The sequence below is a fragment of the Tachypleus tridentatus genome, chromosome 9, assembly GCF_004210375.1.
Source record: "Tachypleus tridentatus isolate NWPU-2018 chromosome 9, ASM421037v1, whole genome shotgun sequence".
NCBI classification, from domain to species: domain Eukaryota; kingdom Metazoa; phylum Arthropoda; class Merostomata; order Xiphosura; family Limulidae; genus Tachypleus; species Tachypleus tridentatus.
Window position 1 is genome coordinate 88,388,538 of NC_134833.1, and position 72,089 is coordinate 88,460,626.

The following is a 72,089-nucleotide window of genomic DNA, read 5'->3' on the forward strand; positions in this document are numbered from 1 at the left end:
GCTCACCCGATAAAATTAATGATGACATCAACAAAATAAAACAACACTTCGTCAACATCAACAAATTTCCTCCAAAAATTTTTGAAAAATATTATACACACACTCACCTAATTTAACAACACGGTCAATGCTAAATAAACAACAATAAATGTCAAGAAACAACAAATTGCAAAACTTTACACTTCTGCATAACATATGTTCCTGATATCAGCGAAAAAAAGCCAACATTTGGAAAAAAAACCTTATAACAAAACACAACATTCCAGTAAATAAAATTTATTCAAAAACCAGGTACAAAGCTAAAATTCATACTATATAAAAACTACACTGGCAAACACAACACCAGCATTATCTATAAAAAACAATGAAACAACTGCCATGATTTATGTATCGGAGGAACAAGCAGAAAAATGGAAACTAGATTCAAAGAACAAAAAAAAAACCATCTTCACGTGATTTTTGAACACTGTAAATCAAATAAACATAACATAACCATAGAAAACGACCAAATACTAAGTATGGAAATAAAGATAAAGAAACGCAAAATCAAAAAAGCCCAATTTTACAACATTTCAAAGAAATATAAAGGAGTACCTTTATAGCTATACTAATTAATAACCTAACATATATTGTAACGTACTCGTTTACACTTTCGTTCCGAAGACATGTGGTCGGCAACGGTCAGCTGCAAAGTCTCTTTGTTAACTAACGTGGAAACGTTCTTTTCTACTTCATTTCAATAAACGTTTTAACACCTATACTAGACGTGTTGAGATATATTTTTACTTCAAGTGGGAGACCTGGCACGGCCAAGCGTGTTAAGGCGTGCGACTCGTAATCTGAGGGTCGCGGGTTCGCATCCCCGTCGCGCCAAACGTGCTCGCTCTTCCAGCCGTGGGGGCGTTATAATGTGACTGTCAATCCCACTATTCGTTGATAAAAGAGGAGCCCAAGAGTTGGCGGTGGGTGGTGATGACTAGCTGCCTTCCCTCTAGTCTTATACTGCTAACGTAGGGACGGCTAGCACAGATAGCCCTCGAGTAGCTTTGTGCGAAATTCAAAAACAAAACTTCAAGTGGGTTTCTTGCCACCACGAGTCAAGGAAACGTTTTTCATTATCTTTGTAAATTACCCCTGTCTACTTGGTTCAAACTAGCTTTATAACAGCGGCTTAACTCACTGCAATACCACAGCACCTTACCCTCAGTTCTTCATTGTCGTCGACAGTCGTGCTAGAAACGATAAACTGCTTTGGAAGAGTGTTGTTGATATTGAAAATGTTATGAAGACTGTGCTATAGCTAAAGAAAACCTAGTAAATTAACATTAATCATACCAGTAGAGACAATTAAAGTTGTTAGTAATACATATAATTCCATTCTTGAGAAAACATCTCGGAAAACATTGTTGTCCTACAAGTTTATACCATTAGTAAATTTGACTTGCGCATGGCAACTAGAAACATTGACAACTACAAGCTTCTTGGTGTTAAGGAACGTCCTATAGATAATCGTCAGTAATACCTAAGTGTACTTAAACGGATCTCAATCCCTACCAAGGATGCTAAATTTAAACTGTTTCATTTAGTTATATGGAACAAAAGACGTTTTAAAATATATTTAACTAGTATTGGTTTACTTGTTCACGTACCTTTTATGACAACATTTCATTTGTTTTCGATACTTGTTACAGCAATTCCACAAATAACCAAAGAAACCTATCTCCTATTAAAATTTAAATTTTCTTTCTTATTTATCATCACAGCTCCTGTCACTTCTCCCCAGTAAAACTCACGTCTTTAGAAGCATTTTGGTCACATGATAATACAATTTATCTTACATTTAAGTATCAAACAATAAACATGTTTTACCATTAATTTAAAAGTAATAAAGCTGATAAGTGAATTTAAAAATATGACTCTTAAACACAATATAAAACACTGCACTACTACCGAGTTATCCAAAAATGTAAGCGTTAATAAATGTAATATTTTTATAGACAAAAATTGGTTAGCTATTTAATAATTATGATAGAGTAATATGATTCTTTGTTGCAGTTGTTTGTAATTAAGCACAAAGTTGTACAACAGGCTATTTGTTCCTTGCCCACCACGGGTATAGAAAATCGGCTTTTAGCGTTGTAAGACCACTGATATATCTCTGTTTACATGTGGGGGGACTATTTAAGACTTTAAGATAATCAAGAATTTAATGTTTATTATTTTGTACATGTTTAAAAAAATGTCTGAATTAAACATGTAATAATGTCTATTAGTTGTAATTCCTCTAATTTATCACTTCAACGAGGGCGGCCCGGCATGGCAAAGCGTGTTCAGGCGTGCGACTAGTCAGTCGCCTTACCTCTAGTCTTACACTGCTAAATTAGGGACGGCAAGCACAGATAGCCCTCGAGTAGATTTGTGCGAAATTCCAAAACCAACACTACTCGCATATCCGCTCCTTCGAATATAAAAGTTCATGCACAAATATCTCAGTATTCATCAAATGACAAAGGTATTGCATAAATGGAACAGTATTATTTTAGAAACTATATTGTATGAATTATTAAACAGAGTTGAACAGAAGTTAAACAGCTTACACAGAAGGGCGGGAAGAGTTGATGAAAGAAATGGATTTTGTACATTTCAGGTTGACTCGGTATGTAACAATTAATGAAATTTATGGTTAAGCACAAAGTAACAAGATGTTTTTTGTGTAGAATCATTAACTGCAAGTTTGTAGGAACTGTGTGTATATGTTATATTCAAACCTTTTTCAAGTCTAGTTGATAATAGCTTTGTGATCACTTGCACTTTTTCATCATAAGACTGAGTTTTCTTATTAAGTATGTTTTTTGTTTTGTTAATTAAAGTTATCAATTAGTTGTAGGAACTGTGTGTATATGTTATATTCAAACCTTTTTCAAGTCTAGTTGATAATAGCTTTGTGATCACTTGCACTTTTTCATCATAGGACTCAGTTTTCTTATTAAGTATGTAGGGCGGGAAGAGTTGATGAAAGAAATGGATTTTGTACATTTCAGGTTAACAATTAATGAAATTTATGGTTAAGCACAAAGTAACAAGATGTTTTTTGTGTAGAATCATTAACTGCAAGTTTGTAGGAACTGTGTGTATATGTTATATTCAAACCTTTTTCAAGTCTAGTTGATAATAGCTTTGTGATCACTTGCACTTTTTCATCATAAGACTGAGTTTTCTTATTAAGTATGTTTTTTGTTTTGTTAATTAAAGTTATCAATTAGTTGTAGGAACTGTGTGTATATGTTATATTCAAACCTTTTTCAAGTCTAGTTGATAATAACTTTGTGATCACTTGCACTTTTTCATCATAGGACTCAGTTTTCTTATTAAGTATGTTTTTTGTTTTGTTAATTAAAGTTATCAATTAGAAATGTCGTCAAAGACGAGCCTTTAATATGCTGTGTTACGTGAGCATGGCTTAGTATATCTTAGGCTTATTTTATATATCCCAAGAGAGATAAATAACTACGAGTTACTTTACATAATTAATGTGTCCAAAATAATCGTACAACATCTTTAAATGATTTTAATAGGAATCATGCCATAGAAACAGTTGCAATTTATGACATGTAGAATAAATGTACTGAATATTGCAGATTGGTGTACTCAAATATCCAAGAACTGTTCCTCTGGAGGTGCTGATATATATTTGGTTGGAGACAAATTATTACCTGAATATTCTTCAAGTGGTAGGTGCCTACCTTAAGTTTTGAGATCAGTGGCTATGACCACAGACAAAACTTTTTTGCACATCTATATTTTCTACAGAAACATCAATTTATTAGTTCAGTTTTACGTTTAATTTTTTTAAGAGTTTCACATTTGATTCTGAAAAGATGTTGAACACTATCTAATTATCAAGTAGTAAAAAGCATTTACGTTTTGATATTCAACATTATTTTTTTAAGTTAAGCAAATGCTGCATAATGAAATACCTATTTGTGTTCTACCTAATTCCTAGCGTTGTATGTCCGCAGACACACCCTCAGGCCACTGGAGACAATCAACATAGCAATTAAAATTGTCTAAATTTACATAATCCGTCAATCTCGACACAATAAAAAACAACAATTTATCGAGAAGTTTCGACGTATTTTAAATAAATTTTATTTTCAATTTTATTTAGTTTCATTCACAAACGAAAATCAAATATCAGTATCGAAGTAAACCTACATATCCTAGAAAGGTAAAGTGAAAAACTGTTTTTCAACTTATATTTTATTGCTAGTGCGTTTGTTCTCTAGTTTTTTCCATTTCAATGAAGTTTTGGGAAATGTTGAAAATAAAAGGATATTTCAAGTGAAATGTCCATCTGAACGTCATTAATTTTAAACCAAAGAAGTATTTAAACAGATACAAATATATTATTAAGAATAACCTTAGTTACGTTTACAGGACAGAACTTGTAAATATCGGAAGTTTAATGATACTAACCTCATATAACTAACTTATACAAAAACTAAGGTTAATTGTATATCTGAGATGTAAAAACGTAAAACTAAAATGATTGCATATTGAGTATCATAATGTTTCGGCCAATCTCATTTTCTGTTGTTAAAAAGTGTACAACAACATGGCGGTTGGTGTGTTTTCTAGCTACCTTACATCTTATGTGAAACTTCAAAATCAGGGAAAGGTAACGCAGATGCCTCAAAGTAGATTAATATAATATTGAATAAAGCAAATGTTGAATCACAACTTCTCAAATAAATAATTACATAAATAAAGTTTTTGAAGACAGATTCTTCTATGTCTGCAAATGGTTCTTTAGATAAGACATGAAAATTGTTTGAATAGTATGTCCATTAAGAAAGGAAAAAAAAAGATATATTCAACTCTACCTAACGGTAGCTTCGTCTAGTTGACGCTTTCTTGTACCTTAATCTTGTGATCAATGATAAATTAAAAAAAAAAAATTTATTTCTACACATTGTAGTAGAAAATAACGATGATACATATTATTATACTGATATTTTCATTCCTTTTCTTTTCTACTAACAACCCCCTCCAGTGGCTCAGCGGTACGTCTGCGGACTTACAAAGTTAAAAACCGGGTTTCGATAACCGTGGTGGGCAGAGCTTTGTGTAGCTTAATAAAAGACAAATATATCCACTAACAATATTTTAAAATTAACATTCCATTGCTCAAGGACCATTTATTATTAATTGTCAGGACATAGACTGTTATAAGGCCACAACTTCTGTAGGCAGAAATATTTGTTGTTTTGGGAATTCAAATGAAGTAATTACGAATTCTGACAATCGCGTATAATTCTGAAAACTTTACGCTGTTTATCAAGTTAAGCCTTTTCATAACTTTGAAAATAAGCAACCTCGGCTATGACAGTCATTTACGATGGCCAGAATTACTGATTGTCTCATTCTATATTGCTTTCATTTGAAAACATCTGTCCCTAACTGACCTACGGTTAAACGAGTTTCAGCAGCGCTCTCTATGAACCAACATATTTATTAAAGAACAGAAGGACAACTGTATTCTGTTGTATAACAGTGTTTGTGAAATAAATACAAATAATTTAACAAAACACGATTATTTTTTAGAAAGCCTTAAAAGAACTAAATACACCTTTAAATGAAGAAGCAATCTAGTGATATTATTTTACAGCAATTGGAAAACTTTATTATGTATAGAAATTAATGACACTAAATAGATCGATCATATGTGAAACACAATAACAATTTTTGATATCACATAGATATATATTTTACCCAAAATACTACGTTCACAAATACTTGTTCTTCCATAGGTTTTGGAAATTCTCATTTAGCAAAAATACATACTAAATACCGTAGTCATAATAAGTAAAGTTCTAAGACTATAATGGTTGATGAATACAGTTTATAGTTTTTAATAATTTGCACTATTGTAAAATAAAGTTCGTCATTCAAATAAAGTAAACCTTCTTTGTTTTTAATGAAAAATATTCATAATGTTTTTTAATTGCAAAAATGGTTAATATATTTTTTTGCAATATTGTAGCAGACGATAGTGAAATTCAAATGTTACTATGTTAGGGACTTAAACCAAAAGTAGCTTAACTGACTGCGATTGTTAGGGAAAACTGTTATCATATCATACAACTAAAACAATTATTTATGGATTGTTGACTCAACAACTACAATTATCTTCGTAATTTTGTTTTGAAATTTTACAATACAAGTTTATGTTTCATATTGTTGGTTACAATAATTTTTCAAACATTTTTCTTTAATTTAATATATCTTCTTAATTTTCTGATAGCGACAAACACATGATATGTAAATAACGCTTCTATTTTGTGTTAGATACATCTTGGCTCAACTTTAGCAACAAGCAACAAGCTCATTTTTATTTAGCCGATCTTGTGTTAGATATAGTTTAGTTATTAGTGTGTGCTGCTGAGGAGGAAGTTGTCCCATGTTTCGAGCCACAACGTAATGCTGAAAGAGTAAGTGTATCCTTATAGTCGGAAGTCCTCATGTAGAGGTAGCTACACAATATTTTCAATAGTTTCGATCATATAATGCGCAGTTCGGAATGAAATCAAAACTAAAAATTCTTTTTGCACTTTAAAAGTAACTTTCTGTTCTAGATAAATTTTAAAAGAGTAAACTTATAGTTACTAAATAATTCTTATTAGCTTTTATTTCAACCATTAATAGTTTTTTTTCTTTATTGTTACTTTAATACAGGAAGGTATCATCAAAGATTTGATACAAGTAATAAGACAACAAATTCATAGCAGTTTTGGGTAAAACGAAATGTTTTCAACGTCTACTTTGGTAATAATAGTTTTATTTAATATTCGGTTTATTAGCGAGAAAGATGTTAACACCATTTTTATGCAATATTAATTTTGCTCATTCTTCTCTCCTTCCATTTTATTTAGTCCCATGGGACAGCGGTAAGTGTACAGACTTATAACACTGAAATCCAGGGTTTCATTCCCTTCGATATGCACAACCGACAGCTCAGTAAGGTTTTGTTACTAAACAGAAATCCTCCATTGTCCTTTAAAACAATTTGGTGACGCATTTGCATGGTATCACACGTTGAACAGGTTCTTTGTTACCTTGTGGTAATTTACTTTATTCTAATAGACAGTCTAGGAATAAAGATATTCGTGAAACATCTTTCTTCTCCCGTCATTCAGACTATTTCCAGTTGTCATTGGTGTCACATATATATATATATAAATTATATATTTGGTTGTTGTTATATTGTTATTAAGCGCAAAGTTACACAAAAAGCTTCCTGTGCTCTTTCTATTACAGGTGTACGTCCACAGACATACCGATGTGCAACTGGGGAGCATATGTAGATTTGTGATGAAATATAAACATTATCAAGATAAATATTTATTTTAATGTTTCAAAAATGCATGTGTAAACTAAATAAAATAATAATTTTTAAAGTGGAAGAAATTTTTTTTTTTTTGAATTTCGCGCAAAGCTACTCGAGGGCTATCTGCGCTAGCCTTTCTTAATTTAGCAGTGTAAAACTAGAGAGAAGGCAGCTAGTCATCACCACCCACCGACAACTCTTGGGCTACTCTTTTACCAACGAATAGTGAGGTTGACCGTCACATTATATCATGCCCACGGCTAAACGTGCGATCGTGTTTAGTGTGACTGGCACTCGAACCCGAGACCCTCAGATTACGAGTTGAGCCATACCAGGCCCGAATAATGTTCAAAATGGTAGTTCTATTGTTGAATTCCTTACTTTGCAGAAATTTGTTTGACACAAAGCTTCTAATTGAATATAAATATTTTTTCTATTTTGAAAATTATTATTTTATTTAAGTTACACGTGTATTTGTGAAACATTAAAAGGAAGATTTATCTTTGTTATGTTTATATCTCATCACACCACCATTTATGCCCCTTCAGTGGGAGAGAAGCATGTCTGCGGCCTTACACTGCTAAGAACCCTGTTCCGATACCTGTGGAAGGCAGAGCACGATGGCTCTTTGTGTAGCTTTGTGCTAACAATAAAACAATAACAACAACCATATATAAATATACAACACCAATGACAGCTAGAAACAGTCTGCCTGACAGTAAAATATATTTTTCACAAATACCTTTATTTCTAGACTGGTTATTCCAGTGACCAATCAAGATTTGAAGGTTTTAAGAAAAACGTAAATTACCACCAGGTAACAAAGAACACATTCAGAGCAAACGCGTCAGGAAAGCGTTTTCAGGAAAAATAGAGAATTTTTTATTAAAAGCAAAACCACATTGGTCTATTGGCTCTGTACACCAAGGAGAATCAAACCTCAGATATATCTCTCTGATATGTGCCAAACGGCACATTATGTGATCCATACTCTTAAGAATAATGCATAGCTATCTCAACTTGAATACTGCTAACCGCAGAGATACACTTACATATTCTGCATCATGTTGTGACTCGAAGGATGGGACGACTTTTTCTCAGTAAGGCATGCTTATAGCTAAACTATGTCTAACCCTCGATCAGTTAAATGAGTTTTTGTTCGTTGTTGAAGTTGAAAAGAGATGTGGCTAGAAAACAAAAGCAGAGGCCTTATATTTCATGTATAAGTTGTTATAAGAAAATTAAATATGTATATATATTAAAATAAAATATTTGAAAGATTATTGTAACCAACAATATGAAGCACATACGTCTATCGTAAAATTTCAAAACATAATTGAAGCAATACTTGTAGCTTTTAAATGGATAATTCGTGAATAAATACTTTAGTTATCTGTTAATAGCTTTCTCTAATAATTGCAGTCTCTTTAGTTTTTTGTTGTTGTCGTTATTATAGTTCCTAACGTGGTTACATTTGAATTTCAGTTACGTCTAATCCTATAATATAAAAATATATTACCAACTTTTGTGTTTAAAAATATTATGAATATTTTGCATAAAATATAAAAGTGAACTTTAGTTGAATGGCGAATTTTATTTCATAAAACCCCAAATTATTAAAAGCTATAAAATGTATACTACAACAATTATAGCCTGTTTCAGACCTATGCTTCGTCATTATTACAGTATTTATTATATATCTTCGTTAAACGACAATTTCCAAAATCTAAGAAAAGCAAGTATTTTGTGAAAGTAGTATTTTTGGTAGAAGTATATATTTATAGCATATAAAACTTTCTGAATGAAATGAAGATATAACTATATATTTCGTTTTCAACGTGATCCAAATATTTAGCGTCAGTAATTTTCATTCCTCGTAAATATTTTGTTTACCTTTATTTATTTTTCAAACCCATTAAAATAATGTCACTGGATTTTTTTTATTCATTCAAATGTATACTTTGTTTTTTCAGACTTCCTAATAAAATACAATAATTTAACTTGTTTGCATTTTGTTCAGTAGTACTATATTTTATTCAACAGAAAATATTTGTTTCTTTATTATTTAATAAATATGTTGATCCACAGCTAGCGCTGCTGAACGTCTTTTAACTGTCATTTAGTGAAAAATAAAAGTTTTCAAGGGAAAGCCATTTGGAATGTGACAGTCAGTAACTCTGACCATAGATAACGACTGTCTTAGACGAGGATATTTTTGATACCAATGAAAAAGCTCAGCTTGAGAAACAACATAAAGCTGCTAGAATTTTATACAAATATCAGATTTAGTAATTCTCTCATTTTTCATTAGGATCCCTAAGAACAACAAATATTTCTACCTTCAATAGTTTATATATTGATATTTAATAATAAAGAAATAGTCCTGAAGTAACAGAGGTTACTTTTTGTATATTGTTGACTAAAAAGAAGAAGATCAGTGTAATAAAATGTGTCATTGTTAGTTTCAATTATCAATGTGTAAAAATATATATACATTAAAACAGAAATATATATACATTAAACATTAAATAAGATACAAGAATCAACTAAAAGAATCTACCGTTAGTTAGGGTTGTATTTATCTTTTTCTACTTTCTAAATAGACATAATCTTTTAACAGTTTTCGTGTTATATTTAACAAAACCTTTGAAAACATAAAGACACTGTCTTTCGCAATTTACATTTTGTGATTATTTATTTGAGAAGTTATGTTGCAACGTTTGTTTCATTCAATACTATATTAAGCTACTTGAAGGTATTTGCGTTAGCTTTCCCTAATTTCGAAGTTGCAAACTAAGTGGAAGATAGCTAGAGAACCCTTTGCTTACTTTTAACCAACCTAAAGTGCGATTATAACACCTCATATGCATTGCTAAAAGGACTGACATTGTCAGTATTCAAACCTGTAACCCAGATATTACAAGTCGTTTGCCCCAATCATCAGGCTATAATTTTCTCTAAATTAATCATATAAAACTTTCAATTTTAAAAGAGTACAAATTAAGTGGTTCTTATGAACAATAATATGGTTTTATTTGGTTGAAATATACTGTTTTGTACTATTTGTAAATGAATACATATATGTTAAATTACGAACACAGGTTATAAACTGTATCCCAGTTCAATTAAACGCCTAATAGAAACATTAAAAACAGTAAACCATCACCTTGTACTACTGATTACAAACTTTTTCTCACGTTTAATAACTAAGTATTAATCGAATTTACGAAAAACATTTTAATTTAGTTCTGCTTTGATTGTCTACTTTTCCGATAAAATATGGTTAAAACATGTCAAAACTTCTCAATAAATTGCAGAGTTTTTAACATTGTTGATGTTGACTCAGAATGTAAATTTAGACACTTTTTCATTGTCTATGCTGATTGCCCCCACCGGCACAAGGGAATGTCTGCGGACTTACAACGTTAGAAACCGAGAAGAGCACAGATTGTGTTTAACATAAAAACAAACAAACTTTGTTGACTAATGAATCGTGAATGTTTCATTTAAATATATTGGTTTTGACACATACGCACGAAACTCTTAAGCCTGTGAACATACTTTGTTATATTTGTTAATTGATAATTTGGTGGTGTTCAACAAATTTTCAGAATATGAGGTCAGACTCTAAAAATATCGAACGAGAAATGGAGGTCATAAACCGATATCTGTGTAGAAAATAAGCAATTAAATTACTTTGCTGAACAGAATTTACACATTTTGTCTAGGGTGATTGGCGCCTGTTCTAAAACTTAACGTGGTATATTTCACCGCTTGAAAAACATTCGAGTGATAATTGATCTCCACCCACATACGTGTCAGCATCTTCAGATGAATAATCGTTGGATATTCAAGTATGCCAAGTTACGATATTCAGTAAGTAGGAAACTAGCTTTACGGCTAATTTCGCCTTCTTCCAAAGCAGACGACAAACACCACGAGAATATGAAGACAGTGTCAAGTCCACGAGGAAAGAGACTGGATAGTTTGCATGAGTTCTACGAGAAAACGATAGATAAATAAGTAAACAATAAAATATGGAAACTTTTTGCTTCATTGCTATTCAGTTCTTATTGTTTAATGAAAACATTTTTCATTTTACGGCCTGGAATGATTTCTATAAGAAAATGACAATAAAACACAAACACTTTTAGCTTCATTGCTATCCAGTTTTATTATTTAACGAAACCATTTCTTTCTACTTTAACCGTTTCTCACCTCAACGTTTCTAATTTAATAATTATTTATTTTTAAATATAGATCAGCGTTATGCTTTTTTGAATTCTTACGTAGTGTATAAATTCAAAAGCAACAAAAAACCGCAGTATAACAGACATGACTAGCGTTTATTTTCAGTTATGAATCTGGAATTATTAAATAAAACTTTCATACTCTACCTGCACGTAGTTTCACATTTTTATCACAGAAAAAAGATAATTGTTGTTTTCTCAGAGAAAAAAGCAATATAAATATGAAACCAAAATGTGTTAGTGATAAATGTTATGAAAGACCAGAAACTTAGTAACATTTCAATCGCCGTCTTCAAGTTCTCCTCAGTTTTATTGATAAGATACTAGCCAAGGTCATTTATAAATTTCACTCTCACTGCATGTGACAGGGTTTTCTGCTGTTTCTCAACAGCTACAACAGAAACTTTAATGTTGTGCAGTTTCCAGATACAAATAAAACGCAACTGTTACGTTCTAATTTAGAAACTAGAGAATTTTGAACATAAGTGAATTCTTAACTGATCACATTTATTTCTTTTATATGTTAAATTACTACAGCACCCCAGTGATACAGCGGCATGTTTCTGGACTCACATCACTAAAAACTAGGTTTCTAAATTCCCGTAGACATTCCCCTGTCCTACTGCAAGGCAGGATAGTTGAATTTTATGGTTTACATGAACGATTACAAACATACACGGAAATACCAGTGAACTAAACAGAACTTATAAATTTTCGTCTCAGTTATTGACTGAGTTTTATCGTCAAACTTCTTCTCCTTTACTCGTGACAAATATATACACCAAAATTTTATTTTGAGCATCAAACAGTCGTTATTCATGTAACTGCAAATTATGATATATTTGATGTTACTTTTAATTTTTAATGGTAAAGCTGCACAATGAACTGTATCCATCGCGAGTATCGAAACCCAATTTTCACTCATAAGTCCCTTGAATTATGATGAGCCGTCAAGAGGACTTTTCACTCATCATTTTTGATTGACCTTTTCTACAAATAAGATGTTTTGTTATACATTCAACAGATGGCCAGAATTGCTATTTCATATGAAATCAATATTATTTATAACCTCATATTTGGGTTTGATAAATAGTGATGTAATATTTTCAAGCCTCTAATTAACGTTTCCCAGAAATAAACGGAAAAAGTAGCTCTTAATTACGAGGTCACCTTGAACAAAGTTGTCAGTCTAGTTTCGTTTCCTTACGTTGCAGGTTGAGTATTTTGACTTCGAGATTTTCATCGCTCTATAATCTGCACATCATCAGAATTATCAAGTAAGTGTATTTTAAAATAGGAGTCGCAAGTGAATCAATTTCGTTGTACCTTAATATATGAAGTTACAGTATGTTCAAAATTCTGTAGTTTCTGTATTAGAATGTGACAGTCGCGTTTTACTTAGAATTATAAGCTGTACAACATTAAAGTGTCTGTTGTAGCTGTTGAGAAACAGCTGATAACCCTGTCACATACAGTAAGACTGAAAGTAGAAATGACCTTGGCTGGAATCTTATTATTAAAACTGAAGAAAACATGAATACCAAGATCGAAATGTTCCTAAGTTTCGGTTCTTTAACAACATTACTAACTGGCAACCCTCCCAGTGGTCAGCGGTATGTCGGCGGATTTACCACGCTAAAAACCGGGTTTCGATACCTGCAGTAGGCAGAGCACAGATCGCCCATTGAGTAGCTTTGTGCTTAATTCAAAAAAGAATCTAAGCGGCAAATTTGATATGTATATTACTTTTCTCTGAGAAAACAACAATAGTTTTGTTTCTGTTAAATCGTGCCTTTAAAAGAAATATAGTTACATTGTAATAAACATGTAAATTTCCAAAATGAATTAAAACGTGATATTAAACGAATATTTTTCACATGTCCCAATGTGAAAGCGGAACTCTTGAACGAAAAATAAATATATTTATCTCTTTTTATAAAACTTTTGTACGTAGAGTATGAAAGTTTTATTTAATAATTCGAGATTCATCACTGAAAATAAACACCAGTGATGTCCGTTTCATTGCGTTTTTTTAACTTTCAACACTAACATAACGTTCATCCATATTTTAAAACAAATAATTATTAAACTGAAAATTTTGAGCAAATAAGTGGTTAAAACAGTAAAAAATGGTTTCGTTAAATAATAAAAACTGTATAGCAATAAAGCTCGAAGTTTTGTTTTATTGTTTTAACTATCATTTTCTTGTAGAAATCATGCAACTATCCAGTCTCTTAACTCGTGGACTTGCCACGGTCTTCATATTCTCGTGGAGTTTATCATATGCTCTGGAAGAAGGCGAAATTAGCAGTAAGGTTAAGTTTCCTCCTTCTACAGCCAGTTCCTTCCCTCGTTTGGTGATGGATGGCACGTTACCAAATCTCCATGAATTAACCCTCTGTTACTGGTTCAAAGCCCATCGTTTGGATAGAAGACTCCATGTATTTTCATATGCCCAAAATGCAACAGATAATGAGATTCTAGCTTATGTGGAAGCAGGGAATACTATAGGTTTAATTATTGGCGGTAAAACACAGCTACATATTGCATGTCCCTCTGACATAGAGGTTGGAAAATGGCATCATGTTTGCTACCTGTGGTCTTCTTGGGAAGGAAGCTCATCTCTGATGATGAATGGTTATCGTTGCTATGGCAATACTACTGGGGTAACTAAAGGAAAAACAGTTCAAGCAGGAGGTACTGTTGTTCTTGGACAAGACCAGGATACAGTTGGTGGTGGATTTGTTGCTTCTGAAAGTATGGAAGGGGAGCTGAGTGAGTTGAATATGTGGAACTCAGTACTGAACAGTAACCAGATATTACACCTAAGTAATTGTGCTGATGTATCGGAAAGACATCTGTACGGAAACATAATTCAGTGGGAAAAGACATCTTTTATGTTTTATGATGGTGTTGTTCTTTCTCCTAATGCAATTTGTGCTTAGAAAGTATGAAACAATACGATTACATTTGTGTAGAATCGATAACCGTAATTTTCTAAGAACTGTTTGTGTATTTTAGTTTCAAAATCTCTTTAGTTTAGCTTACAATAACATTGTAACTCGCTTGCACATTTTTATCGTAAACCTTAATAAACTGATTATGAATATTTTGTGGTGTGTGTTTTAATATTGTTAATTAAAAATGTCCTCACGGACGAGCCATTGAAACGTTATCCTACAAAAGCATTGCTTGGCTCATATTAGGCATCTTTGATATTTGCTTCGAGAGATAAACTTTTGCAGGTTATTTCATATAATTATTATAGAAATAAATAACAATTTTCTTAACTAAATATAATAAAAACCATAGAAGGTTGAAAATTTATGGGATGTGAGTTTATTTGTAATTTAGCACAAACCTACACAATGGGCTATCTATGCTATGCCCACCACAGATATCGAAAACCGGTTTCCTGGAGTGTAAATACAAAGGCAGACATTCCGCTGTGTTAACTCGGGTGCTGGGATGTGAGAGAGTTATATCTGAATTAGACTACTCCTCCACTTTAGTTTATATGAGGGATGTAATGGACGAAGGTATCGGATATGACAAAGTTGACGATTCCTGAGAAGGTTCTTAGACATACATATCGGAAATCGGTTATCGCATGGATTTTCTTCATGCGGTGAACGATGTCTATGTTGAGTTTGCTGATGTTACTTTCGATTTATCACCTGTCTTGTTGGTTTAATATTTCACCACCATGTATTTATCGAGTAATAAATATAACAAAAGTAATTTTATGGAATCGAGTTTTGAAACCAATATTTTTTTCCCAAAATAATACATTTACCTTTGATAAATTATTGTAGGCAATGAGGAGGTCTAAGTTTACTTAATATCCTAGTTTAAACTTCATAAAAATTATGCGTTTATGTGTTTTAACATAATATAAAACTGAAAATTATAACTATGTGTGTGTCGGGAAATTTCGACCAATTTTACCCAAATATTATGCAAAAAGTATATATTAAGAGATTAAAAAAATAATATACATTCATAAATTCGATTAATACTCAGTTATTAAACGTAACAAAACGTTTTTAATGAGTAAGACTTAGTGAATGTTAATTTTTTAATGCTTTAATCTTGAATTTAACTGTAATGTGAGAAACATGTTTTCGTAATGTAATGTATTTAAATATATGCAAATACCTATACAACAAACCACCAATTAGGTAGCATTTCAGAATGTAATATTCAACAAACAAAGGAAACAATACAAAAAATATAACCAGAAGTTTATCTATAATTAGGTATACAGTTACTTCATGGAATGTCTGTGCTCTGTCCATCACGTGTATCGAAACCTGGTTTCTAGGGTAGTATATCTGCAGACATGCCGCTGTACCATTTATCAGCAAATTGAAAGTAAATTATATAGAAGGATTATGTTCATTTGAAAAAAAAAAGATATAACAATTCTACCTAACGGTAGCTTCTTCTAGTTTTCTCTTGTTATACCTTAATCTTCTGATCAATGATAATTAAAAAATAAATTTCATTTCTACACATTGAATGTTGAAAAGAACAGTGACACATTTTTTATAATGATATTTTTCTTTTTTAAAACTACAGTATTTTTCAATTAACACACCTTCACACAATGGTCATCTCTTTACTATGAATTACCAGGACAGAATTACTAAATTTGAGAGTCACATAAACTAATATGTAGCATTTGTAGGCAATCAATGAACTCATAAATATTAACAGTTTAATATTAAGTAGCTCAAATGTCTCCAACAGTGACATGTATACCTCTGCTCTCTTTATAGAATATTATGAATAAATTTGAGTTTATTTGAACTTGGATTACATAAAAATCTATACTGATTTTCAAACTTATAGAGCATCAAGCCAATTATTCTTATCCGTTACGTTTTGTTGTCAATCTTTTCTATGAAGTGATGTCAACCAGAAAACAATTTATTTGTTAGTTGCTCTTTCTTCAATTAATTTTATTAAAATAAAGGCAAGAATCTATAAATATATATTAATAGTTTAACGCTATAAAACAGCCATTTCCTTAGAGAAATAAATTCATGTTAATAGTTAAATCAAACAGTTTATTTCAAACTGATAAATGTATTTTATAAATTATTTAATCAATCTGTATTCGATTCATCATAAGAATCTCATACAATTAGTTAGTTAACATAGTCTTAAATATTTAATATTTTACTATGTGGATGTTGAATAACATTTAAATGCTTTATTGAGACCTACCTGAATATTTATTATTATATTTACACCTTCTAAAGAAAATTGTGTATTAAGTGTTGTTGACCTTAAACTTTCAAATATTATAAGTTGAACTTAATATAACTACAGAAACAATATTCTTTCACTTTGACGTAGTATATTAGTGGTTGCTTGTATGACTTTACTTAGATTTTCCTTAAGGTACGAATGTAACTGCAAACAAATTAAAAAGATCGAAAAACACTGTTATTATTGTGTATATTAATAACCCAATTCTGGTGTGTTTTAAATGCTGAACTTTTGCTATCTTAAATTAAATAATGACACCAAAATATCGTAATAACACGAACCTAACGGTAATTTCCTATCTGTTTTATATTAGGAAACAACACTAAAAATGTGGTAAAATATTTTTCTACTTCAAATTTTTTATAGTATTAAAACAAATAGTATATATAGGAGAACCACACTAAAAATATTTTCCCTTATGTATAGTAATCTAAAATAATATGTTACACTTACCAAACACATTTTCATATTTTTATTTAAATGTGTTTTTTTGTGTGTGTGATTTTAACAGTGCAATACTCTCCACGGCCACTTAGAGATAACTGGTGACATAAGAACCTAAGATTGGTGGAAGAAAGTCAGAAAGTAAGATAAACATAGTATTATAAGTCTCTATAATCGACTAATCTTGGAAACGCAGTAACCACCATCAGGGTTAATATGTGAAAGTTTAGTTTAGAATATGTGCAGATCAAAAACCGTTAATACGTTAATCCACTTTCAAAATCAAAGTTGGAAATCAAGATATAGAAAGTGAATCGTTATGTTACAAGAGAGTATTGTTACAGTGTTTGGTGTTGTATTAAAATGAATTTTATCATGTCTGATGTTTAATTTTGATGTTTATTATTAAGCACAAAGCTAAACAAAGGCATCGAAGCCAGGTTTCCAGCAGTATGAATCCACAAACATACCGCTATGCTACCGTGGAGTTCCTAACTGCATATCAGATCAAATTTCATCCGTTCCTTTAGTTTAGAATAGTTTTATTTTGTGGGCCGGATTTTAAACTCTTTTGCTTTCCTATTTTTTTATTTAATCAATTTAATTTTTTATGTTACTTGTGGATCATTGGCATATGTATGTTTCCTTTCGTTTTGAGCCTAGCATGGCAGATGTGTAGGGCATTTGACCTCTAATCTAATGGTGGTGGATTCAAATCCTCATCCAACCAAACGTGCTCGTCCTTTCAGCCGATGGAAAATAATAATGTTACGGTCGATCCTACTATTCGTTTGTACAAGAGAAACCCAAGAGTTGGCAGTGAACTGTGATAATTAGCTGACTTTTCTCTAGCATTTGACTGTTGATTTAGAGATGGATAGCGCTGATAGTTAGGATGTAGCTTTGTAAAAATATTAAAAACAAATAAACCTTCCATTTTGAGTTTCCTGATGTAATGTTATGAATACACATAGAATTTTTAAATTATAATATCTAAAAATATAACTAAAACCTATATTTTGGTTTAGATTTGTTCTTTATCGTGTATACCTACGTGATAAACAATTCAGTCATCATCTTATTGTTTTATAAACCTATTTCACAGAAACACATATACACATGTATATGGGAAAATTTTAAAAAAATTATTTGTAAATATTTTTTTCGGTATCAAAACATTATTTAAGCATGTGTAAAACTTATTAAGAGTTTTAATAAATCGAAACATGCAAATAAAAGTCACATGCTCAAAATTAATCAACAACAAAAGCTTAAATATGAAAAAAAGTTATGTGTGATATTAGTCTAAAATTTTTACTACATCTTCATTCAAGAGTAAAAGTGGACGCTTTTATTTTGTTTCTCGTTTTAATTAAAGTAATTAAATTAGAGTAGCCACATTATAAGGTGAAAGGAGTAGTGATATATAAATACTAGTTAGGCTAACCAAACTAGAATAACCGTTTCTAGTTGAAGTTTTAGAAAGAATCATGTGGGTGGACGGTTATTATTGATTACTAATTAGCACAAATTTTGCATATTTTATGAAACTATCTTAGTTAAAGATCATTTGGTATCATGTGATATTAGTTTAAACAATAACCATAGATGATAATACTCGATGAAGCTTCACCGATTAGTTGGGGCGATGCCAAGAAACCGTGAATATAAGTTCCATGTTGTTACTGTAAAAAGAATTACCACAACTTTTTTGTTATTCTTTCTGTGAAGAAAAGGTATGTTCCAAGTAATAATGTTGAGTTTCTAAAGTTAATATGGGTTACTATCAATTATCATTTTGTGAGTTGCTGTAGTTTGTTGGTATGCGCTGACAAAAAATAATAATATCTAATAAAAAATACATTACGTGTGAAAAGAAGATGAGGTCAAGGAAGGAGTTGAGAGGGTAACTTAAAGGACTGAAATCAAAACTGGTAGGTAGCTGCTATTATAGCGTTGGTTAGAATTTTACAATAAATATTCATTTATTAGTTGTCTACTCCGTGTATTTCGTTTTAGCCACTTCTAAATTTAGGGAAAAGAATACGGCCTTGATAACCTGGTAACTCCTATCAGAGTTAAGAACAGATTTAGTCCTGATTTATAATATAATTATATATGCCACTCAAGGTTATTTTCCGCCTGATGCTGTTTTCCGACTGTAATTTGAAGCACAGATATGTATGTTGAGATTCTTCAAATTCATCTTAAAAGTGGTTAAATATGGTATTCAGACATTTCGCAGTCGCAATTTCGCACCTGACTCTTGTCAGCCAACAATTTGACAGCCAAGCTCGTTGGCAGTGGACAGTTTCGCACCCAAAAAAATTGGCAGCAGATGATTACCCAGTGGATTATTACATCAACTATAGCATTATTAATATCATAGCTTTCATCGCTCGATAATATTAATATCATAGTTTTCATCTCTCGATAATGTTATTCGTATTATAGTTTTCATCACTTCATAATGTTATTAACATCGTAGTCTTCATGCTACATAATTTATAATCAATCCATTGTTTCTATGATTTGTTGTTAACACATTGTTTAAAACAATTACATTTACGAGAATGTCGATGAACGTTTGTATTTTTGTTTATGGTTGAATGGGCTGTGACAGCTACACCGCTAATGTCGAATCTCAATATTTTAGTTCTATCGTTTTGTTTGTTTATTTAGCACAAAGCTACTGAATGGGCTATCTATGGTGTGTCCAGTGCCATTGTTGAACCCGATTATTAGTAGTATGAGCACTAAGATTTACCGGTGAACCACTTAGGGCAGGTTAGATGATACCTTGAGATCATGTTATGTTTGGAGGATAATTACCAGCACGTGAGCTAGTCTCTCTGTTTCTTTCTCATCAACTCGGGTATTCTGATAAACTCAGTATTACTCTGTAACATGTACCTTGTCGCTTAAACATTTGTGAAAATACATAATGATAGATATGAAATTAAAATATATTGTTAAAAGTTAAAAATTTTAAACATGTAAAAATGAAGGAAATGAACAACTAAGTTCTATTGTGATGTTGGCTGCCAAGAAACGGGTGCGAAATTGCGGCTGCGAAATGTCGTAGAACCAGTCATGTCTCTTTGATTTCGATGGCAACAAGTCTGTCATGTTTCCTTTCACTTATAAAATGTTTGAAATTCTTGCTGTCACATTGATCAAAATAAGTTTTTATGAGTGTGGGAAACTTAAGGTAGAAGAATATTACAAGATTTAAAAATGGCACCTATTTAGAAACACTTTATGAATTTGGAAATTTGGTTTTTAATAAATAGAAATCGATATTTTGAATTAAGCACAAAGCTACACAATGGGCGATCTGTTGCTAAAAAGATTTGTTACGGCTACCGCTACACAGATGAAAGTTGTATACTCATTAAAAGGGATCTCGTCTGTTGTTATTTTATATACCTTTGATAATGAAAGATGACATACGATAATACGTAAATAATAAATCCTTATTTTTAATAAATCAGCGGAGCTACAAATGCTAAAACGTACACACTTTATGCGACGTGTGTATTATGGCGGGATCAACTAAAACAGCCAACAATGGAGTTACAAATGGGATGGCAAGACAAATCATTTGAAAACAGCGAAAAAGTGAAACATATATTGTGTTTAATGTGTGTTTCTTTAATTTAATATTAGAAACTATCTAAAAATCTCTTTAGGTGCAAAATGTATTTAATTTTTTAAACTCTACACTTTGAAATCGAATGGTGCGAGATAGGAGCCAGCGCCAGGCCGTATACTATGAATAGAAGGCCTGTGATCCTGCAAAATATTCCCCCAACCCCTCGCCCTTCTTTGCTCCCAGGGAACATTCTCAGATTTTGGGTCCCTCCCATAATTCATACCACATCCATACCGGTGAGATAAATGTAGGATACGGGGATATTGCATCCAGTCATGAGCAACCGAGTTGTGTAGTTAAAATAATAAAAATTGTATACCCTTACGAAAATCGGGGGATACTATGGATCATGCATCAGCATGCGTATGCGTCTGCAGGGATTTCCTTGTGTTCACTATACAGTCCACAATTCCTTTCGGATTTCTGTCCAATTTGGTGAATATGTTAGTTAGGTTGAGATCTGGCCAATGAATGTTTTTGGCCACCCCCGGGGGTTTGTAGCAAGAATTTGCATTTTGAAGTACGTTTTTATTCGCTAGATTAAGGGCAAGTCCGAGGATACACCATCGGTTTGCAGGTGACCGACATTTGCTAGTTGTTATTGTTGAAATTTATCATAAAATTTAGTTAAATAAATGATACATTTTACGTTCCAGAATGAAAGCCCGTGACATTTGGATGCATGTCTTTCATGATATTTATTAATAGACAATGTAAAGTTTGGTAAACTTTGGAGTTAAACATGGCAGAACAATCAGAAGTTTTCAATATTTTCCCTTGAATTAAATGTAATTATAAGGTTAGGCATTTTAACAAGCTTCTTTTACATTTTTTTTTTTTGGTTCATGAGCATGAGCCTAGATTTGTTGTCCCATGTGGGGTTAATGGATGTGAAAGACCATTCAAAAGCATCAGATGTTTGAAAAGACATATAAATTAAAAGCATGGATGGTTTGCTATTACCAAAATGCATGATAATGAAGCTGCTGATGAATGTGCCGAGAACTTTATGAAACAGAGGTATAAAAACCTGACAGTGATGAGGCAGTTGATGGTAATAAGCAGATGGTTGTCACAGACAAGCGAAGAACCTTAGCTAAAACAATTCTGCAGCTGCGTGTAAATGAAAAAAATTACTCACAAAACTACAAGTAATTTTTTTTAAATCTGTCCTGTTCTATTATGGCTGCCAAAGATGAACATTTATTCCAAACCATAAAAAAAACATTGATTAGTGGGGGGGGGGTTTCTAGAAATAGTATAGTTGCAGTGATGGAAGCTTGCAAGAAAGAAAGTCTTGACTTTAGTTCCATGATTAAAAATTTTACTAACCACAATAGTTTCCAGTGGTACATTGAAGATAATATGACATTTGTAAAACCTGTTGAGTATGACCTGGAAATTGCTGGTGATGGGAAACATGACACAATGCAGTATGTTTCTTTATTAGATACTCTGAAGTGTTTGCTTAAACATGATATCTTTAGCTAGGTTGTTTATCCTCGCCAGTCAGCTGATGATTGTCTTAGAGATGTCGTTGATGGTGAACATTTCAAAAACTATCCATTCCGGCAAGAAACTCCCCTTGCCCTTCAAATCATTCTCTATTTTGATGAGTTTAGAGCTGTAAACCAGGCTAGAATAAGATCTCCTGCTTACAAATATGCTGCTTTCTACTATCAGTTAGGCAATATTGAACCTGCTTTGAGATCTCAACTTCATTGTATATTCTTAGCAATCTTGTTGAAGAGCCAAAATGTAAAAAAAAACATGGGATAAATAGAGTGATGAGACCTTTGATTGAAGAACTATCTGTTTTTGAAAACATTGGTATTGACATTGTCAAACCAGAGGGAACATTCAAATTTAGAGGTGCACTTCTTGTTGTTGTTCCAGATAATTTGGGAAGCCATGCTATTGGAGGGTTTCTTGAATCATTTTCTGCTCTCAGATCATGTAGATTCTGCTTGGTACCTCGGAATGATTTAAGAAAGTTGACTGATATTTCAAAATGTCCAAAGATATCTATTGCATCCTATAATTACCAAGTTTCAATGATCGAAACTGAACCGACTTTGTCAAGTACATTTGGGGTTAAAAAAAGATCGTCCCTGAACGTTATGCAGCACTTTCATGTGACAACTTTTCTACCACTAGATATATTACATGATCTTTTTTAATGTGGCTTGGTGTCAGAAATTTTAGTTTTACTCATAGATCAGTATGTCTTGTCTGAATAATTCAGCCTTCAGAACCTTGTAAGCAGAGTGAAGGAGTTCCACTACAAAGGAACTGATAAAATTAATTGGCCTGAGCTTGTTATTTTGAGAGGGTCTGTACACATTAAGCAAAAAACTATGCAAGTTTGGTGCCTCTTAAGGTTATTTCCATTCCTGGTGGGTGATGCAGTGCCAGAAGGCAAAAACAAATGGGAAGTCCTGTTGGCTTTGCTGGATATGGTAGAAGTGATTTTGTGTTCATCAATGTCATATGCAAGCATTGAATTCTTAAATGATGTGATACAACAGTTCCATTCTCTTTATGAAAAATAATTTCCAAATAGAACTCTCAAGCCAAAGGGACATTTTACTTTGCATTACCCAGAGATGACCTGCAGATTTGGTCGACTGAGGAATGTGTGGACCATGAGATTTGAGGCCAAACATAGTTTTTTGTTGATGTTGCAAGACGTACCAAAAACAGGAAGAATCTAGCCAAAACAATGGCAATGACACACCAATATAAGCTCTGTTCACGTTTGGAAAGCAATGGATTTCGTAGAATAGATGCATTTGACCTGACTAATCCTTCAGATTGCCTGTGAATTAACTCGCTGAAGAGCGAAACCTTGTCAGTACATTTGTTGGGGAAGACAACTTTGTCACTAAAGCATCAAGTTGTAAAGTCAACTGCCTCACATACAACACAGGGACAATGGTTGTTAGTAGCTAAGAATTCGACAGTCTTCAATTTTCTTCAGTGATCTGTTGTTTCATTCTTCGGGAAAAACCTTTTTGTATTGTCAAAGATACCAAACTGTTGATTATCACAGGCATTTTCATGTTTACATTGTAGAGCCAATGAGAAGCTATGAACTCTTGAGCTTTCCAGATCTTTATGATCATTACCCATTGCCTTGTTGTGTGAACAATGGTGAAAATATGGTTATCCTACATCACTACATTCGTGGCGACTGAATGATGACACATTTTAAACAGAACTCGGTAATCAATGGTAAATTTTAACCTATTGTATGTAACTTCGTGTGTGCCTAAAGTGCATAACAGGAATGGCCCTATAACCACTTGTAAGGGTGTAAATGTATTTTGCAAGAAATGTGTTCATTAGTTACAAAATAAATTAAATGGCATTTTTATGTTGCATAATATTAGTGAAGAAACAAGTGAAAATTTTGTGGGAAGTTATATTTTTTTTTAAATACACACAATTACATATATCTACCAAGGAGGGGCTGTGAAAAATACTATTTTAATACTTTGAAATATTTGTTTTGTTTGTATACGATGTAACATGACTAAACTAATGAAACTCAACTAATTTGACGCTAAAGAGAATACATTATCAAGATGAACTCGTACAACTGATTTATTAACCAATATGTGTATAGGGCCTGGCATGGCCAAGCGTGTGTCAAGGCGTGCGACTCGTAATCTGAGGGTCGCGGGTTCGCATCCCTGTCGCCTCAAACATGCCTGTCCTCCCAGCCGTGGGTGCGTTATAAAATGACAGTCAATCCCACGATTCGTTGGTAAAAGAGCAGCCCAAGAGTTGGCGGTGGGTGGTGATGACTAGCTGCTTTCCCTCTAGTCTTACACTGCTAAATTAAGGACGGCTAGCACAGATAGCCCTCGAGTAGCTTTGTGCGAAATTCAAAAACAAACAAAGTATGTGTATAACTTTCAGTTTCTCAGATTAAACCTGAAAAATGCCAATAGTGGTTTAAAAGAAATACTGTTTAGAATAATTATAGTTATACCAGGGCAGTTTTGTTATTCATTCTCAATAGAAATAATTCTGTCAATTCTAATTGCAGGAGCTGTGGAGGATGAGGCTTCGTCAGAAATTCCAGAATAATAGACAGCGGAAAGATTTATCATTGCTTATAGTCCAAGAAAGAAAGGAAGAGATGAAAACTGCAACAGATGAATCCTCACCTCCAAACCACATCTCAGAACAGAGGCTATATTGATTAAAGCAATACTTGGGTGAAAAGCCAGTTTGAAAGAATGAAACTTCCATCGAAAAACACAAGGAATTGATAAAAACTCGTCTGCATTGCAGAAAAAAGGGCGATCTTTGTAAAGTGGACTTACTTATGGACAAAACTCTGCATGATCGTAGGAAACTGGTCATTGACAACACTCCTGTCAATAAACTTATAGAGCATTATCCTTTCCTTGTGGCATCACCAGGACAACTATTGAATGAATTTAAGCGGCCAGAAAATGATGCAGAAAAAGGAGTGTCCAACTTTCAATCTCAATATAAGGACTCGGTAAATTCTCACCTGCAGCACAGAAACGTATCACCAGAAAATAATCCATTGCTAGCATTTCTTATGAAACAGTCCTCATACATGCATGATGTTACATCTAGTATTGCCATTCTTGGTATCCCTTTTCTTCTAAAAGAAAGTGAAAGTATCATGGTGGGTACTGAAGTTAGGGAACCTCCTGAGAGTGGTATATACATTCAATGTGGTTTCATTTCTCAATTTTGTGATCAGGAATTCAAACTATATGTTGAACTATACGATGTTGTATAGTGTATTGAAGTAATATCCAGCTAATTTCATTGCTATATCCTAAAAATTATTACTTAAGTGTAGCGATTAAGCTGAAAACGATAGTCTAGATTGGATGATATCTCAATAGATTTAACACGTCTGATAAATCAGAGATTTGTCATTTTATTTCCTCATTGGCAGAGAACATGAATAAAGAGCTAAATTAGTATAAAGGGAGTGATACGTAAAAAATTATTAGTTTCAATATTTTGTGAAACTAACGGCACAGTGAAGGTCAATGATGTAGTGTTGATGTTGAAGCAGATATATCATGTATTACAAGACGATGTCCCTTGCGATTCTCAATTTAAAATTTCATTTCTGCAATGATGAGTAAATATAAGGTAATGCATTACCAAATGATGTTCCTAGCGTAATCACTACACTTAAGCCATCATATTCATAACAACATGTAGAAGATTTGAAAAAAAATGTTTTATTGCGACATTGTTTCACTTTAAATTTACAAGTTGACTTTTTTCACTTGGCTTTCTGGTCTTGGACTTCGAAAATAGTGCTAGAAATATTATTTTTGTCGAAAGAAAACTACTCAAACCCAGAATGGCTACTGTGGGTGTTAAAAATAATCTACATGTGTTATCTTTATTTGTATAAGGGAATCTACGTATACATAAAGGTATAAGTTGACTACTGGTTTAAATGCAGTAAACTACTGCTAATGACACGTCAGGTAACTCTTAATCTGTCATCAAAACATAAATGTTTATTTTTTCTATAACTTCTACTTTGAGTTTTTTCTTGTTTTTGAGCGCTTGTAAATTATTTAAAATGTGGGAAGTTAAACTGTGTCAACCTGCATGCTAGAGAAACTACATCTATCATGAGCTAGTCATGCTATTCTGTGCAGCTGTTCCGCTTCTGTGTCATAATTTATATAATAAAGTACCTAAAAGTATAAACATTCCATTTATGAAGCGCTTTGTATTTTAATAAATATTAAATTATTTTTCCATATATATATATATATATATATATGTATAAACTGATATACGTGTAGTATCATTCAAGATACACTGAAATTTAATAACAATCTATTAATATATGAAAATACTACAAGTTCACTAAAATTGCATAAAGCTAAAATTAAATAAATAAAATTTGGCTGAAAGATATTCATATGATTTCATTTTACACAAAGCTACTCGATAGGCTACCTGTGGTCTGCCCACAATGATTATTGAGATTCAGTTTCTATCATTTGAGTCCGTAGATATATTGGCGTACCACTCGAAGGGATTACTGTTTTTTTCAGAGATTTACTACATTAAATACAACTCATGTATCTAGATAGTGAATGAGAGAGGTTGTTGCTCGGGACATATTGTAGCAAAAGCAGTACCCCACATTTTAGGCGATTTAGTTTATTAAAAAAGTTGTGGTTAAAACTTATTATTTACCAGCCAGGAGCAGACCAAGAATTGTTAGTGGATGCTGTTTTCCTTCTAGATTATCAGTTGAAGTTTAGGTAAGTTTATGGGCAAATAATGTTTGTGTAAGTTCGAAAGAAATTCTGAAACAAAGTGTTGTGTATCACTCACCACTTGCACATTCGTCTATACCTAAAGAAAGACATGTACATGTATAATAATTTTTCTATTTGCCGTGACTTCTTTTATCGTATTTTTTTTCACCAGTATTGTATGTTATATTTGTTTAACATTAATTTATTTACACGTTATTTAATTATTTCAACGTCTAGGAATATCTTAGTTATCTCTTCGTTACAAGATGGTGTTATTAATTGTTTCAAACATCCGTCACTTATTCTGTTATTTAAAGTCAGTTGTCTATCTTAGAAGTTTTAATAGTTTGAAAATAATTAAACGCATAACCATATAATATTTTCTTTAATATAAAATTTCTCTGTCTATGTCCAGTTGTTTCCTTTTGGTTTCAAGTCATCCAGTCAATAGCGTAGATTTTGTAAGCATGGGTCTCTTTCATACATTTTCGATATTTAACTGTGGCTTCCGGCGAACTGAGAAAATATTGGACACTTGCATCTAAAGCTGCCCAATTACGAGCAAATTTTCTTTAATGTTGAAAGCTCTTGTAAAATTCCTTTGTAAACATGCCCACTACTGGCCAAACACATTTTTGGTATAACTTATCTGAAAAAAAAAATTATCTAAAGATTTAAAATTTCTATTCATGCTACACGACGGTTATCTGCTCTAGTGATCTCTAATTTAGCATTTAAAAATCAGAGGAAAGGCAAGTAGTTTATTATCACCCACAGACAACGCTTTGGCTACTTTTTTCACAAACATATTGACCGTCACATATAACGTCCTCATGACTTAAAGGGCGAAGATCTTTGGTTTAACGAGGATTCGAACTTACGACACTCAGTTTGCGAGTGGAGCGTCCTAATCAGCTGGCTATGCCGACGCTATACGATTAGTGGATTGGAAAGAGAAACTTAGTTTAAATCTGCTTATTTTAAAGCTTATCAATTGTTTGATTATTTTGAAGCCAAAAGCACGGATATAGAAAATAATATTGTCAATGTTGGCAAAAGTATTACTTAATCCACTTAAAATACTGACTTACCTCATTAAAGATGGGATCGTTAGATATTTTACAAAATGAATATCGTACAAAATGGTACCTATTCTAACTTAAACTCGGTCTAGTAATAAACGAAAAACGAAACAATAATTTTGTTACAATATATTATTTCATATTGACATTTTATTATTATTATATATTTCGTGTCATTTTTATTTATAGAAGTTATATTGTTGTCTGGTATTCAATATTATGTGTTTACAGTCTTACTCATTCAAACACTGTAAGATCAAGACGTTGTTGACATCTGACATAAAATAACACCAAATTTGGCGTTTTTCCTGCTTTTGAGAGGTGACTGCATATGGATGTGTAGGACAATTGAGGGTCTCGACTTTATGAGATAAGTGTGTTGAACACCTCGTTTCCCATGAATTTTCTCTACCACTGGATTATTATTAAACCAGTCATCCTACCCAGTTAAAGAATGTTAGGCATCAGCACATAGGTTTAAATCAGTTTTGTTTGTTATGGAATCATACTAGTTTGTGCGTATGTTGAACTGGTGACATCAACAGCTGGTAGTTCAAGATTTCCAGTTGCTTGATTGCGAACAAATTGGTTTTTATGAGGTCATAGAGAGAAAACTAACAAAAACATAAACACACACATTCAAATACTATATATCTCAACTTTTACAGAAATGTGTAACGCGCAATTTAAATAAAAGAAGAAATTGTGTTTTAAGTGCCTTAAGCTATATCTTGTCATTAAACATAAGAAACATATAACGACAAAGACTTGTCCCGAATACTCTAAATATGAAACCTTGAAATATTTAAAAGCCTCCTCAGTAGTTAAGTGGCTAAGAACATGGTTTCGATACTCAAGCTGGGCATTGCACAAATAGCACAAACATTGTACAGTTTGGTGCTTAATAACGAAGAGGAACATATTTAGAAATAAATAATAATATTTACTTTCTATCTGCGTCAATCACTAGTGAAGTATAAAAACAATGATTATTGTTTATCTAAATTATCTAAAATTTTAGATCTGCAGATGTAACCGAAAAGTAAATGTTTCATGTATCACATATGTACATATATTTAATAGGAAATTTAGTGTCTGCTCATCATCCAAGCAGCGTCATTAGAGTACAAACTGGATGAAAACTTCAACGCAGCTTTCAACCAGATAAAACATTTCTAAAACCTCATCAACAGCTGCTGTTAATAAGTTCATATTTATATATGCACTTTGTGGATTTGTAATTCAACCCTAAATATCTGATCTGTTATTTATATATTGTATGTACGATACCAGATGAGAAACGTGTAGAATGATATGATTCTATTTTGTTATGAAATTCCATATATGTAACAACTTTCACCACTTCTCCTCACACACAGAACAACAACTAATCAACAGAACCATTTTCCTCAAGCTAGAGCTTATATTAGTTAATAGTAGTAAGATATTTGTACATTAGGCTGGGAGTACTGCTCAGAGTATAGGACTATGAAAATTAGTCTAAGGTTCTCAACCTTATACCTCAAAAACGCGTTCCACCCTTTGAGACCTATAGAGAGATGTCTTTTACCTTGTGTAGTCTAATGGAGATCATATTATGACCATTAACAGTTGTTGGGTGTTGTTCACTAGATAAGTTGCCTCGAGACAGTAAGCTCGAAATTATAAGCATCTAGTTCAGATAAATCTTGTACAACGTTCGACAAATATCTGAAAGAAATGAACTTTCTAACGTAATACTGTATCTTTCTCTATTGAGAGTTGTCAATTTTCTCATAATTTCTCTTTATGTAGGAACGCCACATAATGAATTAATGTTAAGTTAGAAAGCAAAGAACTGGATTTTGATCCCCGTGGAAGACTCCAACACATATATACGATCGTGCAAATTACTGTTTAACTGATTTTATTTATTTATCTTACAGTATAAACTATCTCTCGTGAGTAGAATGTGTTTAAATTAAACTCTAAATATTTATGTCTCTAGAATATAAAGAGTAAATTAAATAAATGACATGAAAATAAAATGTTAATGAAAATTTAAAATTCTATGTCGTTTATAAATTATTTTGTTGTTGTTGTTTTGTTTTCAAATTAATAATGTTTAAATTTCTTTTGCAGTGACACCAGAAAGTTTTAGGATTTACACTACTAATGTCAGAGGTTCGATTTCCCTTGGTGGACACAGCAAATATCATAATGTAGTTTTGCTATAAAAACATATATTATTCATATGTAATTTTAAGTCAACATAAACTATGTTTTACTATTATTTAAGGATATACTTTAGTATATTGTTATAAATATAGTAAAATCTTTTTTAATTATCTTGTATAATATTAATGCTGAACAAATAAAAATGGAAACGAATAACAAAAGATTCTCATAACATTTTCACAAGCTCTTTTAGCAATATTTGGGTTTAGTTCTAAGGATGAAGTTTCTAAACAAAGAAGACATCTTGAAAACTTAGTGATAGTTAAACTACAATACTGCCCTTTTATTGAAAATTCAGAAAGCTCATTGTTTAACCTTAAAATATAAAACTTGCATTTGAAATCCAGTAAAGTGCAGAACTTCTATCTAATTGCCTGTTTTGCAGAAATCTGCTTCACGCAAATGTTATTAACTGAATAAAACATATTTTCATCCATAGCTCGGCATGGCCAAGCGTATTAAGGCGTTCGACTTGCAATCTGAGTTCGACTTTACTCGGATCCGAATAATGAGGGTTCGAATCCAGGTCGCACCAAACATGATCGCCACATCAACACTGGAGACATTATGATGTGACATTCAATCTCACTATTCAATAGTAAAATAATAGCCGAAGAGTTGGTAGTGGATGGTGATGACTAGCTACCTTCCCTCTCGTTCCATACTGCTAAATTAGGGACGGCTAGCGCAGATAGCCCTCGAATTGCTTTATGCGAAATTCAAAACAAACAAACAATTTTCTTCCACTTTTTTATTTTATTTAGTTTACACATGATTTTTGACATATTAAAATAAAGATTTATCTTGATAATGTTTATATTTCATCGCAAAACCGCATATGCTCCCAGTTGCACATCAGTATGTCTGTGGACGTAATAACAATATGACAACAACCAAATATATATATATATGTGATTCCAATGACAACTGCAAATAGTCTGAATGACGGGAGAAGAAAGATGTTTCACGAATATCTTTATTCCTAGACTGTATATTAGAATAAAGTAAATTACCACAAGGTAACAAAGAACCTGTTCAACGTGTGATACCATGCAAATGCGTCACCAAATTGTTTTTACGGACAATGGAGGATTTCTGTTTAATAGCAAAACCTCATTGAGCTGTCGGTTGTTCATATCGAAGGGAATGAAACCCTGGATTTCAGTGTTATAAGTCTGTACACTTACCGCTGTCCCATGGGACTAAATAAAATGGAAGGAGAGAAGAATGAGCAAAATTAATATTGCATAAAAATGGTGTTAACATCTTTCTCGCTAATAAACCGAATATTAAATAAAACTATTATTACCAAAGTAGACGTTGAAAACATTTCGTTTTACCCAAAACTGCTATGAATTTGTTGTCTTATTACTTGTATCAAATCTTTGATGATACCTTCCTGTATTAAAGTAACAATAAAGAAAAAAACTATTAATGGTTGAAATAAAAGCTAATAAGAATTATTTAGTAACTATAAGTTTAGTCTTTTAAAATTTATCTAAAACAGAAAGTTACTTTTAAAGTGCAAAAAGAATTTTTAGTTTTGATTTCATACTGAACTGCGCATTATATGATCGAAACTATTAAAAATATTGTATAGCTACCTCTACATGAGAACTTCCGACTATAAGGATACACTTACTCTTTCAGCATTACGTTGTGGCTCGAAACATGGGACAACTTCTTCCTCAGCAGCACACACTAATAACTAAACTATATCTAACACAAGATCGGCTAAATAAAAATGAGCTTGTGGCTTGTTGCTAAAGTTGAGCCAAGATGTATCTAACACAAAATAGAAGCGTTATGTACATATCATGTGTTTGTCACTATCCGAAAATTAAGAAGATATATTAAATTAAAGAAAAATGTCTGAAAAATTATTTAACCAACAATATAAAGCATAAACTTGTATTGTAAAACTTCAAAACAAAATTACGAAGATTATTGTAGTTGTTGAATCAACAATTAAAAACATTATGAATATTTTTCATTAAAAACAAAGAAGGTTTACTTTATTTGAATGGCGAACTTTATTTTACAATAGTGCAAAATATTAAAAACTATAAACTGTATTCATCAACCATAATAGTCTTAGAACTTTACTTGTTATGACTATGGTATTTAGTATGTATTTTTGCTAAATGATAATTTCCAAAACCTATGGAAGAACAAGTATTTTGTGAAAGTAGTATTTTGGGTAAAATATATATCTATATGATATCAAAAACTGTAATTGTGTTTCAAATATGATCGAACTATATTGTGTCATTAATTTCTCTACATAATAAAGTTTTCCAATTGCTATAAAATAATATCACTAGATTGCTTCTTCATTTAAAGGTGTATTTTGTTCTTTTAAGGCTTTCTAAAAAATAATCGTGTTTTGTTAAATTATTTGTATTTATTTCACAAACACTGTATTTTATACAACTGAATACAGTTGTCCTTCTGTTCTTTAATAAATATATTGGTTCATAGAGAGCGCTGCTGAAACTCGTTTAACCGTAGGTCAGTTAGGGACAGAAGTTTTCAAATGAAAGCAATATAGAATGAGACAATCAGTAATTCTGGCCATCGTAAATGACTGTCATAGCCGAGGTTGCTTATTTTCAAAGTTATGAAAAGGCTTAACTTGATAAACAACGTAAAGTTTTCAGAAATATACGCGATTGTCAGATTTCGTAATTGCTTCATTTGAATTCCCAAAACAACAAATATTTCTGCCTACAGAAGTTGTGGCCTTATAACAGTCTATGTCCTGACAATTAATAATAAATGGTCCTTGAGCAATAGAATGTTAATTTTAAAATATTGTTAGTGGATTTGTTTGTTTTGTATTAAGCACAAAGCTACACAATGGGCTATTTGTGCTCTGCCCACCACGGTTATCGAAACCCAGTTTTTAGCTTTGTAAGTCCGCAGAAGTACCGCTGAGCCACTGGAGGGGGTTGTTAGTGGAAAAGAAAAGTAATGAAAATATCAGTAAAATAATATGTATCATCGTTATTTTCTACTAGAAATATGTAGAAATAAAATTATTTTTTTAAAATTTATCATTGATCACAAGATTAAAGTACAAGAAAGAGTCAACTAGACGAAGCTACCTTTAGGTAGAGTTGAATATATCTTTTTTTTCCTTTCTTAATGGACATACTATTCAAACAATTTTCATGCCTTATCTAAAGAACCATTTGCAGACATAGAAGAATCTGTCTTCAAAAACTTTATTTATGTAATTATTTATTTGAAAAGTTGTCATTCAACATTTGTTTTATTCAATATTTTTTAAGCTACTTTGAGGCATCTGCGTTACCTTTCCCTGATTTTGAAGTTTCACATAAGATGTAAGGTAGCTAGACAACACACTAACCGCCATGTTTTTGCATACCTTTTAACAACAAACAGTGAGATTGGCCGAAACATTATGATACTCAATATGCACACCTAAAAGGGTTGACGTGTTTAGTATTCAAACCTGCAACCTATAGATTACTAGTCATGTGCCCTAAATGTAAGTATAAAGTTTAATCTAAATTAATCTTATAAAACTTTTAATTTTAAAACCGTACAAATTTAATAATTCTTATGAACATTAATATGGTTTTATTTTAAAAATAGAATAGTGTTTTGTTGTACTTGTATCTAAATATATGTATGTCAAGTTATTAACACAGATTGTAAACCTTATCACAGTTAGTCCCCCGCTGGGGTAACGGTAAGTCTACAGAGTTACAACGTTAAAACAAGGATTTCGATTTTCCTTGGTGGACTTCGCAGACAGCCCAATGTAGCTTTGCTACAAGAAAAACACATTAAATACGATAAACATTCACATGTCTTACTAATTACAAACGTTTTTGTGACGTTTAATAAGTGAGTATTAATCGAATTTATGAAAAAATATTATTTATTTCCGCTTTGAGTATCTACTTTTCAAATAAAATTTGTTTAAAATACGTCGAAACTTCTCGATAAATTGTTGTTTTTTATTGTGTCGAGATTGACGGATTATGTAAATTTAGACAATTTTATTTGTCTATGTTGATTGTCTCCAGTGGCCTGAGGGTGTGTCTGTGGACATACAACGCCAGGAATTAGGTAGAACACAAATAGTTAGTTCATTATGCAGCATTTGCTTAACTTAAAAAAAATACAGTGTTGAATATTAAAACGTAAATGCTTTTATTATATTTACTACTTGATAATTAGATAGTGTTGAACAAATTTTCAGAATCAAATGTGAAACTCTTAAAACAAATTAAACGTAAAACTGAACTAATAAACTGATGTCTCTGTAGAAAATATAGATGTGCAAAAAAGTTTTGTCTATGGTCATAGCCACTGATCTCAAAACTTAAGGTGGGCACCTACCACTTGAAGAATATTCAGGTAATAATTTGTCTCCAACCAAATATATATCAGCACCTCCAGAGGAACAGTCGTTGGATATTTAAGTACACTAAACTGCAATATTCAGTACATTTATTCTACATGTCATAAATTTCAACTGTTTCTATGGCATGATTCCTATTGAAATCATTTAAAGATGTGGTAGGATTATTTTGGACACATTAATTATGTAAAGTAACTCGTAGTTATTTATCTCTCTTGGGATATATAAAATAAGCCTAAGATATACTAAGCCATGCTCACGTAACACAGCATATTAAAGGCTCGTCTTTGACGACATTTCCAATTTATAACTTTAATTAACAAAACAAAAAACATACTTAATAAGAAAACTGAGTCTTATGATGAAAAAGTGCAAGTGATCACAAAGTTATTATCAACTAGACTTGAAAAAGGTTTTGAATATAACATATACTCACAGTTCCTACAAACTTGCAGTTAATGATTCTATACAAAAAAACATGTTGTTACTTTGTGCTTAACCATAAATTTCATTAATTGTTACATACCGAGTCAACCTGAAATGTACAAAATCCATTTCTTTCATCAACTCTTCCCGCCCTTCTGTGTAAGCTGTTTAGCTTCTGTTCAACTCTGTTTAATAATTCATACAATATAGTATCTAAAATATAACTGTTCCATTTATGCAATACCTTTGTCATTTGATGAATACTAAGATATTTGTGCATGAACTTTTATATACGTAGGAGCGGATATGCGAGTAGTGTCAACCAGGATATAAGGACATAGCAACTGTCGCAATTTAATATTAAATTATTTTCTACAGTTGTTAAAATGAAAACGCTGATACTTCTTAGTTGTATAAATGTATACTGTATTGCTACTGAGCTTAGAATTATTCTACAGTAAATATCTGTGACTTCATGCCGATAAATTCAATGAAAAATGAACAGTATGTACGTCACTTGTTTCCAAAATAATATATACTAGCAACAATTTAAACGTGTGTCGAATGAATTCTTCACAGAATATACATAATAAGCATATCATAAACACTATATACACAGTTTTCTTCCTATTGTCAAAGGTCATCTTAGGCCTATTCAGTTACTTTGGCATTTCAGTTGACAAGACGAACTAAGTTAAATATAATTAACTTACTTCATTGTCGAATTACCAAAATTGTATCTTACACTTTTCAATCACTTTAGAATTTGATTTGACAAGCCCAACTACTGTGTTAGAATCGCCAAACTATTTCAATACAGTATACTTTACTTACTTCATAGTGGTAGAATTAGCATAGTTTTATCTTATACTTTTAAAGTCGCCTGCTCCCTTGTCTTTTTTTATATTTCCGGGAATCATCTGTCTGTTTGTTAAATTCCACTGAGGTTACTTCATTTACTTTACAACTATATTTGAAAAATGGACTATTCTTCTTATTTTTTTTTAACCTTACTGTTAGTTTGCCTCTACAATATTAATCCTTAGGCCTTTTTCTCCTACAACAAATAACTTTACTTTGGCCAAGTTTCTCCTCGTAACTTTACTTTTTCTTATACTCTTGTCTTTCTGCCCTTTCCCGCTCATCTCGTACAATTTATATATTTATTGCCAAATCGTCTGTTAACTATATTCTAGCACAAGTTCTTTTAACTTCATTATGATGAAAAGTAAAAGTAAACAATCACAAAATATTCGCTCACAAAATTAATAATTTCTAAATTAAAGAGTATTCGTTAAATTTGGAGAAATATAAAAATAAGTAAATCAAATTGTCTCTGACCGATGTTCATCTAAGACAAAAACAATTAAAATTAAATTTAACCTTTTAAACCAAATTATTGAATTAAACACGATCCATATTTTAGTTCAAATTAAGTACGTCTGTGCGTAAATAGTGTTTGTGGAAACCTTAAAACAAACTATCGTGTATATTTAACTAATTACGTTCCTCGATGTGTGAAGACAAACACTTAAAGGTGAAGCTATTATTTTATTTGCTATATGGTTATCCGTATTTTATTTCACTAATATTATATGTTACATTTGCTTTATGTTAGCTCATTCGTCCGTAACTTAAAGAAATTTAACGTCTATAGATAAATTAGTTACCTCTTCGTAAGAAGTAGAAGCTAGAACTTTAAATTTCTTTTGACATACATAACTTCTACCGTTACTTAAAGTCAACATTCTAATGTAAAAAGTGAAATAATCTGAAAAAGATTCATTGAAGCCTTTTATAATATTTTGTTTGATATAATACTTCTCTACCATAGTCTAGCTGTTTACTTTTGGTTTCAAGTCATTCATTCAGTCCAAAGTGCATATTTTGTTCGAAAAAGTCTTCTTCATAACAATTTCTGAAATACTTAAAAATTGTTGGACATTTACAGCAAAATCAGCGAAATCAAAATCCAATTAAGCAGAAATATAAAGAGTTGTTGTTGTTGTTGTTTTGAATTAAGCACAAAGCTACACAATGGGCTATCTGTGCTCTGCCCACCACGGGTATCGAAACCCGGATTTTAGCGTTGTAAGTCCGCAGACATACCGCTGAGCCACTGGGGGACAAAATACAAAGCGAACTGTTTTGTTTGTTGTTGTTTTTTTAAATCGTAAAGCAACACGAATACTATCTCTGCTTGCCGTCCCTATTTTAGTAGTGTAAGACTAGACGGAAGAGAGCTAGTCAGCTCCACCCACCGCCAGCTCTTAAGCTACTCATTTACCAATGAATAATGGGATTGACTGTCACGTTATAACGCTCCCGTGGCTGAAAGGGCGAGATGTTTGGTGTGATGGGGGTTCGAGCCCGCAGCCCTCATTTTACGAGTCGAATGTCTTTACCACCTGGCCATACCAGGCCTGTAAAGAGAAACAATATTTTTATATAAAACATAACTTGAACATAAAGTTTTATTAATTTTGTTTTTTCGGTTAAACTTCGTATATTTCAATATTACATATAGGCCTGATATGGCTTGGTGGTTAAAGTACTAGATTTGTAATCCGTCTGTGGTGACATCGAAACCTGTAGACGAAGAGACTTTTATTTCTGACTAGGGTCTAGACTATTTTATGACTAGGGTCATGAATTATCGGTGGGTGTTGTTGTGTAACTTTATGCAAATATCTGAAACGAATAAACCTTCTACATTTATAAAGTAATACTAAATCTCTTTCCATTAATATTGGCCTATATTGCCATAATTTCGTTCTATTTAAGAATGCCACACGGTAGATCGTTGTTAAATACTGGGCTTTGCTAGCCGTTATAGGAAACGACACAGAGAGACGATTGTGCACATTTGTGCTAAACTGAATATTTTGTTTCTCTTTAAGTATAAATTTTATTTTATTATAATAATGCGTTTAATATAACTTTCAATTTTTCAAGGTGTAAAATATAAATAATAAATAAAACATATGCAAAATAAATAAACAATTAATGAAAATTAAGAAAAACATATATATGTCGTTTACAATTCTGTTTTTGTTTAACTTTGTGCAAACTCAGTTAATAATGTTAAAATGTAATATCATTTCAACATAAACTGTGTGTTACCATTACTTCTGGATTTACTGTAGTATACAATATTGGTATTAATATATTTAAACCGATTTTATTTACTTTTTATAACATTAGAGTTAAACAAGTATAAACAGAAACGAATGACAAAAGATCCACTTAACATTTTTACTATCTCTTTCAGCAACATTCAGACTTATTTCTTAGGATGCAATTTTTAAAAATAAAACAAAAAATCCTCTTGACAACTTAGTGACAATTAAGCTAGAATGTAACCGCTTTGATAATTGTTAAAAAGGCTTTTTATTTTACCTTAAGATAATAAACTTCAATCTGAAATCCAGTAATGGTTTGAGAGCAATACTTTTATTTGAATGCTTATATTGCAGAAACTTGTTTTATACAAACATTTCTTATTAAATATAAAATGCTTTTTTCTTCCAATTATAAAAGAAAATAAGTAAAAATGGATCCTGTGATGCAATCCAGGCATTTAGTTTTCAAGGAGAAGGTAAATTCCTCAAGGTTACAAAGAACCGTATGAAAGTTCGTAAAGGGTGTTGTTAAGAAAAATGTTTTTCAGGAAAACCACATCAGGATATCGGTTATATCTACTTTAGAAAATGTAAGATTCTATTTTAGGGCTATATGTTCATAGACTTCAGAAACTCGTTTCCCCTCGGTGGACTCAGCAGATAGTCTAAAGTGGCTTTGCTTTAAGAAAAACACATAAAACTCGTAGACTTACAGCTGTCGTACAGAAAATAAAGTGTACGAAGAATCAATGAAATAAATGTTCCATTAAATTAATTTTAACAACATTCTAGCTAATAAACTGAAGATTTAACTCTCAACGAGAGTTATTTCTTCTTGTATAATTGTTTTACTCAAATCTGTGGAAACCAGCTGTACTACATTACAGTTTATGTGATATAACATTTATTAAGAGTTTGAACACCTATGCAACCAACTTGTCCATGTAAGTTAATTTAATGTATGATGCATATCTAGGAGTTGATTGTAGTTCCTGGTATATGATAGTGATTTTAATATGTTTCATGTCGCACAAAACAACGATTGATTGACCTTTAAAAATCATTTGGCATAGCGGTGTGTCTGCTGAAATACAACGCTATAAACCGAATTTCAATACCTGTGGTAAGCAGAGCACAGATAACCTATTGCGTAGCTTTGTGCTCAGCTTGAAACAAACAAAGAAGATAAAATATAATAAAAATGAAATTATATTTAATTGAAGAAAAACGGCTTTCTATAAAGCTTAATAAAATTAATAACTCAAAATAGTGTATATATGTGATAAATAAGTATATTTCAATGTTAATAAGAAAATCAAGTATCCATGTAGATTTAAACCAATAAATAGATATTCATTGAATACGCCATAAAACAATTAATGAGATATAACTTTTTAGTAATTAGACGCTTTATTTATTAAAGTGAAACTATAAAGTTGACGATAATGATGAAACTAATGTTGAGAATTGAAAAAAATTCTTTATATAAGGCAATATATATAGATATATATACGACATGTCATGCCTAGACTCATGTTTCATGTACAGTAATGTAGCATTAGCGATACGTAAGAGAATTATAAATCCATAATCAAAATATAATTGTGTTTTTTTGCAGTTTCTACTTTTTTACTGTTATGGTTTCTTTAACCACTTGCAAATTATTTCTAAAATTAAACGAGGTAAACTGTGTCACCCTGATTTCTAAAAATTCTGCATATTTCATCGACTTCTCCCGTCTTTCTGTGTAGCTGTTCAGTTTCTGTACAACTCTGTATAATAATTCTTACAATACAGTGCCTAAAGTATAACTCTCTATTTTATGTAATATGTTTGTCATTTGATGAACACTGAGATATTTGTGCGTATACATAAGGGCAGATATGCGCGTAGTGTCATCCAAGATTGCTTAAATCCGCGTCACACCAAACATGCTCGTCCTTTCAGCCATGTGGGCGTTACAACGTAAAGGTCAATCCCACTATTCGTTGGTAAAAAAGTAACCTAAGAGTTGGCGGTGGGTGGTGATGACTACCTACCTTTCCTCTGGTCTTACACTGCTAATTTAGAAACAGCTAGCGCAGATAGCCCTCGTGTGGCTTTGCACGAATTTCAAAATACAATCAACAATCCTAGATATAATGACATAACAACTGTCGGAATTTAAAATTAAATTGTTTGTACAATTGTCAGAATAAAAAGGTTTATACTTCTTAATTGTATAAATACATACTGTGTTGCTGCTGGGCTTAGAATTATCGTACAGTAAATGTCTGTGATTTCTTGGCGATACACTAAACGATAATTGAAAAGTATGAACTCACTTGTTTTCAAAATAATATATATTTGGAACAATTTAAATATATGTAAAACAAATTATTAACAAATTAAAGATAATAGGTATATCCTAACCACAATATATATATATAGCTCTCTTCCTATTGTCAGATCACTTATGCTTATTCAATTATTTTAGAATTTCAGTTGACAAGCCGACCTAACTACAGTATAACAATCGCCAAATTGTCAAAATATAGTATACGGAAACTAGTACAATTATTTTAGAATTCTCTTTAAAGAAATGGACTGTTCTTCGTATTTTTTGAAATCCTGCCATTAGATTTCCTCTATGATATTAATCTTTGGGAATAAATTAACCGTTAGGTCTTTCCCTCTTACGACAGTTTACTTTGGCCAAATTCTTTCTCGTAACTTTACTTCCTCGCATGCTCTTGTCTTTCTACTGTTTTTTGATCTACTCATACAATTTAAATATTTATTACCAAACCATCTGCTCATTATATTCTCGACATCAATAAGTTACAAACACAACATCTTGCGCTCGTCTGCTTTTATCTTTCCTATGATGAAAAAGAAATCTAAACAACTAAACAATCATAAAATATTCATTCACAAAATATCTAAATTAAACGCTCTTTTTTATCATGACAACAACTAATTCGTTAAATTTGGGGAAAGATAAAAATAAATAAATCAAAATTTGTCTTAACGATATTCATCTAAAAACAAAGACAGTTAAAATTAGATTAAACATTTTAAAGCAAATTATTCTATTAAATACGACCCATATTTCAGTTCCAATTAAGTACGCTTAATGTGTAAATAGTATTTATGTAAGTGTGTACGAAATTCTAAAACAAGATATCGTGTATTTTAACTAATTACGCTCCCAGTGGCACAGTGGTATGTCTGCGGACTTACACACTAAAAACCGCGTTTCGATACCCGTGGTGGTCAGAGCACAGATAGCCCTTGTGTAGCTTTGTGCTTAATTCAAAACAAACAAACAATTTAACTAATTACGTCCCTTGATGTGTAAAGACAAACATATAAAAGTACAAACTTTCTTTTATTTGCTTTGTGTTGTTCCCGTATTTTATTTCACCCATATTATATATTATACTTGATTAATGTTAACTTATTCACACGTAACTTGATGAATTTTAACGTCTATAGATAACGTACGTAAGTTTGGTTTGTTCGTTTGTTTTCGAATTTTGCGCAAAGCTAAACGAAGGCTATCTGCGTTAGCCGTTTCTAATGTAGCAGTGTAAGACTAGAGTAAAGGCAGCTAGTCATCACCACCTAATACCATCTCTTGGGCTACTTTTTTACGGCATTCTATGTTCGTAGACTTACTGCTGTCCTGTTTAAAATGAATTGAGCGAAGAATCAGCGAAATAAACATTGCATTAAAATAATTTTAACATCATTCTAGGTAATAAACTGAAAATTTGACTCTCAACCAGATTTATTTCTCCTACTCTAATTGTTTTACATAAATCTACGGAAACCATTTCTCCGTATATTCGTATTTATTTATTGCTTGCTTCTGTTAAATGAATGTTCTTCCTATATAAGCAACTTGTAAGTGTATTCTGTATTTTATACTTATAATTACAGATTTCAAATACTGCAACGTAAAATCCACCAAATTTGAATAAATAAAAATGTACTTTGATTTTAACATTACATTTTGCTAACGTGAAACTGTTATGACAATAAAATTCTACTTAATGTTCTTTAGTAACGTACATGCCTCTCTTTGCAAATGTTCCATTTCAGTAAATCTTAACTAATGTGTTGTCAGACAGGATGAATTTTGATGTTAACAAATACATTTTTAGTAACTTAAAATTGTTGCAACAACAAAATTTTCTTGAATTTTATTTCATAATATAGATATCTATGTTTTTAAAATTTTGTTTAGTTAGTGTTGTCGGACAGGCAATCAGTTTGTTCAACCAATAAAATACGTTAACCAATCAGATAAATGAAATCACTCCTGGTGACTTAACAGATCAGTTCTGTTTGTTTCAAAATTTCATGCAAGATCTGACTGGAGTAAAAGCATCTAACCAACAGCATTAATTCTCAACTCTTGCACTACTGCTGTTTAACAGAATAAGATTTCACCATTACTCTAAAAGCACACCCATAACCTCAAAGTGCGTCAAGTGTTTGTGTGGTGATATGGTGCGTATCATCAATCCTCCAATACACAGTTTGAGTTATTAACCTCTAGGCCCCACCCAGTCCATGAAAGAACGTCTGTATAAAAGATAGATTTTTTTTAGAAGACGTAATTCCTACTTACTTTGGGAGACTAAGTTACGTAACTTTGCATGTCCTTTGAACTATATGTTCATTCTCATATCATAGAACTTTTCGTCCCGTATCACAGAATGCCGAATCTCATACCGCAGACCATCTGGTACTATTTTAAACAGTTTTCGAAATGGTCGTACTACCACTTGATCAATGGGCTTATTTACTTTACTTTCTTAATACAAAATACAAGTTTTATACTCTAGAATACTGAGACGTATTTTACAGTCTCATGTATGTACGCAATACTCATTCTCATACACAGGATGTCTAATCGTATGCTGTACAATTTATAGTCGCATTTTATACAATTGCCAATCGTACACAATGTTTAGTTTCATGAAATAGAATTGTCAGTCATACAGTGTTCTTTGTACAGTCTCATATTACAGAAATCTCAGTCATATACTATACAGTTTATAGTCTCTTATTCCAGTATGGACACTCATATACTATAAAAGGTGTAACCTCATATAACAGAATGATTAGTCCCATATGGATTATAATATTTAACAGAAGAATGTTATTTGAAAGACAATATTTTGTTAATAAATAACGTTTTAGAGATATTTACCGATTTGAACTATAGATGTGTTTTTGTTTAAGCAGTCGTTTTAAAGTCTTTATCTTTCTGATATTGACTGCGTCCAACATGGATGTTTAACCCACTACATTCGTCACATCTACTAAGAAAGTGGAAAAGTCAACTGTCTTATCTCTGGAGTGTGGCCAGAATGGTGAGAGTGAACTGTATGGGAACTAGACGAAAGGAAAAAAAAAAGTCCAAATCATTGGAAATATATTCAAAATTTCTTTCTTCAGTAAAGGATAAAGAATATATGTGTACGTGATTGTAAATTACTAGGATAAACTCTGTCCAGTTCATATCACACGAGGAATATTATCACAGTGGCATACAGAAAAGCAGATGTTATGTGTAACTATACGGCCACTGTTGTAATTTTATTGACCTGATCAACGATGTGCTACGTAAAAGTAAGAATTTTAACACCATTGGGTATAAATTATTTGCTGATCAATTATACAGTGTGGTAGTTATTGTTGGGATATAATGATTTCTAAAATACTTAAAGGGAAATATATACACACATATATATATATTTTTTAATCACGATTACCAAATACAAGTAACCGTCAGTAAAAACAATTGTCAAGAAAAAAATGATTCAGTACATTGGCGTGGTTTTGTTAATACTAAGCCATTTTGAAAGTATTTTCCAGAGAGAAAATAACTTTTTCCACACAGTGACACGTCTTCATGTAATAATACGTGATATATAATTAAAATTTCCAAAAAAAGGGGGTAGTTCATCTGAATTACTGTTCTAATGTAATCACAACATTTACAGTCTCAAGAGACGAAAATATATATAACAGGGGGGTGATTCTTTTTAAATTTATTTTGTGAGGTCGTTTTAGTAGACTGATAAGTAGTTAATTTGATTACAAATCAGAAAAATACCAGAGGATGTCTAAATTTCCTCTTTGTTTCATACTTCCACACAAAAGTTGATGTACCCCAGTTGGATTTCACTATACTAAACCTTGTACATATAAGATAGGATGACTTTTAAGCATAAAGAAAGAATGTCATACGTTATACTCTTATGTATTATAATTTATCGCCGACTATAACTTATCCAATTTATTATGTTATGTATTACGATTTTAAATACGACTGAAATAAATCCAGTTGTTACAATTCATTATAACATTGGTAATAACCGTTATTATAAATTGCATTGATGTTTTTATATTACAATATATTTATGTTAAGAAACATCATTTTGTGTATTAATCTTGTTAAATACCATATATTTAATACATATCGATATTCAATTAACTTCTAAATTGAAATTCAAATTTCACGCTATTTCAAATGGTAATACATAAGATAATAAATCAGAGACTCGTCCAATATAAGTTATAATATGTGAGAACTACTGTTTATAAACACACAAACCTGTAAATTTATAACAATTAAATACCTGAGCAACTACTTAGAAATCATTCGATGAACGTTTCATCTCCTTAAACTTTTTTTTTGTTATGTGTCTTCTGCCATACTGGGTTTACAAAATTCTTTGCCGTAAAAAAGAAATATACACTAGATCGTCTATCTTTAATTATATTTGTAAAAATCCTATCAAATCTTCTTGATTATATAAAACATACTAATTTGAATTACTTCGAAATTGACTTTTTTAAGTATTTACGTTGAAACTGAGTTCAGTTTTTAATAAAGGTAAAGATTTCTCTTCCCCAGTGGCAGTGTTATATCTGAGGACTTCTACTACAAGAACGGGGCAGAACACAGATAGCCCTTTGTGTATCTTTGTTAATAACAAAAAACAAGGAAAAACAAACAAGAATTTATTTAATTTTCAATTACAACTGATAAAGTATTATTTTATTAAATCAAACAATACTTAAATAATCACACTAATTATATTTATATTCATCACAGATTATTCAAATTATATAATTTATTCAAATTGGATATTTAACATGAGAATCATGTTTATTTTATATTTATAAAATAATTAATTATTCACCTAGTAAAAGAAATATTGGCGGTATTTTTATTGCAACTCTAACAAATCAGCAAAATAAATATAAAATGAGACCATGTTTCTCATTATTTTATATAAATTACTAACCTCGCTGAGACAGTGGTAAGTCTAAGGATTTACAACGCTAAACTCAGGGGTTGAATACCCCTCGGAGAACACAGCAGGTAGCCCAATGTGGCTTTGCCATAAGAAATTATTTAAATTATTTACTTTTATTTTACATCTTCACAGTTTGTTAGTTCAAGTAGTTAATACCTTTTATTAAGTCCCTTGTCTATATGGCTGAATATTATATTAACAGTTTTTCTACATATAAAACGTTTTAATTAAATATATCACTTTTTGTTATTGTTTATCACATTAAAAATCATTAACAATAAAATTTCATTCAATCTGAATACTATCCAAACCAACCAGTTGAAAATATCAACTCAAGTGATACATTATGTAGTACTACAAAGTTCGAAAATATCATATTTGTTCTCATTTTTTCTTCTTTGGATCCACCCTAACAGAGATTTGGGCCCCAGCTGTGAGTAGAATCTATCAATACAGGTACTATGTCTTATAGCTCAACGCCATTCCCTGAATTTTGAGATTCATTCACTTAATTGTACGTTCGAAGTTCACCATTTCTTTCTTAATCGCACTGGAAAGTAACTAACAATTAAGTTATTTAAGAAAACATTTAAACCAAAATATTAAAATTCATTCCCAAGTGTGGTGTGGTATTTCTGACTACTTTCTACCAGTATAAATATTATAGTTAATGTGGTCCTCCTATGTTTTAGAGCAAAAATATGGAGAATTAGACCAGTAATTTTTATCAATTTTTCAGTACTTATTTCTGTTACTGTGAAACATTCACGAGGCTGCTGTTATATGTTCGTTCTAACAAAGTTTCGGTGTGTTAAAGAATTAATAATAGCGGCATTTCAGAGTTAAAAAGGGCTCAAATGTTGATTATATAGTAACAAAACTACTACTGTACTGTACTACGGTGTAACTACTGTAGCTAAAGAATGTCAAGGTGAAATCCAGCAAGCAAAAACTAATATATGAGGACTGTTGTGTGTGTGTATTGTGTTCACTTCAACTAATAAATATGTGGAAGTTTAAAGTGCGCAACACATGATATACAATTTAAAATTAAAATCAGTTTCTAACTTTTACATATAATAGGAAATAACCAGATACACCTCAACAAATATAATAAATATTTTGTCATTAAATGATTAATAACACGTTTACTAACAGTTGTTGTGAAACATTAAATGAAACATTGATAACATAGCTTATAAAATATAATTATAATTTTGAAATATATTGTTTGATCCAAATTTAATTTGACTATCATTCTTTCAGGAAATGACTGATTTGTAACATAAAATGGTGATAGCAATTTTTCTTTTGAGTATAATGTTTACTTAAATCAAATTAACTGTATGATAAATAACGAAAAATAAGTTATTATTCTCGACAAGTTTGTCGACTAGACAGAAGTAATTAGAAAAGTCTGATTAATATTGTATAAGTCTTAAAACCACTGTAGAATCTTATTTAACTAGAATCTAATTATATTCGAATTTAGCTATAATTAATTGTAAAGATAGGAGAAAGAGGCACGTTAGCATTGGTTAAGCTTTTTGCTTCGGCGGTAATTACCTAATATAAAATTCTTAATAATTACAAGTTCATAAATAATATACAGAAAGGAAACTCCCTTTGGCTTCTATTCGTTTCCAAAATTACATAGAAAAATAGAGATTTAGACTCAAATCGTAACGAACAACTATAAGAAACACTCAAATAAATATTTCCCAGCAAAACAGTTCAACAGATTAAGGTTGTTTATCTTTACTGTTATATCACTACTCTTACAGCAGTTTCTAAGGAAGAAGTACTTTTATTCTTCCCACAACGATAAGAGATATGTAATTATGGTGTTAATAAACATATGGGAATTAGTCAGAAGTGTGTTATTGAGTTATTACGTGAATGTATTAATAATCACATGATCCTCTGGGGTCTTTTGAATTGGGCAATAGGAGGTTAATCTGATGACAGATAAGTATAAAAGCTTAGGGCATCTAACTGTCTTCATATTCTGCATCTTCCACTCATCAAAATTACAGTGTTTTGTAAGTGGAAGTCTCTATGGTAAACCTGTTTCTCACTCTTGTTGGTTGATACGATGGTTTCCTAAACGTCTTACTTTACAGCATTGTAACTGTTGAGAACTTATTTCAAACTGCTTTGATTTAGATCTTTTTCAGTGGGATATCTAGTTATATTCTATAATCTCTTTAGAACAAACTTAACATTTAATATTTTGGCAGAATTACAGTTTAAATAAAAATAAACTAACTCACGCTTAGTTTCTAGACTTTCAAACTCTACAAAATATTCTCTCGTTTGTTTACAGATGACAGTAACCATGGGTTTATCACTTCCCTCCATCGTATAAGTAATATTACTTTTGACTACCTCATGTTAATCCCAGTTAAGTGAAAAAGGTAGTTTCACTGACAAAGGATGTATGGGAGCTTAATACAACACAAAGCTTACTCGGCTAAATCAAATATGTGAAGAATGTTATGATGTTTACCAGGCTCCGCTCATTCACAAATCCTGCAGGTGATTCCCAAGAGCTTGTTATTATAGAATTTTAGTAAGTTGGTAGGGTATCAAAAGGTATGGTAGATACAGCTTTCGACTTGCACTTTGAAAGTTGTGATTTCAAATTACCACTGTCACACATGTTCAAGCTATATGGTTTTCCACAGAGTAAGCCACAGCAGGGAGAAATGTCTATCCTTACAAATATTATTGGCCAACCCAAAATTAGTTAGAACTAAAGTAGTAATAGACACAAACGGATTAAAAATATATATATAATCCTGTATGCTAAAAATAATGTGAGGATTGATCAGCATTCAAAGAAGAATGCATCAATAAATATCACTAAAGTAAATAAACAGTTTTATAGAAAATATGTCAGATTCCATAAATCTCAACACCCCAATTTCAAATGCAATTACACCCTTAACTCCATCAGTAAAAGGGCAATTAACTTTTGTTGCTATAAATCTATTATTTCACTTTTTACACTTTTCCGTTTCTACTGTTCATTTAAAAGATGTATTTCTATTATTTCTTTGAATACTCTGTGCTTATTTCGTAAAAGATTAAAATAAAATTAAGAAAATGTTGCTTATATAATTATACTAAAGAAGATATTGTAAAAATGTACCATATCCTTAAAGTAAATAAATATTTGTCTATGTTTTGCAGAAGAGAGAAGAATTAGGATATAATGGCTAAATACATTTTATCTTTTTGTTCAGATCGAACTGCTTCAAGAATGATATGTTCACGAAATGTGTCAAGGTTCTACTTCTGGAGTCTGAGGAACAACAATTAAACAGCATGTTTGAAGAACTATTTGGTAAAAAAGAAATAATATCTTCTGATGAAATTGAATATGACCCAAGTTTCTGTTGAATTCACGAAATAAAGGAAATGTGAATAAAGATAAAGTTCTAATGAATGTTGACAATGTTTTACAAAACTAAATTATATCATTTTTTCTTTATCTTGTGAAATTACTACCTATATTATGATGGAAACAAAGTACAAAGAACAATTTCAATTTTTTTTGTAACATAATATCTTTAAAAAACATTAAATTCTGAGAAAATAGAAGCACAGATATAAAATAACTATCATCAACTTATCATCAACAAAAACAAAAAACTCGAAATAAATTCAAGTTTATCAGCACAAATATGTTAGAAAAATAAAAGACTACCAGAATAACTGTAATCATATTTTTTCTTTCTTCTTTACTAAAACATTTCATACCCGTTTTGTTTATTTTGGAAATTTAAATGACGCTGTATTTATATATTCATTTCAAGAATGTATGGATGTGTTTAAAGAATTAGTAACAGCATTTTGAAATTTTAATGTGGTCAGATAATGATTATATAGTTATAACAATGTTATTTGTTTCTTCTAGCTTGGTCGGAGTAACTACCGTAGCTCAAGAAAACATCAGGTTTATAGGAAACAGACAAACACTAATATATAAACACTGGGTTATGTTCGTGTGTGTGTTGCTATATTCATTCCACTAATAAATATGTAAAAGTTTAAAGTGCACAACAGATGATATTCGATTTAGAATTAAAAGTGTTTTTTTTTGTAACTTTCACTTATAATAGGAACTATTCAGATAAGTTTCCATAAATCTATTAAATTTTATCTAACATCCACTTTTAAGAATTAAACATTTCATGCTATGTTTACTAACAAAAGCTATTAAGTTATTCTTATACGCGGAATAATACGTTGGTAATATAATTTATGAACCGTAATTATCATTTTCAAATGCACTGTTTGATTCAGCTTTATAACTGAATTAGTTTCACTCAGGAGATGGCTCGTTTTTAACCTAAAACTGATGCTTACAGTTTTCTTAAAATTTAATCTCTAGTTTAGTAAAAGGAATAAGATGAAAAATGAAGAAAAATATATTTTACTCGGTGTCATCACTTTGTAGACAGGTTTTCTAATTAGGAAGATAGTATCCTGTATGTCTTATAACCAGTGTAGAACATTTTGTAATTCGATTCTATTGATAATGTAATTAAGCTATAACCACTTGTAAATATTGGAGGAATACCCACGCAACAATATGTTACTCTTTGTGTTTCGTTGGTTATTACGTAATATGAAATTCTTAACAATTACAATCAAAAATGACCTACAAAGGGAAAAGACTCCTAAAGATATTTCTTGTTTTAATAATATTCGTTTCCAAAATTACATAGAAAAAAAAAAGATTTGGATTCAGATCGTGACAAACAAGTAAAAGAAATTGTCAAAAATAATATTTGTTCAGCAAAACCGTTGAACATGCTCAGCCAGTCAGATTACTTCTCCTTTTTAATGTTTATTGGCTAAATCAAACAACGTTTGTTTAATGTATTCAACCACCAATTTTACTAGGTGTTTTCTTCATTTAAAATAATATTTTAAGTTATAAACCTTTCCATTCACAATAATATTACATTTTAATAAATTATTCGCATTTAAGTCAGTAACATTGTCTTTCATTGAGTATAATACACTTCTCTTCTAATCTTTAATAAATACGCTGATTCATAGACGGTGCTGTAAAAACTCGTTTATTTGGCATTTAGTGAAGGAAGACAGTTTTCAATCTAAACCCATTCGGGATTTAGGCAAGGATACAGTTGGCATTATTAATGATTAGGTCTCATAGACTTTGGAGTGTCATATATAAATGACCTCTTTCTTTCCTCTGGTAGATGCTAGCTATTTCAGGTGAATACAAAACTAAATTCTACATGAAGATCAGTTTATCTCGCATTTACCCGACTATTACAGAGTAATGTCAGTATGAGTACTTAACTTATATTCCTGTGAATAAACACATTAACATCTTGTTTGCTTTCGCAAAGTCCTGCACCTAGCTAACAGTTTCATTTTTTTCTTTCATGCTCATCAATTTCTCGATTAGTGTAAAATTGGTCCTAAACATAGACGAAGTCCTATTTTCAAAGGGTTTTATATGTTAAAATAGGACTATGTGTGCGCGTGTGTAAGACTGCTAAGCGGAACTGTATTGTGAATACGGACTAATAGCGCGATCATACATAAATGAAACTAATAAAAATATCTGCATTATTATTATTGCCCAAGAATTGGACGTGGCACGAAAAGAATATATTAATTAAAACAGCGAACACAGAACAAAATTTAATATAATATGAGTAATGCATCAACATAATCTATGATTTAAATTTGAATTTCGCACAAAGCTACAGGATAGTTATCTGCGCTAGCCGTCCCTAATTTTGCAGTGTAAGACTAGAGGGAAGACAGCTATTAAACACCACCCACCGCCAACTCTTGGGCTACTATTTTACCAAAGAATAGAGAATTGACTGTCACTTTATAACGTCCCCACGGTTGAAAGGGCGAGCATGTTTGGTGTGACGAAGATTCGAACCCGCGACCTCAGATTACGAGTCGAGTGCCTTAACACTTATCTTCTAATCTTGAATAAACCTTTCTCCAACGGGCTGATTTCTCCAAGCCCGTTCCATTGGCTGTGGTTTCGCTAGATAGTAGATAGGGACAGTGGGAATCTCGTTAATCCATTACCAGGCCCGTATGATTCAGTAATAGTGCAAACAAAATAACAGTTCCAGGGAGGAAGAGGAAAACGCTCAAACTGGTCCTCCGTGGTATAAAATATGGGCATATTCCTGATGAAAAAGAAACAACAAACAACAATTCTGACTCCAGTTAATGACTGTCATAGGAAAGTTATGATGAAGAATAAAAATTTGAGAAACAATGTAAAACTGATGGAAGTTTATGTGACTGTCATTCAGCATTTGCATCACTGAAAATAATAAATATTTCAGCCACCAGAAGTCGTAGTTAAAGAATACTTCATGTCCTAGTAATTCATAGTAAAGAAATGATCCTTTTGCGAAAGTGTGTTCATTGAAAAATGTTGTAGTTTAAAAACAAGAAAAATTTCAGTATAATAAAATGTGTTATTGGTTTTTTTCAACTATCAGTGTGTAAATATGAAATTTATTTTTAATTATCATTGATCAGAAGATTAAGGTATAACAAGAGTCAACTAGAAGAAGCTACAGTTAGGTAGAGTTATTATAACTTTTTCTTCTCTTCAAATGTAATCCTCTGATATAAATCACTTTGAGTTTTCTCAAAAATGGTGCAGCAGCATGTTTGTAGACTTACAATGCTAAAAATGTGGTTTTCATACCCGTGGTGGACAGAGAACAGACAGCCCATTAAGTAACTGTGTAGCTAATTATAAATAAACTTCTGGTTGTATTTTTTGTCTTTTTTTCCTTTGTTGTTGAATGTCACATTCTGAAATGCTACCTAAAGGGTTGTTTCTTGCTTTGGTATCTGTATATAGTTAAGAACATTACGAAAACAGATTTATTACAATTTAATTAAACTCAAGATAAAAACATTAAAACGATAAATCTTAACTGAGTCTTACTGATTGCAAACGTTTTGTCTCGTGTAATAACTTATTAATAATTAATAAGTATTAATCGAGTTTATAAATTATATTATTTTTTTATTTGTTTAATATATACGTCTTATGAGAAATGTGGTGAAATCGGTCGAAACTTCTCCATAGATTATTAAGTTTTTATGAAGTTGAAGCTAAGACATTAAATAAATTTGGACACTTCTTATTACCTACATTGATTTCTAAAAGGTTATCGTATTTTGCTGGTAAAAATATTGGTTTCATCACTCAAGTATTACTCGAGTCTATAAAAATGCTTTTGTTATATTTAATACTTGGTAATTAAATGGTAGTTAAATATTAAACCGAAAAGACAGGCGACAGATGTCGTTCGCTGCATGCAAGACATCCAGGCGGTCACCGATCACCGCCATATGTGTAAGAACCTCTTGAGGAATCGTCCACTTTGTAATATCTGATACCTTAGTCCATCACATTCCCCATGTAAACTAACGTGGAGAAGTAGCGACTACTTCAGACATAACTTTCACCCACCCCAGCCTCCTAGTTAGCACAGCGGAAAGCTAAGTCATGCTCTTGTAATATAACGTTTTAATGACTAGTCTGTAAGGACATATCTAATTTGCAATATTAAAACACACACCATAAAACATGCATAATCATAAGATTGAGGTTTACGACAGAAAAGTGCAAGCGAGTTACAAATTTATTATAAGCTAAACTCAAAAGAGATTTTGCATATAACATATATGTATACAATTGTGAGAATATATAGTTACATTTATCGATTCTACACAAATGTAAACATATTGTTCCATACTGTCTAAGCACAAATTTCATTAGGAGAAAGAACAACCCCGTCATAAAACATAAAAGATGTCTTTTCCCACTGGATTATGTTTCCATATAAATATCTCTCTGATACATCAGCACATTTACTCAGGTGTAATATCTGCTTACTGTCTAGGGCTGAGTTCCACATATTCAACTCACTCAGCTCTCCTTCCATACTTTCAGAAACAATAAATCCACCACCGACTGTATCCTGGTCTTGTCCAAGAACAACAGTACCTCCTGCTTGAACTGTTTTTCCTTTAGTTACCCCAGTAGTATTGCCATAGCAACGATAACCATTCATCATCAGAGATGAGCTTCCTTCCCAAGAAGACCACAGGTAGCAAACATGATGCCATTTTCCAACCTCTATGTCAGAGGGACATGCAATATGTAGCTGTGTTTTACCGCCAATAATTAAACCTATAGTATTCCCTGCTTCCACAAAAGCTAGAATCTCATTATCTGTTGCATTTTGGGCATATGAAAATACATGGAGTCTTCTATCCAAACGATGGGCTTTGAACCAGTAACAGAGGGTTAATTCATGGAGATTTGGTAACGTACCATCCATCACCAAACGAGGGAAGGAACTGGCTGTAGAAGGAGGAAACTTAACCTTACTGCTAATTTCGCCTTTTTTCAGAGCATGAGACAAACTCCATGATATTATGAAGACCGTAGCAACTCCATGACTTAAGAGACTGGATAATTGTATGATTTCTAAGGGAATATGACAGATAAATAAGAAAACAATTAAACAGAGAAACTTCTAACTTCACTGCTACCTTGTTTTTATTGCCTAACGAAACTATTACTTACTGTATTAACTATTAGTTTGCTCAACATTTTCAATTAAATATTTATTTCTTTTAAAATATAGTTCAGCGTTATGCTTTTTTGAATTCTTACATAATGTAGAAATTAAAAAGCAAAAACGCAACAAAACAGTCATGACTGGTGTTTGTTTTCAGTGATGAATCTCGAATTATCAAATAAATCTTTCATACTCTACCTGCAAATGTTTTATAAAAGTGATAGATATATTTATTTTTGTTAGATAACTCCACTTACACGTTGGGATGTGTAATAATTATCTGTCTTAATAGCAATTTTTTTAAAATTCATTTTACTGCTTCACGCGTTTATTACGATGTAACTACATTTCCTTTAAAGACACGATTTGACAGAAACAAAACTATTGTTGTTTCCCCAGAGAAAAAGTAATATAAATATGAAACCAAAATATGCCAGTTAGTAACGTTGTTAAAGATCTGAAACTTGATAACATTTTTGTCTCAGTCTTCATGTTTTCTTCCGTTTTAATAATAAGATTCGAGCCAAGGTCGTTTCTACTTTCAGTTTGTTTGGAATTTCGCACAAAGCTACTCGAGGGCTATCTGCGCTAGTAGTGTAAGACTAGAGGGAAGGCATCTAGTCATCACCACCCACCGCCAACTCTTGGGCTACTCTTTTACCAACGAATAGTGGGATTGACCGTAACATTATAACGCCCCCACGGCTGGGAGGGCGAGCATGTTTGGCGCGACACGGATGCGAACCCGCGACCCTCAGATTATGAATCACACGCCTTAACGCGCTTGGCCATACCGGGCCTCTACTTTCAGTCTTACTATATATTGCAGGGTTATCAGCTCTTTCTCAACAGCTACAACAGAAACTTTAATGTTGTACAGCTTATAATTCTTAGTAAAACGCGACTGTTACGCTCTAATACAGAAAGTACAGCATTTTGAACATAACTTTATATCTTAAAATACAAAGAAACTGATTTAGTGCGATTCATATCATAAAATACACTTACTTGATAATTTTGGTAATGTACAAATTATAGAGCGAGGAATATCTCCCACTCACAATATTCAGTCATCGAGGTCAGAAATCGAAACTGGACTGACAACTTTGTTCAAGGTGAACTTCATCATTAAGAGCTACTTTTTTTATCGTCTGTTTCTGAGAAACGTTAATTAGCGACTTGAAAATATTACACCACTATTTCTCATAAGCATGATGTTTTTAATAATATTGATTTCGCATGAAATAGCAATTATGGCCGTCTGTTAAGTGTATAACACAACTTCTTATTTATAAAAAATGTTAATAAAAAATAATAAGTGAACAGTCCTCTTGTCGGCTCAGCAATAAGTCAAGGGATTGAAATATTAAAAATTGGTTATTGATACTCGCGATGGATCCAGCTCATCGTGTAGCGTTACCCTTAAGAAAAAGAAACAGCAGATATATTATAACGACTGTCTGATGCTCAAAGTAAAGTTTTGGTGTATATATTTGTCTCCAGTAAAAAACAAGTTTGATGATAAAATTCAGTCAGTAGCTGAGAAGAAAATTTTTAAGTTCTGCTAAGTTACTGGTAATTGTGTGCGTGTATGTAACAGTACGTGAAAATTACAAAATCCAACTATTCTGCCCTCCAATGGAACAGCGGAAAGTCCGCGGACTTACAACATTAGAAACATTAGCTTGTGCTCAATTTCAAACAAACAAGCTATACTACTATGGCCTCCCCGCTAGTACAGCGGTATGTCTCCGCATTTACAACGCTAAAATCAGGGGTTCGATTCCCCTCGGTGGGCTGAGCAGATAGCCTTTGTGGCTTTGCTAAAAGAAAAACACACTATACTACTATACAGGTTATGTGATATAACATTTATTTAAAGTTCCGAAAATTTTACGCGACCGTCCTGCCTACGTAAGTTAATTTAATGTATTATGCACATCTAGGGTTTAATTATTTTAGTAAAGAAAACTAGTCCTCTGGGTAGATTGTAAGTTAAACTAAACTATAAACCATGGAGTAAGCTAAACATTACAAACGTGAAGCATCTGTCTAGAGTTCCTAGCATATGATAGAAACTTTAAACTACGTATCATGATGCACAAGACAAGTTGAAGCAAAATAATTTTCTATAAAGTTTAATAGCATTTTTTACTTAAAATAATGGACAGATATGATAATTGTCTATAATTTCAATGTTAATACGAAAAACAACCATCAATGTAGATCGTAAACAAATAAACGAATAATCGTGTAGTACAACACACACAAGATTAACATGCTACCTATAGAAATCCTCACCTCCATCTCCAATAGCACTGCGGTGTGACTGTGGATAGATAACAGAGATCCAATTATGTAGCTTTATTTTTATTACAAACAACAATATATTTCAATTAATCAATGCTTTTATTCAGTTATTTATATCAATTAAACTAATGTTAAGAAATAAAAATACTGAAACAGTACATTATGTATTTGTAATATGAATATGACAAATGTGTACATCAAAAGTTTATTACAGACATCAAACAGTCATTTCAAAGTTGTTATTCATGAAAATGCAAATTCTGAGATTTATTAGTATTTGTTTTTCAGTTACTGAAGTCAAAGCTACACAATGAGCTATTTGTACTATATCCGTCGCAAGTTTGTAACTTAACATACATTTGTTTAAATAAAAATAGAACGAAACCCCATTATATTTGAAACAAATAAAACCATATTATTGTTCATACGAACCTCTTAATTTGTACGCTTTTAAAATTGAAAGTTTAGTATGATTAATTTTGAGAAAATTCTAGCCTGGTGTTTAGGGCAAACGACTTGTAATCTGTGGGTCGCAGGTATGATTACTGAAAATGTCAGTCCTTTTAGCTATGTTTGTGGGGTGTAATAATTACACTTTAAGTTGGTAAAAAGTATGCAAAAAGTTCTCTAACTGCCTTTCATTTAGCCTGCAACTTCAAAATTAGGGAAGGCTAACGCAGATACCTTCAAATAGCTTAATACAGTATTGAATAAAGCAAACACGGCAGCATAACTTCTCAAATAAATAATCACAAAAGTAAATTGTTGAAGACAGTGTCTTTATGTATTCAAAGGTGTTTTTTTTTTAAATATAACACGAAAATTGTTAAAAGATTATGTCTATTCAGAAAGTTTAAAAGATGAATACAACCCTAACTTACTGTAAATTCTTCTAGTTGATTCTTGTATCTTATTTAATGTATAATATATATATTTATATATATTTCTAGATATTGATAGCTGGAAATAACAATGACACATTTTATTACATTGATCTTCTTCTTTTTAGCTTACAGCACATTAAAATTAACCTCTGTTACTCCAGGACTATTTCTTTATTATTAAATATCAGGATATAAAGTATAGTAGGAAAAATATTTGTTGTTTTTAAGGATCCTAATGCTAAATGAGAGAATTACTAAATCTGACAATCGTATAAAATTCTAGAATCTTTGCGTTGTTTTTCAAGTTAAGTTTTCTCATAATTTAAAAAAATATCCTCGTCAATGACACACATTAACTGTGGTCAGAATTACTGATTGTCACATTCCAAACGGCTTTCCTTCACTAAGTGACAGTTAAAAGAGGTTCAGCAGCGCTATCTATGTATCAACATATTTATTAAAAAAAATAGAGGACAACTGCATTCTGTTGAATAAACTAGTGTTACTAACCAAAATGCAAAAAAATTATCAAAACATGATTGTATTCTTCTTAGAAAGTCTTAGAAACAAAATACACATTTGAATGAAGACACAGTTTAGTAAAATTATTTTATGGCAGTTGAAATACTTTATTACGGATGGAAGCTGCTGACACTAAATAGTTTGATCATATTTGAAACGATATCTATATTTGTACCTTCTTTCTATTTCACAAAGTCTTTTATATACTATTGATATATATTTTACTCAAAGTACTACTTTCAAAAATACTTGTTTTTCTTTGTATGCTTTTCTTAGATTTTTGAAATTATCATTTATATTGTCTAGTGAGGTGATTAGGAACATTGATTTTTTAAGAAAGGTGATTATTATTCATATTATATTCAGTGCATGATAATTATTTCAGTGAATGTAAATGGTACTTTTATTTACAAGTGTATTTTCCTTTAATGTCTTGTATACCATATTATTGTGTATTTCAAGACTTCACTGACGTTTATCATTTATATTAAAAAACAGGCTATTGTTGCTATTTATATTTCGCTGCAATAAAGTAAGGTAAATATTTCTAAAATTTGAACATATTTTGATTACATTAAGCTTATGGTAAACCATTCTTGGATTTCGCACTTCATGTGTTTGTCTTTGTATATAAATTTAGGTATTTGTATGAAAAGTCTCTTCTGTTCTTTTTCTCAAATATTTAACATAATGATATAATGTTTCCCGTGGTAACATATTCGCATTAAAATACTTTTATTGTGCGTATCTATTATGTTAGTTTTATGAGGTTCTTTATGTTTATTTTTGTGATTCATGTTTAACATATTCGTATGTGGTTATTATCTAAAACTAATTTTCTAAAATATGGAGAAAACATATTGTATTTTGTAAAACTTTTATTCTTGAATATTATGTTGTTTTTTCTGTTCAAAATAATGTCTGGAGTTGATTATGTCTGCTTGCCTTAGGCTTACAAAAGAACCTAAAAAGATGATCCAATGTTGAATGAACACTAATCTCAGGAACATATTTTTCTTATGATAACTAATATCAGCTATGACAAAGTAACTTCGGTAATCTCTAGGGAACGGAATCAAGTTTTGTGGAACAGTCTGAACAACCACACATTGTTGATATAGTGAATAAAGAAGTAAAATACACAGAATAATAATAAGATGCTCATGTAATTCGGTTGTCATAGAATGTCTAAAGAATAAGAAGAAAGTTATCGTTGGCTACTGAATATGAAAAAAGGAACAAAACAAGTCACGAACGGAAGTGAAGCTATCAATTGATCAAATAACTATTACACAGCAGACTAAGCTGTCTCGATTTGAAATGTAGAATAAAATCCCTACGAGATTGGTTCATCACTTTGTTTATCGAAATATTTGTGTTTGGATCCAATCTTAGCTTCTGTCATTATACCTTTTCTGTAATGAACCTTAGAATAATATTTTATGAGTGTTTTGCAATAGAAACCATTTTATGATTGAAATATTTGTCTTATTTTTTTCCACTTTCATCCTTATCTTCTTTCTTTTCTTTTTCAAGTTCACTTGTCATCCTTATGTAGCTTATTTTCGAAATTAAAGATTAAAAAAGGTGTGGATTTTCTTATAACAGAACCACATTCGACTATGTGCTATGTCAACAAGGGAATCAAACACTTATCGCTGTCCCACTGCAGAACTACTGAAGAAGGAGAATGATTCGGCTACTAACACTTAAAGATTTGTTTACACTAGGTTCATGATTCCTCCAAAAAACATAACTCTTTTTAAATGTGTGTGAAATTTGTAATTGATGTGCAAGAAAAGTACACAGTTCACTTTTGTAAAGAAAATTAATTACAGTTTGTCTCCCGGAAATACAATATTAAAAACTTGCACCAGCTATAAAAGAAAAAGGAAAAAACTCAGACGAATTATAACAATTAACATCATACAGTTACTTGTTTTACATGCTTTCAAAAATAATTAACGGTATTTTTATCATTAATTATAAGTAAAACATTTTTATGTATCATCCACACCACACAAAATGTTCTTAAATAAATGAAAGAAAAAGATAACATTTCTTTTTCTTCAGAATTTCTGCTATTGGTAAAAATCTAGACTTAGGAAAGGAAAGAAAGAAACATACGTTATTCATCTTTGGCTTCTGTTTTATCTTATCTGTCCCACAACCGTGTGACAAAACGTATTAATTCAAATTATGTTTGTCATGCCTGCGAAGACACGAACACGTATCAATTATCGAGCTTTACAGAAGAAGAGAAATGACGAAAATTAAAGTCGAAACATTGAATCGAAAATTAAACCACTTGCTTTTCAAAGTAATTAAAACCTTTATCTTTATACTAATACGTGATGACGAGAAAACCACTTGTAAAGAAAATTATATATTTAAAAACTGCTGGTATGGGTAGAGAAGGCACTAGCGTTGTTTGCTCCTCTATTAGTGCCTTCTCTACCCATACCAGTCGTTTATAAATATATAATTATCTTTATACTGTCTTAAGTAATAATGAATTTATTTTAAATTGTAATTTATTATATTTGTAGAATACGTGCGCGTACTTAATCAAAAATATTCTACTAAAGGTATACTTATATTCCTTTCAGAAGTACTATATACTCATATTTACAGGATAATATAATGAAATACGTCATCCTTTATAGAAAAGATAAAAATATCCAATACCTTACTCATCGAACCAATTATTGACTTATATTTCTTTATATAATTATATAATTTTCTTCAATACTTTCCACTCCTTTCAATCCTACAGGGATTCGTTTTAATACATGGTTTTCTATAAAGATTTAAGTTCTAGAATCTAAGCATCAGATACTTTGTTTTTATTTAAGCTGTAACTTGTAAATCTGTCAAACTATTAAACACTGAATTTACTGAAGTTAAATTAAAGATTGTCGCTAAATTTGCCAACCAGAATGTGAAAAGAGTTAGATAACCTTAGGTTTTATACTTCTATGTCACCAAATAATCCATCTTTTACTCAACTCAAGCGACCTAAGAGAAATGTATACATGTGGAAAAAATAACCCCTGGAATATATTTTCCCACCAAGAAGCTGTGATACTGTGACTATTAATATATTTACGTTCTAATTCAATACCGAGTTTGAGATAACTTTCAATGTGTTTTCTGACATCATAGTTATTTATCTCGTATCGGTATGTGAAGGCTATAAATATTTCATCTGTGAATCTGCTTTAAGAGTGATTAAGTGGTAATACAAAAAGCAACCCTTACGCGTTGAACTATTTTGCCGGACAAATTTTATTTCTGAATGTTTATTGCACTTGTTTGTCATGATTTGAACGTAAATCTCTATTTTTTTCTATGCAATTTTGGAAACGAATAGAAGCCAACAAGAAATATCCTTAGGAGTCTTTTTCTTCTGCAATTTTAATTGTTAAGAATTTGATATTACATAATTACTAACGAAGCATAAAGAGTAACGTATTGTAGCATGGGCGTTTTTCGTATATTTACAAGTGATTATAACTAAATTATATTATCAATAGAATCGGATTTCAAAATGTTTTCCACCGGTTATAAGACATATAGGATGTTACCTTCCTTATTAGTTATATCGAATAGAAAACCTGTGATAATATCGAGAAAAAATATCATATTTTTTGTCATCTTTCATCCTGTTCCTTGTACTAAAGTACAGGCTAAATTTTCAGAAAACTATAAGCATCAACTTTAGGTTAAAACCAGCCATACCCTGAGAGAAGCTAATTCGTTTTTAAAGTTGAATCAAAGAGTGCATTTGAAATTGATATTTATAGTTTATAAATTATATTACTAACGTAGTATTTCGTATATCATAGCAATTTAATACAGTTTGTCAGTAAACGTTGCATTAAATATTTAATCTTTAAAAATTGGATGTTAGAAAATATTTAATAGATTCATGGAAACTTATCTGTATATTTCCTATTATACGTGAAAGTTAGAGACCATTTTTAATTCTAAATTAAATATCATCTGTTGTGCACTTTAAACTTTCACATATTTATAAGTGTAATGAATATAACAACACACACACAAACACAACCTAGTGTTTATATTTTAGTGATTGTTTGTTACCTATCAACATGATGTATTTTGAGCTACTATACTTACTCAAACCGAGTTGGAAGGAAATAATAACACTTTTGTTACTATATAAGCTTCATCTGACTACTTTACAATTCCAAAATGCTGTTAGTATTAGTTCTTTGAGCACATCAAAATATATTTCGAACGAATATATGACAAAAGCGTCATTTAGATTCCCAATATAAATAAAATGGATATGAAACGTTTTAGTGAAGAAGAAAGAAAACTCATCACAGTAATTGTGGTATTTTTTAATTTTTTCAAAAATATGCGTGTTGAAAATCTTGAATATATTTCGAATTTTTTTCTTTGTATTTCTTTTTAATAATAACCTAAATTTGTTTACATTTAGTTTATATCCGTGTTTCTATATTCTGTAAATTTGTTAATGTTCTTCAAGATTTTTTTTACAAAAAATTGAAATTGTTCTTGGTACTTTGTTCCTGACACAATATAAGCAGTAATCTTACAAGATACAAAAAATGATATAACTTAGTTTTGTAAAACATTCCTAACATTCCTTGGAACTATATCTCTTTTTATATTTGCTTTATTTCATGAATATAACAGAAACTTGGATCCAGTTATAAGTTATCGTGTTAACATACTACATCTCAGCAGATGATATTATTGCCTTTTTCCAAATAATTCTCCCACCATGCTGTTTAACTGTTGTTCCTCAGACTCTAGAAGTAGAACCTTGATACAGTCGGTGAACATGTCGTTCTTGAATCAATTTGATCTGAACAAAAAGATTGAATGTATTTAGCAATTATACACTGATACTTCTCTCTTCTGCAGAACAAAAATAACATTTTTTAAATTTTAACAGTAAAGGATAGGATACATTTTAAAAATATCCTCTTTTGTATAATTATATAGAAACATTTTCTTAATTTTATTTTAATCTTTTACGAAAGAAGTTTAGAACCTTCAAAGAAATAATAGAAATATATCATTTAAGAGAACATTAAAAGAGGAAAATTGTAAAAAGAGAAATAATAGAGCTATAACAGCAAAATTTAACTATCATTTTACCATGGAGTTAGGGCGTTTGAAATTGGGGTGTAGGGGTTCATGGACTTGTCATCTTCTCCATTAAACTATAATTACTTACTTTATTGATAACTATTGATGTATTACTGTTGTATGTTTAAATATAATTTTATAATCATCAGAACAGAAGATTAGTACAGAATATACTAAGAAATGTTGATCAGTCCTCACATTACTTTTACGGTCACAAGTCACAAAAACATACACAGATATTATATATTTTCTATCTGTTTTTATTTGCTACAACTTTAGCCTTCACCAATTTGGGGTTGGCCAATATTTTTTGTAACAATAGATACTTTACACCTCCATGGCTAGCCCAGTGAACAACCATATAGGACGAGCATGTTTCGCAACAGAAGTTTGAAATCATAACCCTCAGAGTGCAGGCCAAGGGCTGTATCTACCGATACCCTGTCAGCTTATTAAATTTACATAATACAAACTCTAGGAATCACCTGCAGGATTTGTGAATGAGTGGAACCTGGTAAACATTATAACATTCTTCACAGATTCGATTTAGCCGAGCAAACTTGGTACTATCGTACCTTCCCATACATCCTTGGTCAGTAAAACCACGTTTTTCACTTAACTGGGACGAACATGAGGTAGTTAAAAGTAATATTACTAATACGATGGCTGGAAATGATCAATCCATGATTACTGTCATCTGTAAACAAACGAAATAATATTCTGTAGAGGTTAAATGTCTAGAAGCTAAGCGTGAGTTATTTTAATTTTATTTAAACTGTTACTTCTAATTCTATCAAAATATCAAACGTTAAGATTGTTTTAACGAGATTATAGAATATCAGTAGATATCCCACCAAAGAGGCTAAATCAAACCAGTTTCAAATAAATTCTCAATAGTTATAATGTTGTAAAATAAGATGTTTGCGAAACCATCGTATCAACTAACGAAAGTTAGAAATTTGCAAACCATACAGATTTCCTTTTCAAGTACACTGTAACTTTGGTGAGTGGAAAATGTACAATGAGAGACAGTTAGATATCTTAAGGTTTAATATTTATCTATCATCAAATTAACCTCCTGTTGCTCAATTTAAAAGACCCAAGAGAATCATTAAAAAAATGGGAAATATCTCCCTGGAAGGCTTCTCAATATTGGACTGTAATATATTTACGTCATAGCTCACTAACATACTTCTTACTAATTCTCATATGTTTTAAAACTATAAGTGCCTATCTCGTATCGTTGTGTGAAGAATAAAATAACTCCTTCCTTGGAAATTGCTGTAAATGTGGCCAGTGACAGTAAAGATAAACAACACATATCTGTTGAACTGTTTTGCTGGAAAAATTTTATTTGACTGTTTCTTATAGTTGTTTGTCAAGACTTGAGTCTAAACCTCTGTAATTTTTGGAAATGAACAGACGCTAATGGAATTCTTCATCATCTGAAGATAAAACGTAAGTCCATTGAATTAATTTTTAGTGTTTGTTCAGGTATTTCATTGTTATGAATTTACAAATTTGTGGGTTCATAAACACTAGTTCTTAGGTATTATAACTTGTTGGATGAGTCTCTGATTTGCTATTTTACGTATTACCGTTTGAAATAGCCTGAAATTCGAATTTAGAAGGTAATTGAATATGGATAGGTATAAAATGTATGATATTGGCAACAAGATTAATACACACAACTTTCTGTCTTAACACAAATATATTTTAATACACAAACAACAATACAATTGATAATAACGGTTATTACCAACGTTATTATAAATTGGAACAATTGGATTAGTTTCAAGCTATTTTAAATCGTAATACATAACATAATAAATTGGATAAAGTATAGTCGACGGTAAATTATAATACTTAACAGTATAACGTGTGAATTTTTTTCTTTATGTTCAAAAATCGTCGTATATTATATATACAAAGTTTAACAAAGTGATTACCAGTTGAGGAATGTGAACTTTTGTGTGAGGAAATTTCAAAATGAGAGGAAAGTCACATATACTCTTGACTTTTCTTATCTGTCATCAAATTAATCAGCTATCAGTTCATTGAAACGACCTCACATAATAAACAGGAAAAATTACCCTTGTTATATATATGTTCGCCTCTAGAGACTGTAAGTGTTGGAATTACTAGTATATCCACGTCCTAAATAATAATAGTAATTCAGTTCAGCTCCCAATTTCATTTCTGAAATTATAATTATGTATCTCTAATCATTACGTAAAAACGTGTCATTGTGTGTAACGTAAAATTATTTTTATTTTCGAAAATGTTTTAAGAATGGCTTAATACTAACACTACAACGTTAATCTATTGAAGCATTTTTCCTTGACAATTTTTATTACGTACGGTCACTTGCACTTGAAAATCATGATAAAAGTATAATTTTTCTCTATGAGTGTTTTAGAAACGATTAGATTCCAACAAAAACTATTTTAGGGAATGTGTGTCATCTGTCGGCAATCAATGAACTTATAATTATTAACTGTTGTTGTTGTTTTGAATTAAGCACAAAGCTACACAATGAGCTATCTGTCCTCTGCCAACCACGGGTATCGAAACCCTATTTTTAAGGTTGTAAGTCCGTAGACGTACCGCTGAGCCACTAGGGGGGGCAATTATTAACTGATTGATGTTTTGTAGCTCAAAGGGTCATCAACAGTAACATGTGTAACTGTATACTTTTTATAAATAATTATAACTAAATTTGAGCTTAATTAAACTTGGACTACCTAAAAGTCTATACTAATTATAGAATATCAAGCCAATTATTCTTATTTGTTATGTATAGTTGACAAACCTTTCTATAAAGTGATATCAACCAGAAAATAATTTATTTATTCGCTACTCTTTGTTCAGTTCATCTGTTCATTTAGTTTACAAGAGTTTTATTTTATGGACCAAATTTTTTAAACTCTTTTTTTCTTTTGTTATAATGTGAGTATGTTTTATTTCCAGTTCTTTGACTTAAACAATTTAACTTTCTCTACGTTACTTCTAATCTCATCCCCCAATATTAATATTATGTCTCCTGCTTTCGGACTGGCATGGCAGGTGGGTAGAGTACATGTATCCGATCTCTAAAGGTGGCGGATTCGAATCCTAGACCCACCAAATGTGCTCGTTTTTTCAGCCGATGTGACATTATATGTTTCAATCAATCCACTGTTCTTCGTTTGTTTTTGAATTATGCGTAAAGCTACATGAAAGCTATATGCGCTAGCCGTCCCTAATTTAGCAGTGTAAGACTAGAGGGAAGGCAGCAAGTCAGCACCACCTACCGCCAACTCGTGGGCTACTCTTTTACCAACGAATAGTGTCATTAACCGTCACTTTGTAATGCCCCAACGGTTGAAAGGACGAGTACGTTTGGTGCGATGGGAATTCGAACCCGAGCCCCTCAGATTACGATTCGAGCGCCTTAACCACCTCACTATTCTTTAGTACAAGAGTAACCCAATAGTTGTCGGTGAGCGGTGACGATTAACTGTCTTCTCTCTAAACTTTCACTGCATATTCAGGGACGGATAGCCCGAATAGCTCGCGTATACCGTTGTGCGAAACACAAACAAACCTTTCATTTTTTGAGTTTCCTGGTATATTGCTATGAAATACACATTGAAAATTTAAACTATATTCTGTAAAAAAATATAACTAAAACCTATATTTGTTTGGATTTGTTTTTGTCGTACTGTCCTGGTGATAAACAATTCAATCATTACTTTATTCTTTTATAAGTCTTCCTTTACACACACACACACATATGACTAGGATTAATTTCAAAAATTTCTTTTTTCTGTAAATATTGTTTTCCGTATCAAAACACAATTTAAACGTGAATAAAATTCATTAAGAGCTCTGATAAATCAAGACACATTTTCGTAAAAATAAAAGTCACACGTGCAAAGTTATTCAACAACAACCGATTAAATATGAAAAAAAGTTATGTGAGTTATCAGTCTAGCATTTGTACTACAGCTTCATCTAAGAGTAAAAGTGGACGCTTTTAGTTTGTTTTGTTTTGTTTTTTTAATTGGGTTAAGGATGGCTTATTTAGAGGAGAAAAATTACAAAGTAAAAGGTCGTGCTGTTACATAAATATTGTTTTGTCAAACCAAACTAGATTAACCGTTTATAGATAAAGTTTTCAAAAGAATCATTCGGGTAGACGATTATTATTAATTATTAATTTGCACAAGTTATTGATCAGCACAAATTTCTAAATGTTATGAAATTACGTTAATTAAAGAAAGTAAATTAAACAATAACCATAGATTATGATGTTCGATGAAGCTGTAGCGATTGGATGCGGTGATGTCATGGAACTGTTAATCTAAATTCCATAATGTTACTGTAGAGGAAACTATTACCACATTTTTGTTTCGTCCTGTAAAGAAAAGGTATTTTCCGAATAACAGGGTTGGGTTCCTAAAGCTAATGTGGGGTACTATCGATTGTCAATTTATGACTTGCTTTACTTTGTTGGTGTATATTGACAAAAATAATGATATCTCATTAAAAACTCCATAGGTGTTAAAACAAGGTGAGATAAAAAACGGTTTGATCTGGTGACTTAAAGGAATGAAATCAAAATTGGCATCGAAACTGGTAGGAAGCTATCATTATAACACTGTTAATTTTAGAGAGTTAAGACTAACATGTGCTGTGATCCGTCTTGTACAGCTGTTCTTCATCTTAAAGACAGTGCTACATTTCATTTTTAATTCCGATTATAATAATGAATAAAATGTAACCATGCTTATGAAAGTTAGTCATGTCTCTTTCATTTCGCCTGAAACAAATCTGTCACGTTTCCTTTCATTAATCAAATATTTGAAATTCTCGTTACCTTATTCATCAAAGTACGTGTTTATGAGTGTGAAAAATTTAAAGTTTTGGAATATTACACGTTCACAATTCAGCAACTATTTATAAAAGCTTAAATAAATATGAGAAATGTCTTTTTCTTAATAAATATATGTCTTCATACTTTAAGACAAGATGACACGCAAACATAAAATCCCAACGTTCCGTCTGGATTCTAATGTCCCCTCAGGACTTGCCGATGTCTCAATGTACTAGCCAAGCGTCTCTATTACATTAATTACTTCTATAGCTGCTCCAATGCGCCAGTTCTTTAATTTATTTGTCTTTTGCTATTTCTCGAATTCAATTCAACACGTTTAAAGACAAATAGAAAATTTATTTAGCTTTTCAGATTCGTTTCTTTCTGTGTTTTTTTATTCCCTTCCATAAAGCTATATGCGATATAATTATATACGCATAAACTTTGTATCCATTCAAACAGAATCGTTCAACTTCTTCAATGAATTATTCCAGACATTATTATTTCTAAGAGAACAATAAATATCTTCTTCGGTAAGAAGTGAACTTGTGACGATGTGAGGCTAGCCAAGAGAATACAGTGTTAGCTTAAGCGAGGTGTGACAATGTCAAATGAGAAATAATTTGATCGTCGTGGACCTGGATCGTTGATAAAATATTTAGTTTAAGACCGGATATAAGACTCAGTATTACTTGAAAGATTATGAAATTCATGTGTATAAACCATCATTTGTAATAATTATTAGTAATAAGCGTTATTATAAACTGATGTGATGGAGATTCAAATCCGCGATGCTCAGGTTGCGAGTCGAACCTGGTATAAAATTGGGAAGTGAAGAAGGAAAATAACAGAAGCAATAATATTTTGTTATCTCTTTATTTCGGATTTCATCAAGAATGACAATTCCGATTTTCTAAATTTATAGAATTGACATAATCCATGATGGCATCTAACGCACAGCAGGATATTTTTACTTTATATAAAATTTTCGAATTTACAAACACCACGTTTGAATCTTGATGTATCATTTGGCACTTGATCCTTGGCTTTTAACACTATAACATTGAAATGACTTTCTTGTTTCCTATGCTGCTATCTGTCGGCTTTTCTACACTTTATAATTGATCATCAATTAATTTCCACCCAGTGGTGTTAAAATCATTTCTTTCACAAAGCGCATCGTTCATAAGGTAGATTAAATTACAACAGTGTCCATATAGTTACATATAACATCTACTTCTCTGCACGCTATTGTGATAATATTTACTCGTGAGATATTAACTGGACTGAGTTTGTCCTGGTAGTTGATAATCACATTCACATATACTTAATTTATTATTGAAGCCAGGAATGTTGAACATGTTTCCAAGGTCCTGGACTTTTTTTTCCTTTCGCTTAGATACCATACAGTTCACTCGTATCATTCTGGCTACACACCAGAGATAGGACAGCTGACGTTTCTACTTTCTCAGTGGATATGATAAACATTCTTACTGAAAGCAGTCAATGTTCGAAAGATACAGACATTAAAACAATTGTTTAAACAAAAACACATCTATAGTTCAAATAGGTAAAATCTCTAAAGAAATTATTAATTAACAAAATATTGTCCATCAAATAATATTCTTCTGTTAAATATTATAATATATATGGGACTGATCATTCTGTTATACCTTTTTACTGTATAATAAAAATGACACGGCATTGCATAATTATAACAAAATATTAATACCAAGTAATATATATTGTTTCGTTTTTGTGTTTCGTTTCTTATTAGGCTGAGTTTAAATTAGAATGGCCACCATTTTGTAAGATATTTTATTTTTTGTAAAAAATTAATATACTGTAAAATAAAAATATTTAATGTAAGTTTCTCTTTCTATTGCAGTAATCCAAGCCCCAGCATAGCCAGGTGATTAGGGGACTCAACTCGTAACTTGAGTGTCGTGAGTTCGAATCCTCGTTAAACAAAACATCTTCGCCCTTTAAGTCGTGGGGACGTTATAATGAGACGGTCAATATGTTTGTAAAAAGTAATCAAAGCGTCAGCTATGGATGGTAATAACTACGTGTCGTCCCTTTAGTCTTAAACTGCTAAATTAGAGACGGCTAGAGCAGATAGCCGTCGTGTAGATCGGCGCGAAATTCAACACCGTTATTTCTTTGGATAATTTTCTTTTTTTTCGGATGAAATAGTCGACTCGTAATCCAAAGGTCGGAGGTTATAATCCCCGTCACACTAAACATGCTTGCCATTTTGGCCGTGAGGGCGTTATAATGTGAAGGTCAGTTGCACTATTCGTTGGTAAAAGTGTAGCCCAAGAGTTGGCGGTGGGTGGACTACTAGCTGGCTTCCGCTTAGTCTTACACTGCTAAATTGGGGACGACTAATGCAAATATCCGCCGTGTATCTTTGCGCGAAATTCAAAACAAACCATACCAAACTGATGAGATAGACCAACTATCTTATTTATCATGTATGTAAATAATATGTCACTGCCGTACCTAAATTTAGGTTTTGCATCACAATTTGCTGACGATGTAGCGATCTAGAAAAGTGCCCCCTCCTTCAATAGCAGCAACAAACCTCCAACCAGTCCTGAATAATTTAGAAGATACTGTCAGAAATATAGAATAAAAATAAATATTCCGAAAAGCCAAGTAATACCATTCAGCAGATTAAATAAACTGAAAAAATATTCGCTAAAGTTATAGATGAACGGATCACTTTTGCAGACTGCTACTTCTGCTAAATTTTTAGGATTAACTTATGATACCAAATTAACGTGGATACAGCATACAAACAATATCCTGATTAGAATCTGGAAAAGAGCTAATTATGCAAGAAGTCTTTTAGGTAAAAATCAAGGTACATCACCTGATAATATAATAAAAATCCTCAAAACATACATTAGACCTAAAATAGAATAAGCATCTCCTGCCTGGATAAACATAACACAAAATCAATTACATAAAGTACAAAAAATAGAAAATTCAATCTTAACTTCAGCGTATAAAGTACCACGTAGTACTTCATCCACATTCGTGCACAAGTATTCAAACATAGAGACAATATCTGTAAGACTTTTGCATAATGCACTAAAATATTTTCATAAGAATTGGCATAAAAATGATTTAATGTATGATTTCGACAGATACCACGCATAAGATGAACACAGTCCTAAGTACCTCTCTCCTATAAATATATATATTAGAAATGTAAATCAAGCTGGCCACCATGCACTAGACGCTTAAAACTAGTATTATTTCTTTTTTATGTTTTGTTTCTTCTTTTTAATCTTCTTTTTCATTATTATTTTATTTTTCTGATAAATATATATGGAAAAATGAAATATATATATTTATATACAAGTGGAAAAAGAAAAAAAAATACGAATAAAAGTGAAAAAAATAAAAATGGAATAAAAGTGAAAATATATATAAATGAATAAAGGGAAAAAAATGCAAATCATGGATATTGCCCTCAAAGGGCCGTAGTAGTACTGTGGGATACTTTGGCCCAAAAGCACTACAACAACAACAAATTCTTAATAGTAGCCAACATGAAAGCTAGGGATAGAGAAAGAGGTCTTGTGCACCTGACCCTTCTGGGCATTTAAAAATTAAACATACTCAAATACCCACAAAGAAGAAGCGAAGCGAGAGAGACCAAAAACGTAAGTGTTTGGCCAGTGGGGGACATATTCACAGAAGAGTTTTAAAACAGCTTTCGACGCTAAAAAAGATTTGCTTTCTGTAAGTGTCTAAGATTTCTTCAGTACCCAGAAGCTACAGCTAAATATTGAAATGTTATGAAAAAGACCCATTCTTAAAAAATCTACGCTATTGACTGGATGACGTGAAACCAAAAG

At 31.4% G+C, this 72,089-nt stretch overlaps 2 long non-coding RNA genes and 2 pseudogenes across 5 annotated transcripts; 2 read left to right on the plus strand and 2 right to left on the minus strand.

The window, feature by feature from the left end:
- The first annotated feature begins 12,774 nt into the window (after positions 1–12,774).
- Positions 12,775–14,746, plus strand: LOC143225700 (C-reactive protein 1.1 pseudogene; annotated as a pseudogene). Its single transcript, XR_013013991.1, has 2 exons — positions 12,775–12,914; positions 13,849–14,746. The product of XR_013013991.1 is annotated as a C-reactive protein 1.1 pseudogene (transcript).
- A 16,682-nt stretch (positions 14,747–31,428) lies between these two features.
- On the minus strand, positions 31,429–35,597 carry LOC143227176 (uncharacterized). Its single transcript, XR_013014921.1, has 3 exons — positions 35,525–35,597; positions 32,245–32,387; positions 31,429–31,804 (listed from the first exon to the last, which is right to left on the minus strand). It is a non-coding gene; the product is annotated as an uncharacterized LOC143227176 (long non-coding RNA).
- Positions 35,598–47,866: 12,269 nt separating this feature from the next.
- LOC143225702 (uncharacterized) lies at positions 47,867–50,255 on the plus strand. 2 transcript variants are annotated; one of them, XR_013013994.1, is made up of 4 exons: positions 47,867–47,929; positions 48,195–48,406; positions 49,117–49,217; positions 49,791–50,255. It is a non-coding gene; the product is annotated as an uncharacterized LOC143225702 (long non-coding RNA). The 2 variants fall into 2 exon arrangements; XR_013013993.1 differs by lacking the exon at positions 49,791–50,255 and having other exon boundaries at positions 49,117–49,726.
- Positions 50,256–53,532: 3,277 nt separating this feature from the next.
- Positions 53,533–55,651, minus strand: LOC143225701 (C-reactive protein 1.1 pseudogene; annotated as a pseudogene). Its single transcript, XR_013013992.1, has 2 exons — positions 55,504–55,651; positions 53,533–54,401 (listed from the first exon to the last, which is right to left on the minus strand). The product of XR_013013992.1 is annotated as a C-reactive protein 1.1 pseudogene (transcript).
- Positions 55,652–72,089: the final 16,438 nt, after the last annotated feature.